The following is a 71,546-nucleotide window of genomic DNA, read 5'->3' as shown; positions in this document are numbered from 1 at the left end:
GGACATTTCGGGGTGGATTCTCCGTTCCCACGGCCGTGTGTTTCTCGGCAGCGTGCCGTTCGCTGGGTGGTGAGATTCTCTGTTCCTGCCGCCTGTCACTGGGATTTCCCATTGAAGCCCCCCCCCCCCCCAACGCCGTGGGGTAACCTGCGGGCGGGGGTGCCCTGCCAGCGGGACAGGTGAATTACAGCGGCTGGAGAATTCTGGCCTTCGAATTGTTTGATGATCAGACCAAATGGGAACATCAAACCTTTCCTCTTGAACATAAAAAGCTTCTGAGTGAGATTCGTAAAGTGGACCAAGGACGGGATTGACCAATGAGCAAACAGATTGTTGGTCATGTGTGGGCAAACAACAAATTCCTTCATTGGTCTTGGAATTTGGTGTGGGAGGGGAAGCTGAGCTGGAAGATTTGCCCAGCTTGAAGTGAGAGGAAGAAACCTCCTGGGGTCCCTACAGTGAGAGGCAGTTAGCCATGTGGCAGGAAGCAGTCAGCTTGGAAAGAGCTGTGAAGAAGCTGTGGGAACTGACTGAGAAAAAGCAGAAGGTCTGTCCAAAGTCAGATCAAGAAGGAAGTGAAACCTTCACAAGCAAAAGATCGAAAGTCAAAGATCCTAACTGAGAAGTTGGGGAGTAAATAAAGTGAATTTCAGAGGGCTGTGGCATATCTTCAGGTTGGTCCCTAAAGAAAGCGAATAAGCTTCAGAAGCTTTTGTGATATAAGGAATCTCTTGGGAAGGGAGTAAAGCGAAAACTGGATTCATCGAATAAAGATATAAACTCAAGTGATAAGGTAGGAGAGCTAACTTTAAATGTACAATAAAGGCAGGGCAGCACGGTGGCACAGTGGTTAATGCTGTGATATGGGGTGATATGCAATGCTGCCCACGGCGCTGAGGACCCGGATTCAAATCCCGGCCCTGGGTCACTGTCCGCGTGGAGTTTGCACATTCTCCCCGTGTCTGTGTGGGTTTCGCCCCCACAACCCAAAAGATGTGCAGGGTAGGTGGATTGGCCACTCTAAAATTGCCCCTTAATTGGGAAAAAATAATTGGGAATTCTAAATTTATTTATTTTTTAAAATAAAAAATGTCCAATAAAAGTGTGTTTTTGTTGAGCAACATGACATTCTATGATGTAGGTCATTCACTGAATTGCTGGGTGTTCAGACTTCTCTTCAAACATTAACAGCCCCTTCCGGGATGGTCATGTTCTACTTTTTGGCCCGGGGTCAGAAATGGTCAGCGAGCATCTCCAAGGAGAGCGAGAGGCAGGAGAGGAAAGCCAGTCAGTTTCAGGAAGAGATGACCAGGTCATAGACATGTTTGAGTTCCAAAGTGGGACAGGTGCATTTGTTGCCCTCCTTTGTCATGGATGCAATGTCAGAAACAAAGGCTTTTCAAATTAATCCTTTCATGGGATTGGAGCATCGCTGGCAAGGCCAGCATTTATTGCCCATCCCTGATTTCCCGAGCGGAGGTGAGCCGCCTTCTTGATGCACGGCAGGACGTATTCACCCATGGAATGGCAGAAGGAGGCCATTCGGCCCAGTGGGGCTGCACCGACACTCTGAAAGAGCGCCCGACCTAGGTCCAATCCCCCGACCTATCCCCGTGACCCCACTTCCACTACACTTGTAGACAGCGAGTTCCAGGACATGGGGCAATATGGTGACATGGTGGTTAGCACTGTTGCCTCAAAGTGGCAGAGGCTCTGGGTTCAGTTCTGACCTCGGGTGACTGTGGGGTTTGCGCATTCTTCCCGTGTCTATGTGGGTTTCCTCCGGGTGCTCCAGTTTCCTCCCACTGTCCAAAGATGTGCAGGTTAAGTTGGATTGGTCATGCTAAGTTGCCACTCAGTGTTGAACGATCAGGTGGGGTTACTGGGATAGGTGAGGGATTGGGCCGAGGTAGGGTGGTCTTTCGGAGGGACGGTGCAGACTTGATGAGCCGAATGACCGTCTTCTGCACTGTTGGGATTCTATGACATGACCAATCGCTGCGCATCCCCCCATATGACTAAGTAATAGATTTGTGTAGTGGTTCAGTATACGTATATATATTATGATTCTTGGGCAGACCCCTTAAGAACCAAGAATGTTTTGATGAAATCGATAAAAGTTTGAGATTGAAGACACTCAGTCGGCAAATAAAACCTCAGGATTCCGTAGGTTGTGAACAAAATAAATAAAGTTTACGATACAAAGTCAGAAAGTTAAAACACTTTACGTTATCTACCTTAAATTCCAACCTTCACTGTGGAATAGAGGGACGTGTAAATAAATACATATAATGTGCTCGAACACACATCACACCACAAATGGCAGGTCCGACCAAGACAGAGTCAATGGAAATCTCACCCAGACGTCAGTAAACACTGAGTCAGCCAATCTCACTGAAACTCAGTCTCTCGTGAGGAATTCACGTGTTCACCTTCAAAGATCTAACCGTGGAATTCTGTTCTTTCCTGGCCCGTACTACACTCGACAGAGCAGAGAGAAATGTATTTATTTTGGATCTACCTGCCGTGGGGGTAAAACACTGTTTAATATCCTGGATGAAATAACTGGACTTCATCAGCTTTTGCAGATCATTTCAGTGGAGATGAGCTCTCCCAGGCTAAAAGAACATCGGCCCACTGGAAGTCGTGAGACTGGCCAGTTCAGCAGAAAGAAACCCTCCGACCCTCCCACTTCACCAAGTTTCACAATGAACATGGTACAAGTCCTGGGTGTGATTAACAGCAGCAAAAACAGCAGAATCCAATCCCTGTCATCACTTGTGAGCTCGCTGGTATCTCAGCAAGTGGGGTGACCGATTGAATCCCTTCCCACACTGAGGGCAGGCAAACAGCTTCTCCCCAGTGTGAACGCGCTAGTGCCTCTGCAGGTTGGATGACTGAGTGAAACCCTTCCCGCACACGGGGCTTGGAAATGGCCTGTTGCCAGTGTGAACTCGCTGGTGTCTGATGAGGCCGGATGAATCTCTTAAACCCTTCCCACACTAAGAGCAGGTGAATGGCCTCACCCCGGTGTGAATGCGCTGGTGTGTCAGCAGGGCAGATGAATGAGTGAATGCCTTCCCACACTGAGAGCAGGTGAATGGCCTCTCCCCAGTGTGACAGCGTCGATAAGTTTTGAGAGCAGATGGGTAACTGAGTCCCTTCCCACAATCCCCATATTTCCACGGTTTTTCCATGGTGATGGTGTCCTTGTGTTTCTCCAGGTCCAATGCTCAGTTCCAGCCTCGTCCACTTGTACGGTCTCTCCTCACTGTGAATGGTGCAATATTTTCTCTTCCTATGTAACCGTTTAAAGCTCGCTCCACAGTCAGTTCACTGGAACACTCTCACTCAGGTCTTTGTGTGTCTCGGTGCATTTCCAATCACACTGATGTTTAAATGTTTTGAAGCAGACAGAACAGACAAACATTTCTCCTTCTAGATTCAAAGGCCGATGACATTCAGGTCACAATGAATTAAATGAGGATCTCAGATCCTGACCTTACATCCACATCTGATATCCTGTTGTCATGTCAGAGTACCTTTAAGAAATGAGTGTTTACAAAGTGCACCTTTAAGAAATGGGTGTTTATCAGTGATGTCAGAGAGTGGGTGGAGCTGGGCTGTCTGGGAGCTTTTTCCTTTTGTTTTGGGCTATTTGCTGCAGGATGTGTTTGTGGCGCTAACAATTATACTCGAAGATGAGAGATAAGTACAATAGAGGTTTTATTGCTGTGCGATGCTATTCCTCCATCTGCAACTGTAGACTAGGGTCTGAGTGACCCACACGCATATTTATACACAAGCTCCCTGTGGGTGGAGCTAGCCAGCAGAGGCTAACTGTGGGTGGAGCTGGGCTGTCTGGGAGCTTTTTCCTTTTGTTTTGGGCTATTTGCTGCAGGATGTGTTTGTGGCGCTAACAATTATACTCGAAGATGAGAGATAAGTACAATAGAGGTTTTATTGCTGTGCGATGCTATTCCTCCATCCTCAACTGTAGACTAGGGTCTGAGTGACCCACACGCATATTTATACACAAGCTCCCTGTGGGTGGAGCTAGCCAGCAAAGGCTAACCGGAGGAACCTGTATTACAGGTTCAGGCATACATCCCCCTACTGCAAGTACACATAACTACAGTGGTTATATCACCACAATGTTTTAGTTTCGTTCTCAGAGCTGGATAGCTGCAGTCGCAGCCAGAAGGGAAATGAGTCTCTCTGTAATCTAAAAATTGTAAATCGATCCTTTGGTGATTTAAAACTAATAACTGCTCTCAGCAGTGACTTCAACCTGATGTGCTTCTGTTCAAAGTTTTTTTTAGTCTTATGGATGTAAAAAGGACAGCTTGAGTATTACTTAGTGTTGTATTCTTTGGGGGTTATATTTGAATTGATGGTTGCTAAGATGTTCACTGTATGTTTTAAAAAGATTGACTTGAGTTCATAGAATAAACATTGTTTTGCTTTAAAAAAAATACTTTTCCATTTCTGCTGTACCACACCTGTAGAGTAGGCCGCGTGCTCCCCATAACACAATCTATTAAAAGTTGTGGGGCAGGTGGACTCCATGACACACTTTGGGGTTCTCTCTAAACACTGGCCCATAACACTGTAAAAGGAGTTTACAAAAGTCATTATTATCAGAACAGGTTAGAAAGTCAGAACAATTTCTATGGAATATTCTTTCCTCTCATTCCCCAAGATCTGTAATTCTCCATCCCACACACTCTCCCTCCATTCTCACCCTCCTGTATCTAATATTCACCCTCCCAATTCTCCTGAAGGTGCTGATTCAGGCTGATTGACAGATCCATGCTCACTGCTTCCTGTCCTGGACACAGAGACCTGGAAATCTTCCTGCAGGCTGCCAGACAGATGTATGTCTACATTACTGGACAGAGAATGTGTGTAATATACAGACTGGATTCACTTCCTTTCCCTTCAGTTGCTGCAAGTCCCCAATGTCCCCCCAGAATGAGGAAAGAAATGGAAAGGGGGAAACACTGATTCCCTCCCAGATGTTGCAGAGGAGGAAGTTTTAGTCCAACTTCCGCATTGTGACGTCACATGGGAATCCTGCCAGGATCAGCCAATAGGAATCACTCTGCTCCGTGGTGACGTCTCTGGGTTCCAGTGTGCAGGCTCGGAGCGGACACGGGAGCCCCGCCCCCACTCAATGTTCCCCGCCCACCTCCTCCAGACAAGGTTTCCAGGCAACCGGCTGACGGCTCCGGCCAGAGCGAGAAGCCGCTCAGTGACCTCTCCCTTACCCGGGACTGCGCATGTGCGAGTGAGTTCCCGCCCTATAACCTTCCGGCTGAGGTGTTGACCAATGGGAAGGTTGGAGAACCGGAAGGACTCTCTTCGTTCAGATCAAACCGCGGACTTCCGGTGTCTGAAAATGGAGCTTCACACAGACTGAAACCTCCTCCTGTGTCCAACATCTGTGAGTAAAACACTTTCTTTTCTTTTCCTTTCCATTTATTTTCTCTTCTCACCTTCAATTGGTCTCTTGCAGCAACTGAAGGGAAAGGAAGTGAATCCAGGGTGGGTGCAGACTCTGGAAAGCTTGGCCCAGGTCTCTCTCGCTCTTATAGCACAATTGCTTCACAACGTCAGGGTCCCAGGTTCGATTCCCGGCCCCGGGTCACTGTCTGTGCGGTGTCTGCAAGTTCTCCCTGTGTCTGCGTGCCCCCACCCCCGCAAAGGGGTAAGCAGACCATAGTTATTTTTTACAGAAAATATAAGAATATAACAACAAGTAATAATATGCAACTAACTGCCCCATAACACCCACAAATCCTCCAAACTGTACCATCACATGTATCACACTCCCCCCCCACCCCTCCCCAACAAGAAAACTTAACCATAAATTAAAATTAAATGAATCAAATTTAAATAAAATAAACAAACATAGTCATCGTTCCGCACCCCCCCCCCCCCCCCCCCCCCCGGGTTGCTGCTGCTACTGTCCCAGGACCCTATCGTTGAGCCAGAAATTCGAGGAAAGGTTGCCACCATTTAAAGAACCCTTGCACCGATCCTCTCAGGGCAAATTTGACCTTCTCTAGCTTAATGAAGCCCGCCATGTCATTGATCCAGGTCTCCACGCTTGGGGGCCTCGCGTCCTTCCACTGTAGCAAAATCCTTCGCCGGGCTACTAGGGACGCAAAGGCCAGTACACCGGCCTCTTTCGCCTCCTGCACTCCTGGCTCTACCCCAACCCCAAAGATCGCGAGTCCCCATCCTAGCTTGACCCTGGATCCCACCACCCTTGACACCATCATCGCCACCCCCTTCCAGAACTCCTCCAGTGCCGGGCATGCCCAGAACATGACCATGGTTCGCTGGACTCCCCGAGCACCTGACACACCTATCTTCACCCCCAAAGAACCTACTCATCCTCGTCCCAGTCATGTGGGCCCTATGCAGCACCTTCAATTGAATGAAGCTAAGCCGCACACACGATGAGGAAGAATTTACCCTCTCCAGGGCATCAGCCCATGTCCCGTCTTCGATCTAGACATGGTTATCTGGGACTATGGCAACTTTGCTATTGATACAGATGGAGAATGGAGAAAGATTTTAAGGCCTCTCTGTTTGGGACATGAAACAGTGAACATGGATCTGTTGCTCAAGTTAAATCGTACCTTAACAAGAATTGGGAGGGTATATATTGGGTGGAGTGAGTGCTGGATGACTTTTGGGAAGGAGAGAGGATTGAATGTTCATAGAAACTAGAAATGTCTGTTCTGAATGTCTATCCTGTGCTGACAGTGATGATTGTGTAAACCCCTTTTACAGGATCTCAGAAGGTGAGGATTTACAGACAGAAATCTCAAAGCAAACTTCATGTCAACATCCGACAGCGTCGCTCAATTCATCGAGACTGGAATATCATCGGCCTTTAAATCTAGAAAGAGAAATGTTTGTCTGTTCTGTCTACTTCAGAATGCTTTAAATATCAGTGTGACTGGAAAGGCACCAAGACACACACACCCGAGTGAGAGTGTTCCAGAGCACTGACCGTGGAAAGAACTTTAACCAGTTACACAGCCTGAAAAAACATCACACCATTCACAACGGGGAGAGACCGGACCGTGTTCTGTGTGTGGACGAGGCCTCAACTGGGCGGTGAACCTGGAGAGAAAAGGACACCCGCACCATGGAGAAACCATGGAAATGTGGGGACTGTGGGAAGGGATACAGAGCCCCATCACAACTGGAAGCTCATCGACGCAGTCACACTGGGGAGAGGCCGTTCACCTGCTTTCAGTGTGAGAAGGGATTCACTCGGTTATCCAGCCTGCAGAAACACCAGCGAGTTCACACTGGGGAGAGGCCTTTCACCTGCTCTCAGTGTGGGAAGGGATTCACTCGGTTGTGTAACCTGCAGTCACACCAGCAAGTCCACACCGGGGAGAGGCCGTTCACCTGCTCTGTGTGTGGGACAGGATTCACTCGTTTGTCCAACCTGCGGGTACACCAGCGAGTCCACACCGGGGAGAGGCCGTTCACCTGCTCTCAGTGTGAGAAGGGTTTCACTCAGTTATCCAGCCTGCAGAAACACCAGCGAGTCCACACCGGGGAGAGGCCGTTCACCTGCTCACGGTGTTGGAAGGGATTGAGTGAGTTATCCAACCTGCGGGTACACGAGCGAGTCCACAGCGGGGAGAAGCCATTCACCTGCTCGGACTGTGGGAGGAGATTCTCCAAGTCATCCAACATGGTGTCACACCAACGACTTCACTCCAAGGAGAGGCCATTCACCTGCTCTGTGTGTGGGAAGAGATTCAACGATTCATCCACCCGGCTAACACACCAGCGCACTCACTGTTAAGAGAGGCCGTTCACCATCTCCAAGTATGGGTTGGGATTCACTCGATCAACCTACCTGCTCAAACACCAGCGAATTCACACTGGGGAGAGGCCGTTCACCTGCTCTGAGTGTGGGAAGGGATTCACTCGGTCAAGCCTCCTGCTCAAACACCAGCAGGTTCACATCGGGAAGAGGCTGTGAGACGATCTCTTATTTTATCTTCAAATAAGAGTCACAGGTCCAGTTGATTGCAGGTGTCTAAAAATACAACTTTATTTGCTAAACATTCACCTTGATTCTGTTGAATAAAAAAAACTTAATAAAAACGTAGATCCAATAATACATCAAAACATAATAATGAGTTAAACGAAAACATAAGAAAATATTAGAAAATCAATAGATGGTTTTGAATTTCTTCAAGCATAAGTTCAGAACAAAGCTTTAATCATGAAGCCTTATTCTTAATGAAATTCTGATCAATGGTCTAATCCCTCATTTACTCTCATTGGTTTCTAATTCTCAGCTGAAGCTTCCTGATTTATTCAAATATCTGTCTATCACTGAGAAAATGATTTGTTATCCAAGCATTGGTCATTACTTAAGATTTATTAATGTCCATCATATTAATTAAATGTCTACGTGCCCCCACCCCTTGTACCAATCCTACAGATATAAGGTGCTTGCATTAACCTTGCTGTTGCTAAGGCTTTGATACATTTTTATTCCTAAATGTTGCTAAAGCTGTGATGCATTTTCACGACAGATTTTGTTGAGGGACAATGGTTTATTCATTACAAGGGGCTTTGAAGCAACTTTTCATGGAACAATGTTAGATTCCAGCTTAGCAGTTCTTATTTATTATCTGAAACAATGACTATCTTTCCACATTAGCTTTGTGGATATTCCATTCACTGTCTGTGCTCTGAATTAAGAAATGTGCTGCATCAATTCTTAAAGGCACCAATAAATCAGTAAAGTTACAAATCAGTGAAACAATAAATCAGTAAATATCTGGCCGTTTATCTGCTGTGTGTGTGGGAAGGGTTTCCCTGTTATCCACCCTGCGCAGCTACCAGCGAGTTCACGAGTGATGACAGGGGTTGGACTCGGCTGTTATTGCTGCTGTTAATCACACCCAGGACTGAACCATGTTCATTCTGACACTTGGTGAAGTGGGAGGGTCAGAGGGTTTCTCTCTGCTGGACTCAGTGAGGGGGCTGAGGAGATTTACGAGAACGGCACCAGGAATGAGGGACTTCAGTTAGTTGGAGAGACTGGAGCAGCTGAAATTGTTCCCTTCAGACCATAGAGTCATTTGGGAAGAGAGGGAGGCCATTCAACCCATTGATCCCATGCTGGCTCTGTGTGGAGCAAATGGTCAGTCCCATTTCCCTCATGTGCCCATCCAAATTTTTTTTAAAAAATAGTTCAGGGTGTCTGCTTCCACCATCCTCACAGGGCAGTGAGTTCCAGGTCATTACCACTCACTGTGCATCTCCTCCCACACCCGCCCTTAAATCTGTGTCTCCCTCGTCCTTGTCCCATCAGCTAATGGGAGCAGCTTTTCTTTGTCTTGTCCACCTATATCCAATCACCCCTCAACCTCCTTTGCTCCAAAGTGAACAATCCCGGCTTCTCCATCTGAGCCTTGTGGTTAAAATCCCTCCTCCGTAGAACCACCGAACCATCGAAACGTTACAGCCCAGAAAGAGTCCATTCCAGTGGTTTAGCACAGGGCTAAATCGCTGGCTTTAAAAGCAGACCAAGGCAGGCCAGTAGCACAGTTCATTTCCCGTACCAGCCTCCCCTAACAGGCGCCAGAATGTGGCGACGAGGGGCTTTTCACAGTAATAAGCCTACTTGTGACACTCAGCGATTTTCGTTTTCTTTTTCATTTCATTCGGTCCATCTTGTCCATACCAGCCCGAGGAAACCCAGGTGCCCTTTCTAATCCCAGCTTCCTGCATCCGGCCCATAGCCCTGTAGCTTATACCCCTGGATCTCAAACAACAATGAGTCAGAGTACAGGAGGGAGATAGAGAAGTTAGTAGCATAGTGCAACATCAACAATCTCTCCCTCAATGTCAGCAAAACTAAGGAGCTGGTCATCAACTTCAGGAAGCAAAGTATTGTCCACACCCCTGTCTGCATCAATGGTGACGAGGTGGAGATGTTTGACAGCTTCAAATTCCTAGGTGTGCAAATCATCAACAATCTGTCCTGGTCCATGCACATCGACGTTACAACCAAGAAAACACAACAGCGCGTATCCGTCCTCGGAAAAGTAAGGAAACTCGGCCTGTCCACATTGACTGACCAATTTTTGAGATGCACATCTGGCTGCATCACAGCCTGGCATTGCAACTGCTCGGCCCAAGACCATAAGAAACCACAGAGAATTGTGTAATAAGCTGTGCACAAAGGACACATTTCATATTATCAAGCATGTCATTTGTGTAAGCACAGTTGCATTTTGACATATGACAGTTTAAAATTATGATGCAGATCATGTTTTGTAAGACGCAGTTATTTTTGTATGTAAATGTAAACAGTTCCAGAGTAAGGGGGATGTGTTGATATGCCTGTGCACAGTTCTGTACATAGTTAGATATGCAACCTCCAACCAGCTGGTGGTGATAGAGATCCATCATGTGACTTGAGACACCCGCCAGTTGGCAGTGAGACGGACAAGAAGACGGTCACACTGAGAGTAGCTGCAGGAGAATTCACTGAATTCATTTATTAGTCATTGTCTGAATCATAGTTTGTTATTTTTCTTTCCACGTGTTTGTTGGTAAATCACCTTTCCAGTGAAAGAACCAGATGTTCTGTGTCCATTGTCACCACGGCCATAACACAGAACACAACAACTTTTAGTTTGAGATTTGGTTTTCTTTTAAATGTAAGATAAATGGAAATTCTGGATTTGATGAAAACACCCTCAGGGAATTCCCAATCACAAAGTGTGGCCGATGTTGACAGAAGAAGTCAAAGCTGGAAGGGTAAGATCTGTAAAAGGGCAGCTGGGCTCTTTTAGCTGGAGACATCAGGTCTGACAATTACTGCCCTGTCTTTGTTACAGAGGTAAATTCTTCATGCAGACCTCAGGGTCAGACGTTTTGGTTTTGAAGCTAAAAGTCGATTAATTTGGGGGCAGCACGGTGGCATTGCTGCCTACGGTGCTGAGGACCCAGGTTCAAATCCTGGCCCTGGGTCACTGTCCGTGTGGAGTTTGCACATTCTCCCCGTGTCTGCGTGGGTTTCACCCCCACAACCCAAAAGATATGCAGGATAGGTGGAGTGGCCACACTAAATTGCCCCTTAATTGGAAAAGGTAATTGGGTACTCTAAATTTATAAAAAGATTTAAAAAATGAAAAAAAGTCGATTAATTTGAACATCTGTTGGACATCCCAATGAGTCTGTGTTACCATGGGGATAAGTGATTCAGGGTGGCGCCTTGGTTGGAATTCTAGGTGTTTCATTTGCTATGAAGCAGCCAGCTGTGGGAGCAGGAGCTGGGAACCAGCTGTGGGAGCAGGAGCTGTGAACCAGCTGTGGGAGTAGGCACTGTCAACCAGCTGTGGGAGCAGGAGCTGTGAACCAGTTGTGGGAGCAGGAGCTGGGAACCAGCTGTGGGAGCAGGAGCTGGGAACCAGCTGTGGGAGCAGGAGCTGGGAACCAGCTGTGGGAGCAGGAGCAGTGAACCAGCTGTGGGAGCAGGAGCTGTGAGCCAGCTGTGGGAGCAGGAGCTGGGAACCAGCTGTGGGAGCAGGAGCTGGGAACCAGCTGTGGGAGCAGGAGCTGTGAACCAGCTGTGGGAGCAGGAGCTGTGAACCAGCTGTGGGAGCAGGAGCTGGGAACCAGCTGTGAGAGCAGGAGCTGTGACCCAGCTGTGGGAGCAGGAGTTGTGAACCAGGAGTGGGAGCAGGAGCTGTGAACCAGCTGTGGGACCAGGAGCTGTGAACCAGCTGTGGGACCAGGAGCTGTGAACCAGCTGTGGGAGCAGGAGCTGTGAACCAGCTGTGGGACCAGGAGCTGTGAACCAGCTGTGGGAGCAGGAGCTGTGAGCCAGCTGTGGGAGCAGGAGCTGGGAACCAGCTGTGGGCGCAGGAGCTGTGAACCAGCTGTGGGAGCAGGAGCTGTGAACCAGCTGTGGGAGCAGGAGCCTAGGGGGCCATGAGGAATCAGGGGTGTTCCTAATGTTTAAATCCCTCAGGAGGGAGTGAAGCTCACGCTTGGATTGAGGAGTCAACAATTTATCTGAATGGTATCATTTTTTTCAGTCAGGGTAACTACTCAAAGCTCTTTCCTCAGTCAGTGTACTGGAACACTCCCACTCGATTGGCTGTTTGTCTTGATGCTGTTCCTTCATATTGATGCTTAATATCATTGGAAACAGACAGAATAGCCAAACATTTATCCTTCTAGATTCAAAGACCAATGATATGTCGGTTCTCAGAATGTGACATTCAATTTTTGATATGTTTGGTGTGAGATTTCTGTCTGTACTCTCCTGATAGCCGAGAAAGGAGTTTACATAAATCATCACTGTCAGTACATAATAGAAATTCAGAACAGACAATTCTAGTTTCTGTGGAACATTCCTTCCTCTCATTCCCCAAAAGCTCTAAATCTCCATCCCACACACTCTCCCTCCATTCTCACTCTGCTGTATCTAATATTAACCCCAATTCTCCTGAAGGTGCTGATTCAGGCTGATTGACAGATCCCTGCTCACTGCTTCCTGTCCTGGACACAGAGACCTGAAAATCTACCTGCAGGCTGCCAGACAGATGTCTGCCTACATTACTGGACAGAAAATGTGTGTAATATCCAGACTGCATTCACTTCCTTTCCCTTCAGTTGCTGCAAGTCCCCAATGTCCCCCCAGAATGAGGAAAGAAATGGAAAGGGGGAAACATTGATTCCCTCCCAGATGTTGCTGAGGAGGAGGTTTCAGTCCAAGTTCCGGATTGTGACGTCACAAGGAACCCTGCCCAGGATGAGCCAATAGGAATCACTCTGCTCCGCGGGGACGTCTCCGGGTTCCAGTGCGCAGGCCCGGCGCGGACACGGGAGCCCCGCCCTCACCCGTTGTTCCCCGCCCACCTCCTCCAGACAAGGTTTCCAGGCAACCGGCAGACGGCTCCGGCCAGAGTGAGAAGCCGCTCAGTGACTTCCCCGTGACTGCGCATGTGCGGCTGAGAGCCCGACCTTCCGACGGAGGTATTGACCAATGGGAAGATTGGAGGACCGGAAGGAGTCTCTTCGTTCAGATCAAACCGTGGACTTCCGGTGTCTGAAAATGGCGCTTCACACAGACTGAAACCTCCTCCTGTCTCCAACATCTGTGAGTAAAACACTTTCTTTTCTCCCCCTTTCCATTTCTTTCCTCATTCTCACCTTCAGTTGGTCACTTGCAGCAACTGAAGGGAAAGGAAGTGAATCCAGGGAGGGTGCAGACTCTGGAAAGCTTGGCCAAGGTCTCTCTCTCTCTCTCTTAAAGACATTGATCCTTTGCTCCCTCAGCTTGACACATTTATTTGTCTGGCTAAAAGGATGGTCTCTTTCCTAATGTTCACAATTGAAGGGCTGGTTTCTCCAGGAGATGGCTGACATTTAAGGGGACAGGAAAATAATTTTTAAAATTCATTCATGGGATGCAGTTGACGATCGTTTGGTCAGTTTTATTGCCTATTCCTCCAATTCAGATGTCATTTCAGAGACAACCGCTGTATGGGTCGAGTTAAATTCATTCGTAGGAGTGGTGCACAGTCCCTCAAACTGCATCAGTAACATTAGGAATAGCATTAGAGAGGGAAATCAGAGATGGATGTGATAAAGGAACATCTGTGATTAAATTTGACTTTAATCTCCATATAGATTGTTTGAGTCAAATTAGGATTGTTCTGGAGTGTAAATGGGATGGTTTTCTGGACCACAAGTGTTGATGAACAAACAAGGGAACAGGCCATCTTGGACTGGGTGTTGTTCAATGAGAAAGGATTCGTTGGCAATCTCAATGTGAGAGAATCTTTGGGGATGAGTGACCAGAAGATGATAGAATTCTTTATCAAGGGGGATTGTGAGGTAGTTGATTTTGAGTCCAGGGTACTGAATCAATAAAGGTAACTATGATGAGATGAGACATGAGTTGGTATGATGGATTGGGAAATACTACTGAAAGGAAGAACTGTGGACAGGCAATGGAGACATTCAAGGAATGAATACGTGAACTCCAAAAGTTGTTCATTCCTATTTGACGCAAGAGGAGAAAGGGAACTGTGGCCAAACCATGGCTTACAAGTGAAATTAGAGATTGTATTAGATTCAAAGAAGAGGCATATAAATTAGCAAGCAAAAACAATAGACCTGAGGATTGGGAACAGTTTAAAATTCAGCAAGTCAGGCCAAGGGATTGGTTGAGAAGGGGAAAATACATTATGAAAGCAAGCTAGCGAGGAACATAGTAACTGACTAATAGTTTCTATAGGTATGTAAAGAGAAAAGGTTTGATAAAAACTAATGTAGGCCCTTACAGTCAGAAACAGGGGATTCGTAACGGGGAATAAAGAAATTGCTCAGGAACTAAATTGGTACTTTGCTTCTATCTGCAAAAAGGAAGACATGAATAATGTACCGGAAGTTTTGAGCAACACAAGTTTTGTGAGGAACTAATGAAATTGGTATTAGTAGAGAAATGGTTTGGGGGAAATTAATGGGATTGAGGGTAAATAAATCTCCAGGTCCTAATAATCTTCATCCCAGAGTACTTGGGCAACTGGCCCTAGAAGAAGTAAATCCATTGGTGGTCACTTTCCAACATTCTTTGGAGAGACTGGTTAGGTTGGGGTTGTTTTGTCTGGAGCAGAGAAGGCTGAGGGGGGACCTGATTGAGGTGTATAAAATGATGAGCGACGTAGATAGGGTGGGTAGGAAGGTACTTTTCCCCTTTGTGGAGGGGTCAATACCAGGGGCATAGATTTAATGTAATGGGCAGGAAGCATAGATTTGATGGAATGGGCAGGTGGTTTAGAGGATATGTGAGGATAAGCTTTTTCACCCAGAGGGTGGTGGGAAACTAGAACTCGCTGCCTGAAAGGGTGGCGGAGACAGGAACCCTCACAACATTTCAGAAGTATTTAGATGAGCCCTTGAAATGCCAATGCATACAAGGCCACAGGACCAAGTCCTGGAAAATGGGATTAGAATAGTTAGCTGCTTGATGGTTGGCGTGGACCCGATGGGCCGAAGGGTCCCTTTCCATGCTGTAAAACTCTATGACTGTGGAATGGTTCCCACAGATTGGAGGTGAGCTAATATAACCTTGCTATTCAAAAAGGAAGGGAGAGAGAAAACAGGGAACTTACACCAGTGAGCCTCACGTCAGGAGTAGGGAAGTTGCTGGAGTCCATCATCCAGGATTTCACAGCACAGCATTTGGAAAGCAGTGGTGTAATCAGACAAAGTCAGCATGGATTTACAAAAGGGAAATCATGCTTGACAGATCTCCAGGAATTCTTTGAAGATGTAACTCGTAGAGTTGACCAGGGAGAACTGGCGGATGTGATTTATTTAGACTTTCAGAAGACTTTGACAAGGTCTCTCATGGCAGATTATCATGTAAAGATTTTTTGAAAACATTTTATTAAGATATTTTTAATTTTATGATAATAACAGTGACAACAACAGTAAACAATGCAGATCCAAATATAAACATCATGCATAAATCATCTCCATCCCTAACAAGTCCCATCTACCTTATACAGACAATAGGGTGTGTGTGGGCAGGCAAGAACCCGCGGGTCAGGGAGGCTTTTGTAGAGCGGGGGAGGGGAGGCTGGCGTTGCCAAATATTATGAACTACTACTGGGCGGTGAACATTGCCATGGTTAGGGAATGGGTAGTCGGGGGAGGGGTCAGTGTGAGGGCGGATGGAGGCGGCTTCGTACAGGGGTACAAGCTGAAGGGCGTTGTTAACAACGCCTCTACCATTCTCGCTGGCTCGACACTCTGTGAGCCCAGTGGTGGTGTTGGTTTGAAGGTGTGGGGGCAGTGGAGGCAGCATTTGGGACTGGAGTGTGCCTTGATGGGGACGCCGACTTGTGACAACCACAGGTTTGTGCCAGGGGCGGGGGGGAGCTGTTTGCAAGGTTTCAGGGATGGCGGCAGGCAGGGATTGAGCGATTTGGCAATCTGTTTATAGGGGGCAGATTCCCAAAGCTGGAGGCCCGGGAGCTGGAGGCCCGGGAGCTGGAGGACCGGGAGCTGGAGGCCCGGGAGCGGGAGGCCCGGGAGCTGGAGCATCGGGAGCTGGGGGACCGGGAGCTGGAGGCCCGGGAGCTGGAGGCCCGGGAGCAGGAGGCCCGGGAGCTGGAGCATCGGGAGCGGGAGGCCCGGGAGCTGGAGGCCCGGGAGCGGGAGGCCCGGAAGCTGGGGGACCGGGAGCTGGGGGACCGGGAGCTGGAGCATCGGGAGCTGGGGGACCGGGAGCTGGGGGACCGGGAGCTGGAGGCCCGGGAGCTGGAGGCCCGGGAGCTGGAGGACCGGAGGAAGTGTATGAGCTGCCCAGGGGGAACAGATTTAGGTACTTGCAGGTCTGGGATTTAGTGAGGAGGGAGGTGCTGTCTTTTCCTGGGCTCCTGCCCCTGGGTTGCAGGATAAGGCCCTGTCGAAGGAGGAGAAAGGGGGAGGGGCAGGTGTCCGAGGTCTTAAGGAGTTGATAGACTGGGAGGGGGAACCTGGTGGGGGATAAAAGAGTAAGTGGGAGGAGGAGCTGGGTGGGGAGGTGGAGGTTGGGACGCGGGCTGAGGCCTTGCGGAGGGTGAATGCGTCCTCGTGGTGTGTGAGGCTAAGCCTCATTCATGGAGCACAGAGACGGGGGCACGGATGAGTGGGTTTTTTGAGGGAGTAGTGGGTTGGTGAGTGCGGAAGGCTCGGGAATCATGTCCGAAGCTGAAGGGGTTGCGGCAGGGGTTTGTGGACCCAATGTCCGAGGTGCTGGGGGTGAAGGTGGCCCTGAGTCCAGAGGTAGCCATATTCGGGGTATGGGAAGACCCAGGGGGGCGTGAGAGGCCGGTGTCTTGGCCTTTGCCTCCCTGATAGCCTGGAGGCCGATCTTGCTCAGGTGGAGGGACTCGGAGCCTCCGAATGCCGGGGTGTGGGTGAGCGACCTGACGAAATTCCTGAGGCTGGAGAAGGTCAAGTTCACCCTGAAGGGGTCGGTTGATGGGTTCGCTCGGAGATGGATGGCGTTCATTGACTTCTTTAAGGAGGATTGAGGGGTCAGCAAAGCGCTGGGGGTGGTGGAAGGGGGTTAAAATGGGGAAGGCAGGATGGGGGAAGTGTTACATTCTGGTGCTTGGCCGCACGGAATTAGTGCACTAGAGAAGGTCTAGTTCGTGACTAGTTGAATGTTTATTGTTAAACAATAATGCGGGTCAGATAACACTAAGAAAACTATCAAAATCTACGAACTACTATATTGCTATTATGAAATTATCTGCGAGCTATTACAAATGCGACTATCCACTATGGTGACTATCTCCAGACTCCCCAAAGTAACAGTGTCACGTAGATGTTCTTTACTGCCACCTGCTGGCTGGAGGTTGCAACCATTAATATTTACATGATTGCTGATGCATATCATCACAGGAAGGGGGCGATAGTGGGGAGCAGTGGGAGGAGAGTGGGTGTTGGTTATTTCTATTGTGTGATTTTTCTTCTTTTCAATGAAAATGTCTGAATTAAGTAATTTTTAAAAAATGAATTGCAGAGCAGGCTTGAAGGGCCGAATGGGCACCTCCTGCTTCTATTTTCTCTGTATGTTTGTACGTGTTGCTGTGGATCTTGGGTCATATGTAGGCCGGACCAGGTAAGTTCGGCAGATTTCCTTCCCTAAATGACATGATAATAGTTGTGCAAACTGTCGAGTTGATTGCTGGGAAGTATGTTTCCCGGGCTGTTTATTTGCTGTAACCTGTTTTAATACATGTTTGTAATAAAATACATTTAGAAAAACATTTCTCTGTATTGCTGTGGATCTGGGGTCACATGTAGGCCGGACCAGGTAAGGACGGCAGATTTCCTTCCCTAAATGACATGAACGAACCAGTTGGGTTTTTACGACAATCGGCAATGGTTCCATGGTCATCATCAGACTTCCAGATTCCAGATTTTTACTGAATTCAAATTGCACCATCTGCTGTGGTGGGATTTGAACCCTGCTCCCCAGAGCATTTACAAAGCATCTGCTGTGACAAAGAGTCATCCAGACTGGAAACGTTAGCTCCCTTCTCTCCCCACAGATATTGTCAGACCTGCTGCGATTGTCCAGTATTTTCTGTTTTTGTTTCAGATTCCAGCATCTGCAGTAATTTGCTGTTCTCCCCAGAACATTATCCTGGATCTCTGGATTACTGATCCAGAGATAATACCATTGCACCATGCGCAGTGGCTAGCACTGTGCCGAAGGACCGGGTTCGATCCCGACCCCGGGTCACTGTCCGTGTGGAGTTTGCACATTCTCCCCGTGTCTGCGTGGGTCCCACCCGCCTTTTGAAATACTTTGCCTCCCCCTTCCGTCATTTAGATTGTCTGTCAGTTCCAGATTTCTCACATCCTCCTCCCCCATAGGGTTCAGTATATTGCTCATTATCAGTTCAGTTATATACACAGGGGCCGGTTTAGCTCAGACGGCTGGACAGTTGGTTCGAGATTCAGAGCGACGCCAACAGCGTGGGTTCAATTCCCGTACTGGCTGAGGTTATTCATGAAGGCCCACTTTCTCAACCTTGCCCCTCGCCTGAGGTGTGGTGATGGTCAGATTAAATCATCACCAGGAGCTCCCCCCGCAAAGGGGAAAGCAGACTATGGTCATCTGGGACTATGGCCACTTTGCTATATATACAAATGGAGAATGGAGAAAGATTTTAAGGTCTCTCTGTCTGGGACATGGAACAGTGACCATGGATCTGTTGCTCAAATTAAATTGTACCTTACCAAGAATTGGGAGGGTATATATTGGGTGGAGTAAGTATTGGATGACTTTTGGGAAGGAGAGAGGATCGAATGTTCATAGAAACTAGAATTGTCTGTTCTGAATGTCTATCCTGTACTGACAGTGATGATTGTGTGAACCCCTTTTACAGGATCTCAGAAGGTGAGGATTTACAGACGGAAATCTCAAAGCAAACTTCACGTCAACATCCGACAGCGTCGCTCAATTCATCGGGACTGGAATATCATCGGCCTTTAAATCTAGAAAGAGAAATGTTTGTCTGTGCTGTCTACTTCAGAATGCTTTAAATATCAGTGTGACTGGAAAAAGCAGCGAGGCACACACACCCGAGTGAGAGTGTTCCAGAGCACTGACTGTGGAAAGAGCTTTAACCAGTTACACGGCCTGAAAACACATCACACCATTCACAGTGAGGAGAGACCGTACACGTGTTCTGTGTGCGGACGAGGCCTCAACTGGGCGGTGAAGAAACACAAGGACTCCCGCACCATGAGGAAGCCGTGGAAATGTGGAGACTGTGGGAAGGGATTTAAAGCCCCATCACAACTGGAAGCTCATCGACGCAGTCACACTGGGGAGAGGCCATTCACCTGCTCTCAGTGTGGTAAGGGATTCACTCGGTCATCCACACTGTACATACACAAGCGAACTCATATCGAAGGGAAGCCGTTCACGTGTTCAGTGTGTGGGAAGGGATTCACTCGGTCATCTAACCTGCAGATACACCAGCGCGACCACACCGGCAAGAGGCCATTTACCTGCTCTGAGTGTGGGAAGGGATTCCTCCAGTTGTATAACCTGCGGAGACACCAACGAGTCCACACTGGAGAGAGGCCATTCACCTGCTCTGTGTGTGGGACAGGATTCGCTCGGTTATGCAACCTGCAGACACACCAGCGAGTCCACACCGGGGAGAGGCCATTCACCTGCTCCCAATGTGGGAAGGGATTCAGTGAGTTATCCAACATGCGGGTTCACCAGCGAGTCCACACCGGGGAGAAGCCGTTCACCTGCTCGGACTGTGGGAAGAAATTCTCCAAGTCATCCAACCTGGTGACACACCAGCGAGTTCACACCAGGGAGAGGCCATTCACCTGCTCTGTGTGTGGGAAGAGATTCAGCGATTCATCCACTCGGCTGACGCACCAACGCACTCACAGTAAGGAGAAGCCGTTCACCTGCTCTGAGTGTGGGAAGGGATTCACTCGGTCAACCTACCTGCTCAAACACCAGCGAATTCACACTGGGGAGAGGCCTTTCACCTGCTGTGTGTGTGGGAAAGGATTCAGTGATTCATCCACCCGGCTGACACATCAGCGAATTCACAGTAAGGAGAAACCATTCACTTGCTCCGAGTGTGGGAAGGGATTCACTCGGTCAACCTACCTGCTCAAACACCAGCATGTTCACACCAGAAAGCGGCTGTGATACGATCTCTCATTTTATCTTCAAATAAGAGACACGGGTCCAGTTGATTGCAGGAGTCTAAAAAACAACTTTATTTGCGAATCATTCACCTTGATTCTCTGAAATAAAAAAGCTAAATCAAAACTTTCAAAATATAATCAAGAGAGTTAAACGCAAACATAAGAAAATATTAGAAAATCAGTTTGTGGTTCAGAAATTATTAAGCATAAGTTCAGAACAAAACGTTAAGCATGAAGCCTTATTCATAATGAAATTCTGATCAATGGTCTAATCCCTCATTTACTCTCATTGGTTTCTAATTCTCAGCTGCAGCTTCCTGATTTATTCAAATATCTGACTATCACTTAGATAATGATTTGTTATCCAAGCATTGGTCAAAGATTTACTAATCACCATCAAATTGATTAAATGTCTACGTGCCCCACCACGTGTACCAAACCTACAAATATAAGGTGCTTGCATTAACCTTGCTGTTGCTAAGGGTTTGATACATTTTTATGACTAAATGTTGCTGTTGCTAAGGGTTTGATACATTTTTATGACTAAATGTTGCTGTTGCTAAGGCTGTGATACATTTTTATGACTAAATGTTGCTGTTGCTAAGGCTTTGATACATTTTTATGACTAAATGTTGCTGTTGCTAAGGCTTTGATACATTTTTATGACTAAATGTTGCTGTTGCTAAGGCTTTGATACATTTTTATGACTAAATGTTGCTGTTGCTAAGGCTGTGATACATTTTTATGACTAAATGTTGCTGTTGCTCAGGCTGTGATACATTTTTATGACTAAATGTTGCTGTTGCTCAGGCTTTGGTACATTTTTATGACTAAATGTTGCTGTTGCTAAGGCTTTGATACATTTTTATGACTAAATGTTGCTGTTCCTCAGGCTTTGATACATTTTTTGACTAAATGTTGCTGTTGCTCAGGCTTTGGTACATTTTTATGACTAAATGTTGCTGAGGCTGTTGCTACACGTGATACATTTTTATGACTAAATATTACTGTTGCTAAGGCTTTTATACATTTTTATTACTAAATGTTGCTGTAGCTGAGGCTGTTGCTACACGTGATACATTTTTATTACTAAATGTTGCTGTTGCTAAGGCTTTTATACATTTTTATTACTAAATGTTGCTGTTGCTGAGGCTGTTGCTACACGTGATACATTTTTATTACTAAATGTTGCTGTTGCTAATGCTGTGATACATTTTTATTGCTAAATGTTGCTGATGCTAAGACGTGGAGATTCTGCCGTTGGACTGGGGTGAGCACAGTAAGAAATCTTGCAACACCAGGTTAAAGTCCAACAGGTTTGTTTTGAATCACTAGATTTCGGAGCACTGCTCCTTCCTCAGGTGAATGAAGAGGTGGGTTCCAGAGACACATATATAGACAAAGTCAAAGATGCAAGACGACACTTTGTCAATGTGAGTCTTTGCAGGTAGTTAAGTCTTTACAGGTCCAGATGGTGCGACTGGAGAGAGGGATGTTCATAGGTTAAAGAGGTGTAAATTGTCTCAAGCCGGGACAGTTAGTAGGATTTCGCAAGCCCAGGCCAGGGTGGGGGATGAATGTAATGCGACATGAATCCCAGGTCCCGGTTGAGGCCGCACTCATGTGTGCGGAACTCAGTTTCTGCTCGGCGATTTTGCGTTGTAGCGTGTCCTGAAGGCCGCCTTGGAGAACGCTTACCCGGAGATCAGAGGCTGAATGCCCTCGACTGCTGAAGTGTTCCCCGACTGGAAGGGGAACATTCCTGCCTGGTGATTGTCGAGCGATGTCCGTTCATTCCGTTGTCGCAGCGTCTGCTTGGTCTCGCCAATGTACCACGCTTCGGGACATCCTTTCCTGCAGCGTATGAGGTAGACAATGTTGGCCAAGTCGCACGAGTATGTACCGCGTATCTGGTGGGTGGTGTTTTCGTATGTAATGGTGGTACCCATGTCGATGATCTGGCGCTTCTTGCAGAGGTTGCCATGGCAGGGTTGTGTGGTGTTGTGGTCGCTGTACTGAAGGCTGGGTAATTTGCTGCAAACAATGGTCTGCTTGAGATTGTGCGGTTGTTTGAAGGCAAGTAGTCGGAGTGTGGGGATAGCCTTGGCAAGATGTTCGTCTTTATCAATGAGGTGTTGAAGGCTGAGAAAAAGATGTCGCAGTTTCTCCGCTCCGGGGAAGTACTGGACGACGAAGGGTCAGTTGTGTCCCGTGTTTGTCTTCTGAGGAGTTCGGTGCGGTTTTTTGCTGTGGCGCGTTGGAACTGTCGATCGATGAGTCTAGTGCCACATCCTGTTCGTACGAGAGCATCTTTCAGCATCTGTAGATGTCTGTTATGCTCTGCCTCATCTGAGCAGATCCTTTGTATACGGAGGGTTTGTCCATAGGGGATGGCTTCTTTAATGTGTTTAGGGTGGAAGCTGGAGAAGTGGAGCATCGTGAGGTTATCCGTGGGCTTGCGGTAAAGCGAAGTGCTGAGGTGATCGTCCTTGATGGAGATGAATGTGTCCAAGAATGCAACTGATTCTGGAGAGTAATCCATGGTGAGTCTGATGGTGGGATGGAACTTATTGATGTCATTGTGTAGTTGTTTCAGTGATTCTTCACCGTGGGTCCAAAGGAACAAAATGTCCTCGATGTATCTGGTGTATAACATTGGTTGAAGGTCCTGTGCGGTGAGGAACATAGAACATAGAACAGCACAGAACAGGCCCTTCGGCCCTCGATGTTGTGCCGAGCAATGATCACCCTACTCAAACCCACGTATCCACCCTATACCCGTAACCCAACAACCCCCCCCCCCCCCTTACTTTACTTTTTCGGACACTACGGGCAATTTAGCATGGCCAATCCACCTAACCGCACATCTTTGGACTGTGGGAGGAAACCGGAGCACCCGGAGGAAACCCACGCACACACGGGGAGAACGTGCAGACTCCACACAGACAGTGACCCAGCCGGGAATCGAACCTGGGACCCTGGAGCTGTGAAGCATTTATGCTAACAACCATGCTACCGTGCTGCCTCTTCATACCACAGCATCTAGTACATAACTTGTGCATGAAAATGTTGACTTATTGAAGTGCGAATTTGGTCCCCATGGCTGTTCCATGTGTCTGGATGTAGAATTTGTTGTCGAAGGTGAAGACGTTGTGATCCAGAATGAAGCGGAAGAATTGCGCCTGGAGATTGGCAATTGTCGGTGTTGAGGACTGAGGCTGTTGCAGCAATGCCGTCGTCATGGAGGATGCTGGTGTAGAGTGCCGAGACATCCATTGTGACGAGGAATGTTGTTAACATGTACTAGATGCTGTGCTATGAAGAGGCAAGAGTTCAGCTCCTTTTTCACTAACACACCTTTAATGGTTCAAACTCACTCTGCACAGAACTCTACAGATCATCACAAGCTCCAGAGTCCACCTGAAGCCCCTTTACATATCAGTGCCAATCATTGAACACTTAACATAAATGAGACAACTAATTGCAATGTCTCTTAACCCATTACTTAACAAATGTTCCTGGTTCAACTGGACCACGGGTGCTGAGTTTCTGTAAGAAGACCTTTGCTAAGGCTGTAATACATTTTCATTACAGAATGTGTTGAGGAACAATGGTTTATTATTTCCAAGGGGCTTTGATGCAACTTTTCATGAAACAATGTTAGATTCCTGCTTAGCAGTTCTTATTTATTATCTGAAACAATGACTATCTTGCCACATTAGCCTGTGGATATTCCATTCACTGTCTGTGCACTGAATTAAGAAATGTGCTGCATCAATTCTTAAAGGCCCCAATAAATCCATAAAGTTACAAATCAGTGAATCAATAAATCAGTAAATATCTGGCCGTTCATTTGCTGTGTGTGTGGGAAGGGTTTCCCTGTTATCCACCCTGCGCAGCTACCAGCGAGTTCACGAGTGATGACAGGGGTTGGACTCTGCTGTTATTGCTGCTGTTAATCACATCCAGGACTGAACCATGTTCATTCTGACACTTGGTGAAGTGGGAGGGTCGGAGGGTTTCTCTCTGCTGGACTCAGTGAGGGGGGTGAGGAGATTTACGGGACCAGGAATGAGGGACTTCAGTTAGTTGGAGAGACTGGAGCTGCTGAAATTGTTCTCTTCAGACCATAGAGTCATTCGGGCAGAGAAGGAGGCCATTCAGCCCATTGACTCCATGCTGGCTCCCTGTGGAGCAATCCGGTCAGTCCCATTCCCCTCAAGTGCCAATCCAAATTTCATTTTGAAATAGTTCAGGGTGTCTGCTTCCACCATCCTCACGGGCAGCGAGTTCCAGGTCATTACCACTCACTCTGCACCTCCCCCCACACTCACATCTTTCTACTTTCATTCTTTCATGGGATGTGGTGTTTCTGGCTTGGGTCCAGCATTTGTTGTCCATCCCTAATTGCTGCTTTAGAAGGTGGTGGGTGAGGCACCTTCTTGAACTGTTGAAGTCTGTGTGGTGTCGGTAACAGCCCGGTAACACCCCGGTAACACCCCCAGTGCTGTCAGGGAGGGAGTTCCAGGATTTGGACCCAGCGACAGTGGAGAACAATGATATATATCTTTCTCGTACTAAAGCTTAAATGTGTGTCATCCTCGTCCTTCTCACATCAGCTAATGGGAGCAGCTTTTCTTTGTCTTGTCCACCTATATCCAATCTCCCCTCAACCTCCTATGCTCCAAAGTGAACAATCCTGGCTTCTCCGTCTGAGACTTGTGGTGAAATCCCTCCTCCGTAGAACCACCGAACCATCGAAAAGTTACAGCCCAGACAGAGGGCATTCAGCCGATCTTGTCCATACCAGCCCGAGGAAACCCAGGTGCCCTTTCTAATCCCAGCTTCCTCCATCCAGCCCATAGGCCTGTATCTTATACTCCTGGATCTCAAACAACGATGAGTCAGAGTACAGGAGGGAGATAGAGAGCTTAGTGGTGTCATGTGAGTGTACCTTTTAAGAAATGGGTGTTTATCGAATAGCTGTACTGGGTGTCCCTTTAAGAAATGGGTGTTTGTCAGAAAGCTGCAGTGATGTCAGAGTGTGGGTGGAGCTGGGCTGTCTGTCTTACACTTTCGTTTTTGAGCAGGCAGCTACAGTATATTTTAGTTTCATTTTGAGAGCTGGATAGCCGCAGGAAAAGCAAACATCTGTATAAGGCTCTATCTCTGCAATCTAAAGACTGTCTCCAGATCATTTGAGGATTTCAAAGTGATAACTGCTCTCAGTAGTGAATTTAAATCTGATCTTGGTGTCTAAAAGGGTCTTCTGTCTTATGGATGTTGCAAGGAAAGATTAACGGTTACTTATAGAATATTGCATCAGTGGTGAGATTGGCATTGATAGTTGTTTAGATGTTTACTGTGGGTTTATAAAATATTAACTGGTTTCATAAATAATCATTGTTTTAATTTAAAGGTACTTAAAAACTCTCTGTTGCACTCCACCTGTAAAGTGGGTCCGTGTGCTCCCCATAACCACAATCTAGTAAAAGTTGTGGGTCAGGTGAACTCCATGATACACTTTGGGGTTCTCTAAACCCTGGCCCATAAAAAATTGGGGGCTCGAGGGGGATAAAAGTCTTATCTATTGGAGTGGCTTTGTGAACTTAAAGACAGTGAGGGGGGAGCATATTGTGGTTGATTTTCAGGTATGGTATTCTAGTTTAAGTAGGGAGTGTGTTGTGGACAATGGCTCTTTCAGAGGCTCGGAAGTTTTTGGGGGTGGATAAGGTCACACTGAGTATCTTACGAACAGAGACTAAGAAAAGGCTTTTAGATTTGGCAAAAACATTGAAGTTAACGTTATCTGACAACATACGAAAAGGAGAGGTACTTGGCGCTAGCTGAGCATTTCAAATTGCCTGAGATACAGTCTGACTCATTAGAAATGGCAAAAATTCAGTTGCAAATCAAGCAACTTGAACATGAAAAAGAATTAAAGCAGCTTGAATACGAAATGAGAGAAAAAGAGAGAGAGGTAAGAGAAAAGAGAGAGAAAGGGAGATACAGATCAAGGAAAAAGAAAAAGAGAGAGTTTGTACTTCAGAAAATGGCCATGAAACATGACAGTCGGTTAAAATTGGCGGATGTAAAGGGAAACGTACAGTTGGAGGATAGTGATGAGGATGAAGAGAAAGAGCATAATCGTTAAAGGCTTGGAGGGCATCTCTTTAAATATGTCCAAGCATTGCCAATATTTGATGAGAAGGAGGTAGAAGCCTTTTTCATTTCATTTGAGAAAGTAACTAAACAAATGAAATGGCCAATGCACATGTGGGTATTACTGATTCAAACAAAGCTGGGAGGTAGGGCTAGTGAAGTATTTGCATCACTACCGGAGGAGGGGTAATAATAATAATCACTTATTGTCACAAGTAGGCTTCAATGGAGTTACTGTGAAAAGCCCTCGTCGCCAAATTCCGGTGCCTGTTTGGGGAGGCCGGTATGGGAATTGAACCTGCTCTGCTGGCATTGTTTTGCATTACAAGTCACCTGTTTAGCCCACTGTGCTAAACTAGGTGTCTGGGGAATATGAGGAGGTGAAAAATGCATCTTAAGTGCATATGAACTAGTGCCTGAAGCCTACAGACTAAGGTTTAGAAATAAAAAAAAAAGAACCTGGTCAAACATACATAGAATTTGAAAGGCTCAAACAGAGTAACTTTGATAGGTGGATACGGGCTTTGAAAATAGACCAAAGTATGAAGCTCTCAGAGAAATTCTACTTTTGAAGGAGTTTTAAAATTCAATTCCTGATGTAGTAAGAACTCATGTGGAAGAGCAGAGGGTTAAAACTGCGAGGTTAGCAGCAGAAATGGCAGATGATTATGGATCAGTTCATAAGTCAAAGCTTGGTTTCCAACATCAGTTTCAGCCTGTGAGGCATAGAAACTGGACAAAAGAGAAATACTCAAGTGACTCAAGAATACTCAAAGACAAATACTCAAGTTTGGGGCCTCACGGTAGCATGGTGGTTAGCATCAATGCTTCACAGCTCCAGGGTCCCAGGTTCGATTCCCGGCTGGGTCACTGTCTGTGTGGAGTCTGCACGTCCTCCCTGTGTGTGCGTGGGTTTCCTCCGGGTGCTCCGGTTTCCTCCCACAGTCCAAAGATGTGCAGGTTAGGTGGATTGGCCATGCTAAATTGCCCGTAGTGTAAGGTTAATGGGGGGATTGTTGGGTTACGGGTATACGGGTTACGTGGGTTTAAGTGGGGTGATCATTGCTCGGCACAACATTGAGGGCCGAAGGGCCTGTTCTGTGCTGTACTGTTCTATGTTCTAAGTGGTAGAGGTAAAGGAGATCTGATGGGAGATAATAAGGAGTGTGCACCTCAGATTAAAAATTAAATCCAGGAGGGTAGAAGAGAAATTAAAAGTTTCAAATGTTTTCACTGTAATAAACTAGGCCATGTAAAGTCACAGTGTTGGTGGTTGAAGAAAAGCACTAGGAAGGCTGATGTGGTAAAACAGGATAAGACAGTGGGGTTTGTTAAAGTGGTGAAGGAAAGCCCAAGTGAAGCAAAGGAGGTGCAAAAGATTGTGCAGCCTGATCAAGAGGTGATTGACAATAATTTACTTGTGTGGGTAAAGTTTACTCATGTATAGAAGGCGCAGGTTTTAAAAAAAGTCACAATTTTAAGAGATATGGGAGCTAGTCAACCTTTAATGGTAAGAGATGAGGAGTTGTGTAGTTTGGGAAGAATATTGCCAGAAAAGGTGGTAATATGTGGAATTCAGGGTGAGAAGAGTAGTGTTCCATTATATAAGGTAAGGTTGGAAAGTCCAGCGAAGAGTGGTGAAGTAGAAGGAGGAGTAACAGAGAAACTATCTTGTCCATGAATACAGTTTATCTTGGGTAATGATACAGTTGGATCACAGGTGGGAATGATGCCTACTGTGATTGATAAGCCAGTGGAAAATCAGACAACTGAAGAGTTGCAGGACGAATATCCTGGGTTTTTTCCGGATTGTGTAGTAACAAGGTCGCAAAGGCACAGATTAAGACAGAGGAGAAATCAAAGAGTGAAGATGTAGTTAAGTGCAATTATCAGAGACGATTTTTGATCAGATGGTTGAAAAAGAACAAGAACAGGTGGAGGATGAGGCGGATAATTTTAGTTCAGGAAAACTGGCAGATTTACAATAGAAAGATATAGAAATAAAACGGATGTATCAGAAAGCACACAATGAAGAGGAATCTGAGAGTATACCGGAGTGATATTACCATAAAAGTGATGTCTTGATGAGAAAATGGAGACCTTTACATATTCAGGCAGATTGAAAGTGGGCAGAAGTTCATCAAGTGGTATTGCGGTCGGGAATAGAAAGGAGGTGTTGCGAGTTGCACATGAGATACCAGTGGGAGGTCATTTGGGAATAAGGAAAACTCGAGCTAAAATACAAAAACATTTTTATTGGCCTGGACTACATAAAGATGTTGTTAAATTTTGTTGATCATGTCACACATGTCAAATGATATGCAAACCTCAAGCAGTGATAAAACCAGCACCCTCAATACCCATTCCAGCATTTGAAGAACCTTTTACAAGGGTCCTAATTGATTGCGTTGGACCGTTTCCTAAAACGAAAAGTGGGAATCGATATCTTTTGACCAATACGAATGTGTCTACTGGGTTTCCAGAGGCCATTCCAGTACGCAATATTACAGCTAAAAAGATTGTGGAGGACTTACATTCTTTACTAGATATGGACTACTCGCAGAAATACAATCGGATCAAGGATCAAATTTAACCTCAAGATTATTCAAAGAAGTTATGGATTGCTTTCGGAATAAAACAATTTAAATCAACTGCGTACCATCCAGAATCGCAGGGAGTGTTAGAAAGTCGGCATCAGACACTAAAGACAATGTTGAGGGCTTATTGTCAAAATTATCCAGAGGATTGGGTTAAAGAAATTCCATTCGTACTGTTTGCAATTAGGGATGCACCTAATGAGTCAACCAAATTCAGTCCTTTTGAATTAATTCTTGATCATGAGGTAAGAGGCCCACTTTAATTGATTAAGAAAAAATTGGTGAGTGAGAAATCGGAACTTACATTTTTGGATTATGTGTCAAATTTTAGGGAACGATTAAATAGAGCAGGTGAATTGGCTAGACAGCATTTAAAAATTGCGCAACGTGATAAAATGGGTAGCGGACAAGAAATCCAAAGTTCGTAGTCTTTCCAGTGGAGATAAAGTTTTACTACTGTTACCAATGGTAGGTGAACCTTTAAAAGCAAGGTTTAGTGGACCGTATCAGATTGAAAGGAAATTAAGTGAGGTGAATTATAGTGGTAAGAACGCCAGATAGAAGGAAAACTCACCCAGTGTGTCATGTGAATATGTTTAAAGGGTACTTTGAAAGGGAAGGAGAGCAAATGGAAGAGGTTTTAAAGATTCTAATTCAAAGTGACGAACCAAATCCTGATGACTTTGAATTTGACATTCCTCAAATTAAATTATAAAACGAGGATGTTCTTAAAAATTGGAATAAATTGTGGAGTTACCTTCCAGAGGAAAAACGAACTGACCTAAAAGAGTTATTGATATCACATGGGCAGGTTTGTGGAGATAAACTGGTAAGTACTAAAATGGCTATACATGATGTAGATGTAGGAAATGCTGTTCCAACTAAACAACATCCATATAGACATAACCCTTTAAAATTGGCACAGGTTAACAAAGAAATTGAGAGTGCTTAAAAATGGCATAATTGAAGTGGGTTGCAGCCAATGGAGCTCACCCATAGTGATGGTACCTAAACCAGACGGTACCCAATGGTTGTGTGTGGACTATAGAAAGGTTAATGCAGTTACAAGAACGGACTCTTATCCTGTTCCACATTTGGAGGATTGTCCTACTTTCTCAATGCAATCAAATTTTATTTCCAAACTGGATTTACTTAAAGGTTACTGGCATATCCAAAAGGGCGAAGGAGATTTCCGCTTTTGTGACTCCAGATGGTATATACCAATTCAAAGTTAATGCAATTTGGCGTGAAAAATGCCCCGTTTGAATGGTTAACTAACAAAGTCGTTTCAGGATTGCCCTATTGTGCGGTATACATCGACGATCTGCTAATTTGCAGCCAGACATGGAAAGAACATTTGAAGCATCTGATGGAGTTATTGATCGCCTTCAGGAGGCGGGTTTGGTGGTAAACCTAGCCAAAATTCAGTTTGGAAAAGCCCAAGTCACTTTCCTGGGTCATACAATCGGACAGGGTCGAATAGTCACGCGGGATGTGAAAACGAAAGTTATTGGTGAGTTTCCAATACCCTGGACACGAAGGGAAATAATGCGGTTTCTTGGCCTGAGTGGATTCTACCGGAAATTTGTGCAAAATCTTCGCAGTGCGGTTGCTCCACTGATGGACTTGCTAAAGAAGCGTAGCAAATTTAAATGAACAGCGGAGTTTCAACAGGCATTTGACTGCCTGAAAGCTGTGATAACCAATGCTCCTGTGTTGGAGAATTACAAGGGGCTCTGTGATCAGATTGAACTAAAGTATCTGAAATGCTGAGGTGCAGAAATGGATGAATCATGCAGACTTTCTTTTTTTTAAATAATATTTTATTACGGTATTTGAAAATCTTATAACAGTAACAAAAACAATGACTTCAACATGGTAAAATAAACATTTCCCCCCATCCCAATCTTAACACACTTCAACCATACTACAATAATCCCCCCCCCCCCCCCCCCCCCAGTGGCGTGCAGAGGTCTGGTGATGCCCGGGGCAAATCTTGATTGTATGCCCCAAAGACTCAAGTATAAGGCCTAATATACTGAGAAATATTGTGAGAAAGGAAAACATTTTGAATATATAAACACAGATGAAACATGAAATAAACGCTTTATTCGATTTTAATATAAATCAATCAAATTTATTAAGTTCTTTTCCCCAAATGGTACCTCCTGTCACAAAACACCTAAACTACTTCACTTTTTACATCAGCTGTGAGAAATTCTTTTTCAATGCTTATTAAAGCCAGGTTGGTCAGTCGCTCCTGTGACATAGAAGACCTCAGATATGTTTTTATTAATTTCAGTTTTGAAAATGACCTTTCACAGCTTGCGACTGAAAATGCGATTGTAAGCAGTAATCTGTATGAAACACACAGCGTCGGAAAGACATCCCTCCAATACTGCAGTAAAGACTCCAGAGCATCTTTAGGATCAGGGGGAACTCTATTCCCTCCAGCTCGAAGGAGCATCACAAAATCAATAATTTTGTCATATAACTGAATTGCAACCACATCATTGTCATAATAATTTGCAAAGTCTGAACATTCCTTTTTTAATTTCTCTCTTTCTTGTTCGTCTTCAATCACTCCTGAATTCAAGTTCAGAAGAAAAGAAAATCGGTCACTGAGTCTTTGAAGACGGACACTGCGGTCTTCAATTTCAGTTTTTAATCTGTTCACAATCTCTACCATTACTCTATTCATTTCTTCTTGTGCCGTCAGTCCACTATCTCTTGCTGACTCTCCAGGCATTATTCTTCTTCTCCTTGTTCGTGCAATTGGTATTCCCCAATTTTGACAATATTCATTGGCTAAATCTATTGCATTGTGGATAATTTCGTCATTCTTCAAATTCAAGATATGAATAAGTCCTCTCAGATCACAAGAAGCTTCATGGAACCCCATTTTCGGATCCTGCAAATGTTTTGAGACTTTATCCACTGATGATAAAACTGAGTACCAAAAATTTAATAAAGCTATAAACGGGAACTGTTGAATAGAGTTCAGTAGCGATCCTGCATCAGATTTAGTTTCCCTTGAAAATTCTCCTTCCAGCAGGTGTTGAAGGCTTGCAATAACGTTGTCACACTCTTCGTGGATTACTTGCACAGCATCATGGCTGGAACTCCATCTTGTGTCACACTGTCTTTTCACAGTCCGAGTGACAAATGATTTTAACACTTCCCAACGAGAAGTAGATGAAGAAAAAAAAGTAAAGAGTTTTTCTAGAATGCCAAAAAATGTAACAACAACAGGTTGCACCTCACTTGCATGGACACAGGACAAATTGAGGCTGTGGTTCTCGCAGTTCACAAACACAGCTTTTGGGTTAACTTCAAGAATTTTTTGTTGAACACCTCCTCTCACTCCAGCCATAACTGCTGCGTTATCATATGCTTGACCACGACAGTCATTCATGGAAATTTTGTCTTCTTCCAATTTTTCCTGAATTTTATTTACCAGGCTGACTGCATCTTTCTTGTTGACTTGAAAAAATCCCAGAAATGTCTCCTTTATTTCTACTTTTCTATTTTCATCAATATGAACGTAACGCAGAATTTCAGAAACCTGATCTTCATGGGCAATATCTGGAGTTGAATCCAGCATTATGCTAAAATATTTTGCGTCCTTAATTTCGGAAATTATATTTTTCTTGACAGTTTCACCAAGAAGATTGATTATTTCGTTTTGAATTCTGTTGGACAAGTAGGTGACACTTTTTGGTTTCTCTTTCCCTCTCTGCAAGTGTTTTGCTAAGATGTCATCATATTTGGCCAAAAGTCTGATTGTTGCTAGAAAGTTTCCTGTATTTTCACTGACTGTCTCCCCTGGCTCTGATAACCCAGATATTCCTTCTCCTCGATGTCCACGATAGGCCAGATTCTGTTTTGCCAGAAAGGATATAACCTCGACAATCCGTTCAGTTATAGCTTTCCATCTTTTCTTTTCAGCAGACATTTGCTGTTGAAGTTCAGCATCTATCGTAGTTGAATGATGGAGTCGAACTACGAGGTTCAGGTATTCCCTCATCATGTGAGCTCTATGAGAAGGGCTTTTTTCATGGTCAGGTATTGTTGGATTTAATTTTCTCCAAGTGGAGAAACCGTCTTCCTTTCCAAAGTTTAACACAGACGACAAATGCTCCTTTGAAAACAAAAAGCAAACAAAACAGTAGCATGCTTTCCGATATGGAAAGTATAACAACTATTTTCTCTCCACAATTTCTCCGTTTCTGGAAACTTTATCAAACCACTGTTTGGAAAATGATCTCCTATCCTTCTCAGCAAATGGACCACTTTTATTCTGATATCTTTCAGGGCCATGTTGTAATATTGTCATCTTCAAATGATCTGGAATCGGTTTCTTCAAACAGCCAAAATCGCTTCTTTGCAAAAATATGCAAAAATCTTCTTTATTTTCTTCACATGGATCATCATCCTGACAACGAGACTGAGGAGAGAGAGTATTATGTTCTGACCGAGCTGAATCCGTATCAGAAAAATCCTTCTCTGCACCCACATCATCTTTTACTTCTCCAGGTTCTCCTACTTCTTCTTTACTTCTTTTATCCATGCATCTAATGCCCCTCTTTGATGGGACTCTTCTTCGACTCTGGCCCTCCTTTTTTTCCTGTTCTGTGCTCCACTCGGTTGTACACGAAATACTCGTAACATTTCATTTTCTATCTCAAAAACCGTAAGACGCATGAGAAAATGGGAAGAAAATGGTAAACAATCGGTCAGTTGCAGACGGATAAACCATATTTCATTTCTTTGTTCCTTCGTATCAAATTATTTCACACTGATTCTCCACTGATAATTTTGTGCAATTTATATCATAGACTTGCAAATTAGTGGTATCTGTATTCGAATATTAGCATGTTAAGGAATAAATGTCTCTTATTCCGAGATTAAATGCCATAGCAGTCCTCTGATCATCCAGGCTTCACTCTTACTACATCCCACGTAAATATTTCATTAAATATCGCCAAAAAACCTATAAAAACCGTAGTTACACCTGTTCTAGAGCTATTCACTGACATGAGTAGGTAAAAGAACTAATCTAGATGCACAAAAAGCTGAAGAAAAGACGAGTTATGACTCGAGGAAACGCAGGAACGAACAGCCATGTCTGCTTGTTGCTTTTGATGGTTGCACCACGTACATCATCCGCATGCGTGTGGGGGGATGGGGAAAAGGACCATTTTCTCTAGACAGAAAGGGTACACCATGTTAAAGGAATAAAGGGCTAACAACTGCCTCTGCAGTGTGGTGAGCCTCCAAAAATTGATTTATCACCGCTGAAATTTTAAAATTACTATCTTATTTCCTTCTCTGGGGCAGCACGGTGGCCTAGTGGTTAGCACAACCGCCTCACGGAACTGAGGTCCCAGGTTCGATCCCGGCTCTGGGTCAATGTCCGTGTGGAGTTTGCACATTCTCCCCGTGTCTGCGTTGGTTTCGCCCCCACAACCCAAAAAATGTGCAGAGTAGGTGGATTGGCCACGCTAAATTGCCCCTTAATTGAAAAAAATAATTGGGTAATCTAAATTTAAAAAAAAAAAAAAATTTTAAAAAAAAAATTTTTTTTTTTCCTTCTCTGATTGGATGCCCCCATCCAATGGATGCCCGGGGCCAATGCACCGTCGGCCCCCCCCTCTGCACGCCACTGCCCCCCCCCCCCACTCCTTGGAATACTGCATCTGCTGACATTTTTAATTTTCCCTGAGGTCGACGAACGGCTGCCACCTCCGGGTGAACCCAACCATTGACCCTGTTAAGGCAAACTTTATTTTCTTGCGACTGAGAAACCCAGCCATGTCACTAACCCAGGTCTCTACACTCGGGGGGGCTTCGAGTCCCTCCACATTAATAAGATCTGTCTCCGGGCCACCAGGGAGGCAAAGGCCAGGATGTCAGCCTCGTTCACCCCTTGAACTCCCGGCTCTTCCGACACTCCAAACATCGCTAACTCCGGACTCGGCAGCACCCATGTTTTTAGCACCGTGGACAGTGCCTGAGCAAAACCCTGCCAAAACCCTCTGAGCTTTGGGCATGCCTAAAACAGGTGGACATGATTTGCTGGGCTTCCCGCGCACCTATCCTCTACCCTGAAAAACTTGCTCATTCTATCCACTGTCATGTGTGCCCGGTGCGTGCAGACTTTCTTGCCCAAAGAGACTGTCAATCAAGAAGGATTCCAGTGGAGGAAGAAGAACTAAAATGGAATTTGTTATGATAAATTTTTGCGTGTTTTTAGAAAAATGTATATGGACTGTCAATATTTCTTAAAGGAAAGTGAAAAGGTGAAAAATGAAAGCATCTTGAAGTTGATGGTTTATTTTTTTTTTCTTGGAGGTGTCATGGGAGAGTACCTTTAAGAAATGGGTGTTTATTCAATAGCTGTTGTGGGTGTTCCTTTAATAAATGGGCGTTTGTCAAATAGCTGCAGTGATGTCAGAGAGTGGGTGGAGCTTGGCTGTCTGTCTTTCACTTTCACTTTGAACAGGCAGCCACAGGGTGTTTTTGAAAATGAAATGAAATGAAAATCGCTTATTGTCACAAGTCGGCGTCAAATGAAGTTGCAGTGAAAAGTTCCGCTTCGAGAGCTGGATAGCTGCAGGCAAAGCAAACAGCTGTATAAGGATCTCTCTGCAATCTAAACCCTGTCTCCAGATCATTTGGGTGATTTCAAAGTGATAACTGCTCTCAATAGAGAATTTAAACCTGATCTCTGTGTTAAAAAGGGTCTTTTGTCTTATGGATGTTGCAAGGAAAGATTAAAGGTTACTCATAGAATATTTTATCTGTGCCGATGATTGGTGTTGATAGTTATTAAGATGTTTACTGTGGGTTTATAAAGTATTAACTGGTTTCATAAATAATCATCGTTTTAATTTAAAAGTACTTTAAAATTCTCTGTTGCACTACACCTGTAAAGTAGGCCCGTGTGCTCCCCATAACCACAATTCAAAGTTCTGGGTCAGGTGAACTCTATCGGGTTCTCTAAACTCTGGCCCATGACAGTAGCATGGTGCAAAAACAACAATCTCTTCCTCAATGTCAGCAAAACTAAGGAGCTGGTCATCGACTTCAGGAAGTGAAGTACCGTCCACACCCCTGTCTGCATCAACAGTGACGAGGTGGAGATGTTTGACAGCTTCAAATTCCCAGGTGTGCAAATCATCAACAATTTGTCCTCGTCCATGTACGTCAACGTTACAACCAAGAAAACACAACAGCGCGTATACCTCCTCAGAAAAGTAAGGAAATTCGGCCTGTCCGCATTGACTCTGACCAATTTTTACAGATGCACCAGAGAAAGTATCCTATCTGGCTGCATCACAGCCTGGTATGACAACGGCTTGGCCCAAGACCATAAGAAACCACAGAGAGTAATTTAATAAGCTGTGCACAAGGGACACGTTTAAAATTATCAAGCATATCATGTTGTGTAAGCACAGTTGCATTTTGACATATGACAGTTTCAAATTATGATGCAGATCATGTTTTGTAAGATGCAGTTACATTTCTATGTTAATGTATAACAGTTCCAGAGTAAGGGGGATGTGTTGATATGCCTGTGCACAGTTCTGTACATAGTTAGATATGCAACCTCCAACCAGTTGGCGGTGATAGAGATTCATCATGTGACCTGGGACACCCACCAGTTGGTAGTAAGACGTACAAGAGGTTCATCGCACTTAGAGTAGCTGCAGGAGAATTCATGCAGACCTCAGTGTCGAAAGGTTTGGTTTTGAAGCTAAAGGTTGATTAATTTGAACATCTGTTGGACATCCCAATGTGTCTGTGTTACCATGGGGATCAGTAATTCAGGGTGGAGCCTTGGTTGGAATTGTGGGTGTTTGTCACAGAAAGCAGGCAGTCTGCAGTTAGCTTGGAAGCAGCCAGCTGTGGGAGCAGGAGCTGTGAGCCAGCTGTGGGAGCAGGAGCTGTGAACCAGCTGTGGGAGCAGGAGCTGTGAACCAGCTGTGGGAGCAGGAGCTGGGAACCAGCTGTGGGAGCAGGAGCTGTGGGAGCAGGAGCTGTGGGAGCAGGAGCTGTGAACCAGCTGTGGCAGCAGGAGCTGTGAACCGGCTGTGGGAGCAGGAGCTGGGAACCAGCTGTGGGAGCAGGAGCTGTGTACCAGCTGTGGGAGCAGGAGCTGTGAACCGGTTGTGAGAGCAGGAGCTGTGAACCGGCAGTGGGAGCAGGAGCTGTGAACCAGCTGTGGGAGCAGCAGCTGTGAACCGGCTGTGGGAGCAGGAGCTGGGAACCAGCTGTGGGAGCAGGAGCTGTGAGCCAGCTGTGGATGCAGGAGCTGGGAACCAGCTGTGGGAGCAGGAGCTGGGAACCAGCTGTGGGAGCAGGAGCTGTGAACCAGCTGTGGGAGCAGGAGCTGGGAACCAGCTGTGGGAGCAGGAGCTGTGAACCAGCTGTGGGAGCAGGAGCTGTGGGAGCTGTGAACCGGCTGTGGGGGCAGGAGCTGTGAACCGGCTGTGGGAGCAGGAGCTGTGAACCAGCTGTTGGAGCAGCAGCTGTGAACCGGCTGTGGGAGCAGGAGCTGGGAACCAGCTGTGGGAGCAGGAGCTGTGAGCCAGCTGTGGATGCAGGAGCTGGGAACCAGCTGTGGGAGCAGGAGCTGGGAACCAGCTGTGGGAGCAGGAGCTGTGAACCAGCTGTGGGAGCAGGAGCTGTAAACCAGCTGTGGGAGCAGGAGCTGTGAACCAGCTGTGGGAGCAGGAGCTGTGAACCAGCTGTGGGAGCAGGAGCTGTGAGCCAGCTGTGGGAGCGGGAGCTGTGAACCAGCTGTGGGAGCAGGAGCAGTGAGCCAGCTGTGGGAGCAGGAACCTAGAGGGGCATGCGGAACCAGAGGGTGTTCCTAATGTTTAAATCCCTCAGGGGGAAGGGAGTGAAGCTCACGCTTGGACTGAGGAGTCAACAATTTTCAGGTCTCAAAGGAAAGTTGGAGGATTGTTCAGTCGAAAGCTGATGGAAGGACCCTCATAAAATCTTGGAGCTTGGGGAATAGCTGAGATACTGAGGAGAATTAAAGTGAATTCTGGAGAGTTTTCACATACCTGCACAAACTCTCCTCCATTCTGCCCCACTGGGAAGCAACATCCCTGACCCAGCTCCGCACCTTCTCCACATTCGCCGCCCTGTAATAATACATCAGGTTCAGGAGACCCAAACCCCCTGCCTGCCTTCCCTATGTAGCAGCACCTTTCTCACTCTGGCCACCTTCCCTCCCCATATGAACGAGGTAATCCTTCCCTCAATCTCCCTGAAAAAAGCCTTTGGCAGGAAAATCGTTAGGCATTGAAAAACAAACCGAAATCACAGCAACACATTCATTTTAACCGCCTGCACCCGACCCGCCAGTGACAGAGGGAGACCATCCCACCTTGCCAGGTCAGCTTTCACTCTCCCCACCAAACTAATGATGTTGTACCTGCGAAGCCTCCCCCACTCCCGGGCAACCTGCACCCCCAGATACCTAAAGTGAGTCCCTGCCCTACCTAATGGCAGCCCCACCACCCCCGGCTGAGACACCACAAAATACTCACTCGTGGCCAGGTTCAGCTTGTACCCCGAGAAAGACCCAAATACTCGCAGTAGCTCCAATATTCCCCCTATTGACGCACTCGGCTCCGACACATACAGCAGCAAGCCATCGGCGTATAAGGACACCCTATGCTCTCCCCCCCCCCCCCCCCCCCCCGCACTATTCCTTTTGATGCTCCCGAACTTCTTGATGCGATGGCCAATGGCTCGATCGCAAGTGCAAACAGCAGGGGGGACATAGGACATTCCGGCCTCGTCCCACGGTGGAAAGGTATCTCAAGCTGATGTTGTTTGTGCGGACACTCGCCTTCGGCTCCTTATATAGCTTTACCCAGTTCACAAAACTTGGTCCAATCCCAAACCGCTCCAGAACTGTCATTAAGTGACTCCATTTTACCCGGTCAAACGCCTTCTCGCCGTCCAATGCCACAACCACCTCTGTTTCCTTCCCTTCCGCCGGTGCCATAACGATGTTCAAAACCCTCATGTTCAAAAAATGCTGCTTCCCTCTCACGAACCCCGTCTGATCCTCACCTATCACCTTCGGAAGGCACTCCTCCAGCCTACCTGCCAGTATCTTCTCCAATACTTTTGCGTCCACATTCAGAAGTGATATGGGCCTCCACGACCCACACTCCATCGGATCCTTATATTTGTCTCGCAACAGTGAAATCAATGCCTGCCCCAGGGTTTATGGCAACACCCCTTCCCTATTGCCTCTTCAAACATCCCCACCATCAGCAGTACCAGCTTATCCTTGTATTTTTTATAATATTCCACCGGAAACCCATCCGGCCCTGCCACCTTCCCCGACTGCATCCTCTCAATCGCATCCTTTATCTCCTGCTCCAATATTGAGGTTTGACATTCAATTTTTGATGTGACGTTTGGTATGAGATTTCTCTCTGTAAATCCTCCTCTTCTGATGGCCTATGAAAGGAGTTTACAAAAGTCATCACTGTCAGCACATAATAGAAATTCAGAACAGTAGTTTCTATGGAATATTCTTTCCTCTCATTCCCCAAGATCTGTAAATCTCCATCCTACACACTCTCCCTCCATTCTAACACTGCTCTTTCTAATATGCACCCTCCCAATTCTCCTGAAGGTGCTGATTCAGGCTGATTGACAGATCCCTGCTCACTGCTTCCAGTCCTGGACACAGAGACCTGAAAATCTTCCTGCAGGCTGCCAGACAGATGCCTGCCTACATTACTGGACAGAAAATGTGTGTAATATACAGACTGGATTCACTTCCTTTCCCTTCAGTTGCTGCAAGTCCCCAATGTCCCCCCAGAATGAGGAAAGAAATGGAAAAGGGGGAACATTGATTCCCTCCCAGATGTTACAGAGGAGGAAGTTTCAGTCCAACTTCCGTATTGTGATGTCACAAAGGAGCCTCGCCAGGATCAGCCAATAGGAATCACTCTGCTCCGAGGGGACGTCTCCGGGTTCCAGTGCTCAGCCCCGGCGCAGACACGGGAGCCCCGCCCCCACCCATTGTTCCCCGCCCACCTCCTCCAGACAGGGTTTCCAGGCAACCGGCTGACGGCTCCGGCCAGAGCTAGAAGCCGCTCAGCGACCTCCCCCTTCCCCGGACTGCGCATGTGCGGGTGAGAGGTCGCCCCCTGACCTTCCAGCTGAGGTGTTGACCAATGGGAAGGTTGGAGGACCGGAAGGACTCTATTCGGTCAGATCAAACCGCGGACTTCCGGTGTCTGAAAATGGCGCTTCACACAGACTGAAACCTCCTCCTGTCTCCAACATCTGTGAGTAAAACACTTTCTTTTCTCCCCCTTTCCATTTCTTTTCTCATTCTCACCTTCAATTGGTCACTTGCAGCAACTGAAGGGAAAGGAAGTGAATCCAGGGAGGGTGCAAACTCTGCAAAGCTTGGCCCAGGTCTTTCGCTCTCTCTTAAAGACATTGACATCCTTTGCTCCCTCAGCTTGACACATTTATTTGTCTGGCTAAAATGATGGTCTCTTTCCTAATGTTCACAATTAAAGGGCTGCTTTCCCCAGGAGATGGCTGACATTTAAGGGGACAGGAAAATATATATTTTAATTGATTTATGGGATGCCGTTGACGCTCGTTTGCTCAGTATTATTGCTCATTCCTCCAATTCAGAGGGCATTTTAGAGACAATCACTGTATGGGTCAAGCTAAGAAACACCAAGGGGGCTAAATACATTTGTCGGGGTGGTACACAGACCCTCAAACTGCGTTGGTAACGTTGGGAATAGCATTAGACAGGAAATCAGAGATGGGTGTGATAACGGAACATCTGTGATTAAATTTGAATTTAATCTGCACGTAGTATAGCTGAGTCAAAGTAGTCACATTGAATGAGGAGGAATTTCTGGAGTGTATACGGGATGGTTTTCTGCACCACAATGTTGAGGAACAAACAAGGGAACAGGCCATCTTGGACTGGGTGTTGTTCAATGAGAAAGAATTTTCTAGTTGTGAGAGAACCTTTGGGGATGAGTGGCCAGAAGTTGATAGAATTCTTTATCAAGGGAGGGTAGTGAGATTGTTGATTTTGAGTATAGAGTACTGAACCTCAAGAAATGTAACAATGATGAGATGAGACATGAGTTCATATGATGGATTGGGAAACATTCCTGAAAGGAAGGACTGTGGACAGGCAATGGCAGACATTCAAGGAATGAATACGTGAACTCCAAAAGGTATTTGATCCTATTTGACGCAAGAGTAGAAAGGGAACTGTGGCCGAACTATGGCTGACGAGGGAAATTGGAGATAATATCAGATTCAAAGAAGTGACACACAAATTAGCAAGAAGAAGCAACAGACCTGAGGATTGGGAACAGTTTAAAATTCAGCAAAATTATGCCAAGGGACTGTGTGAGAAGGGGAAAATACAATATGAAAGTAAGCTAGCGGTGAACATAAAAATTGACTGTAAAAGTTCTATAGGTATGTAAATCAAAAAGTTTGATTAAAAACGAATGTAGGCCCCTTGCAATCAGAAATAGGGGATTCAAAAGAGGGTTGCTGCCCCCGACGATGTTACAGGCCACGATTCTGCTGATTCTGAAGCTGGACAAGAACCTGGAGCTGTGTGGGACCTACAGGCCGATATCCCTGTTGAATGTGGACGCCAAACTGCTGGCCGAACTTGTGTCCTCCAGGATTGAGGATCGTGTTCCGGACGTTATTGGGGAGGACCAGACGGGGTTTGTTAAGGGCAGGCAGTTGGTGGCCAATGTAAGAAGGTTGTTAAAGGTGATCATGATGCCCCCGGAAGGTAGGGAGGTGGAGGTAGTGATTGCAATGGATGCAGAAAAGGCTTTTGATCGGGTAGAATGGGATTATCTGTGGGAGGTATGGTCTGGTCTCCAATCTGTAATAATCACCGGTTTGCCCCGGTAAGTATGGATGGGGGGGTTCCGGATATGGCGGAGAGCAGGGATTGAGAGGATGGGGGATATGTTTATAGACGGGAGCTTTCCGAGTGTGAGGGCGCTGGAGGAAAAGTTTGGGTTGGCGAGGGGAAACAAATTCTGCAGGTGCGGGACTTCCTACGTAGACAGGTGTCAACCTTCCCGATCCTACCGCTAAGGGGGATTCAGGACAGGGTAGTTTCCAGAGGGTGGGTAGAAGGGAACGTCTCGGACATTTACAAGGAACATATGGGGTCAGAGGAGACGCAGACTGAGGAGCTGAAGCGCAAGTGGGAGGAGGAGCTGGGAGGAGAGATAGAGGATGGTCTATGGGCAGACGCGCTGAGTAGAGCCAGGCTCAGCCTGATACAGTTCAAGGTTGTTCACTGGGCTCACATGACAGTGGCCTGGAAGAGCAGATTCTTTGGGGTGGAAGACAGATGTGCAAAATGTGCGGGAGGACCAGCGAACCATGTCCACATGTTCTGGGCCTGTCCGAAGCTTGGGGGACTTTGGCAGCGTTTGCAGATGTCATGTCCACAGTGTTAAAAACAAGGGTGGGGCTGAGTCCAGAGGTGGCGATTTTCAGGGTCTCGGAAGACCCAGGAATCTAGGTGGAGAACGAGGCAGACGTTCTGGCCTTTGCTTCCCTGGTAGCCCGGAGACGGATAGCTTGGAGGGACTCAAAGCCCCCGAAGTCGGAGACCTGGCTATCGGACATGACTGGCTTTCTCTGTTTGGAGAAAATCAAGTTTGCCTTGAGAGGGTCACTGTTAGGGTTCACCCAGAGGTGGCAACCGTTCGTCGACTTCTTTGCGGAGAATCAATCGTCAGCAGATGTGAGGGAGGGGGTTAGTTTAGCTTAGAGTCGGGGGTTAATAAAGGTGGGACCTGTAAGGGAGGGAGACGATTTTGCACTATGTTTATAGTTTCATGTACAACGTTTATTTTGTTGTTGTAATAATACCAAAAATACCTCCATAAAATGTTTATTAAAAAAAAAAGAAACAGGGGATTCATAACGGGGAACAAAGAAATGGCTCAGGAACTAAATTGGTACTTTGTTTCTGTCTGCACAAAGGAAGACATGAATAATGTACTGGAAGTCTTGAGCAACACAAGATTTTGTGAGAAGCTGACGGAAATTGGTATTAGTAGTATTGTTATTGGTATTATCCATTATCCTGGATCTCTGGATTACTGGTCCAGTAATCTGGGTTCGATCTCGGCCTTGGGTCACTGTCCGTGTGGAGTTTGCACATTCTCCCCGTGACTGTCTGGGTATTCCCCGCGTGCCAAATATGTGCAGGTTAGGTGGATTGGCCATGCTAAATTGCCCCTTAATTTGAAAAATTTCAAAAAAACCTCTGCAACACAGCCTCCCCTCTCCATATCACTGCTCCCCTGAAAGTTTTGACTTTTGGGAAGGAGAGAGGATCGAATGTTCATAGAAACTAGAATTGTCTGTTCTGAATGTCTATCCTGTCCTGACAGTGATGATTGTGTGAACCCCTTTTACAGGATCTCAGAAGGTGAGGATTTACAGACAGAAATCTCAAAGCAAACTTCACGTCAACATCCGACAGCGTTGCTCAATTAATTGGGACTGGAATATCATCGGCCTTTATATCTAGAAGGAGAAATGTTTGTCTGTTCTGTCTGCTTCAGAATGCTTTAAACATCAGTGTGACTGGAAAAGCACCGAGACACACACACCCGAGTGAGAGTGTTCCAGAGCACTGACTGTGGAAAGAGCTCGAACCAGTTACACAGCCTGAAAAACATCGCACCATTCACAGCGGGGAGACCGTACACGTGTTCTGTGTGTGGACGAGGCCTCAACTGGGCGGTGAACCTGGAGAGACACACGGACACCCGCACCATGAAGAAACCGTGGAAATGTGGAGACTGTGGGAAGGGATTCAGATCCTCATCACAACTGGAAGCTCATCGACGCAGTCACACTGGGGAGATGCCGTTCACCTGCACTGAGTGTGGAAAGGAATTCTCTCAGTTATCCAGCCTACAGAAACACCAGCGAACTCATATCAAGGAGAAGCCGTTCACCTGTTCTCAATGTGGGAAGGGATTCACTCGGTCATCTAACCTGCAGATACACCAGCGCGACCACACCGGCAAGAGGCCCTTTACCTGCTCTGAGTGTGGGAAGGGATTCCTCCAGTTGTATAACCTGCGGAGACACGAGCGAGTTCACACTGGGGAGAGGCCATTCACCTGCTCTGTGTGTGGGACAGGATTCGCTCAGTTGTCCAACCTGCAGACACACCAGCGAGTCCACACCGGCGAGAGGCCATTCACCTGCTCCCAATGTGGGAAGGGATTCAGTGAGTTATCTAACCTGCGGGTACACCTACGAGTCCACAGCGGGGAGAAGCCGTTCACCTGCTCGGACTGTGGGAAGAAATTCTCTAAGTCATCCAACCTGGTGACACACCAGCGAGTTCACACCAGGGAGAGGCCGTTCACCTGCTCTGTGTGTGGGAAGGGATTCAGCGATTCATCCTCACGGCTGACACACCAGCGAATTCACAGTAAGGAGAAGCCGTTCACCTGCTCCGAGTGTGGGAAGGGATTCACTCGGTCAACCTATCTGCTCAAACACCAGCAGGTTCACATCGGGAAGAGGCTGTGATAGAACAATCTACAAATAAGAGTCACAGATCCAGTTGATTGCAGGTGTCTAAAATACAACTTTATTTGCTAAGCATTCACCTTGATTCTCTTAAATAGAAAAGCTCAATCAAAACTTAGATCCAATAATACATCAAAACATAATAAAGAGAGTTAAACAAAAACACAAGAAAATATTAGAAAATAAATAGATAGTTTGGAATTTCTTCAAGCATAAGTTCAGAACAAAGCTTTAATCATGAAGCCTTATTCTTAATGAAATTCTGATCAATGGTCTAATCCCTCATTTACTCTCATTGGTTTCTAATTCTCAGCTGAAGCTTCCTGATTTATTCAAATATCTGTCTATCACTTAGAAAATGATTTGTTATCCAAGCATTGGTCATTACTTAACATTTACTAATTTCCATCAAATTAATTAAATGTCTACGTGCTCCCGCCCCTTGTACCAATCCTACAAATATAAGGTGCTTGCATTAACCTTGCTGTTGCTAAGGCTTTGCTACATTTTTATTACTAAATGTTGCTAAGGCTGTGATACATTTTCATTACAGATTGTGTTGAGGAACAATGGTTTATTATTTACAAGGGGCTTTTATGCAACTTTTCATGAAACAATGTTAGATTCCTGCTTAGCAGTTCTTATTTATTATCTGAAACAATGACGATCTTTCCACATTAGCCTGTGGATATTCCATTCACTGTCTGTGCTGAATTAAGAAATGTGCTGCATCAATTCTTAAAGGCCCCAATAAATCAGTAAAGCAATAAATCAGTGAATCAATAAATCAGTAAATATCTGGCTGTTCATCTGCTGTGTGTGTGGGAAGGGTTTTCCTTGTTATCCACCCTGCACAGCTACCAGCGAGTTCACGATTGATGACAGGGGTTGGACTCGGCTGTTATTGCTGCTGTTAATCACACCCAGGACTGAACCATGTTCATTCTGACACTTGGTGAAGTGGGAGGGTCAGAGGGTTTCTCTCTGCTGGACTCAGTGAGGGGGCTGAGGAGATTTACGGGACCAGGAATGAAGACTTCAGTTCGTTGGAGAGACTGGAGCAGCTGAAAGTGTTCTCTTCAGACCATAGAGTAATTTGTGCAGAGAAGGAGGCCATTCAGCCCATTGACTCCATGCTGGCTCTCTGTGGAGCAATCCGGTCAGTCCCATTCCCCTCAAGTGCCCATCCAAATTTCATTTTGAAATAGTTCAGGGTGTCTGCTTCCACCATCCTCACGGGCAGCGAGTTCCAGGTCATTACCACTCACTGTGCACCTCCTCCCACACTCGCATCTTTCTATTTTCATTCTTTCATGGGATGTGGTGTTTCTGGCCTGGGCCCAGCATTTGTTCTCCATCCCTAATTGCTGCTTTAGAAGGTGGTGGGTGAGGCACCTTCTTGCACTGTTGAAGTCCGTGAGGTGTAGGTAACAGCCCGGTAACACCCCGGTAACTCCCACAATGCTGTCAGGGAGGGACACAGAACTGGACTCAATATTATAGTTGTGGCCTAACCAGAGCTTTAGAAAGGTTCAGCAGAACGTTCCTCCTTTCGTTCTCAATCCCTCTAGTTCTGAAGCCCAAGATCCCATTTGCTCCAAACAGGAATATCAGAATTGTTTTTTCCTGAACATTAACAAACATTTGAGTGAAATTCTTAAAATGGCTGAAGAAGAGTTTGACCATTGACGTAAAAAGAAGCCATTTTGAATTTAAGAGAACCCAAAATGGTGGAGTCTGGGAAATGAACTGAAAAATGAAGCACCGCCTGCAACTGAGCCAGAAGAAGAGAGTTTAAATGTGGGATTGACCGGGACATTCCCTTTGGATTGAAACAATGGGGAAACTACACACAGAGAAGAAAATAAAGGTGAACTCTGAACAGACTGTTTACAAAACTGAATTTGAAAACTCACGTCTGAACAGCAATGAGGACTCTCCTCTCGCAGAAGGAACTTTGGACAATAATTATTGGAAGATGGAAAATTTCAGAACACACAGCAAGCAGTAATGTTTTCCATCTTTAGTGGACTGTGATTCCTGGATATGGAATTCAGCAGTGTGCTGTTAGCAAGAGAGACTGGTGAATGTGATGGGGACAGTGAGGAATGATTCTGTCCATTGTAGGTTATCAGATATTTAAACACTGGAAAACATCGGAGTAGGAGTTGGCCATTCGGCCCTTCGAGCCTGCTGCACCATTCAATAAGCTCATGGCTGTTGCTGAGATGTACAGCACGTTGTAATATTCTGAATGGGATATTACGAGGGTGATACATTTTCATTTCTTCCTGGGGAAAATGTTGAGAATATCTAGTTTCATCATTCATGTTTTGGAAATAATTTCCAAGTTTGGGAATTAGATTTTTTTTAAATGTAAGATAAATGGAAACCCTGAGTTCTGGATCAGATACAAACACACTCCGGGAATTCCCAATCACAAAGTGTGGCCGATGTTGACTGAAGAAGTCAAAGCTGGAAGGGTAAGATCTGTAAAAGGGCAGCTGGGCTCTTTTAGCTGGAGACCTGGAGACATCGGGTCTGACAATTACTGTCCTGTCTTTGTTACAGAGGTGAATTCTTCATGCAGACCTCAGGGTCGAAAGGTTTGGTTTTGAAGTGGAAAGTCGATTAATTTGAACATCTGTTGGACATCCCAACGAGTCTGTGTTGCCATGGGGATAAGTGATTCAGGGTGGAGCCTTAGTTGGAATTCTGGGCGTTTCTCACAGAAAGCAGGCAGTCTGCAGTTAGCTATGAAGCAGCCAGCTGTGGGAGCAGGAGCTGTGAACCAGCTGTGGGAGCAGGAGCTGGGACCCAGCTGCGGGAGCAGGAGCTGGGAACCAGCTGTGGGAGCAGGAGCTGTGAACCAGCTGTGGGAGCAGGAGCTGGGAACCAGCTGTGGGAGCAGGAGCTGGGAACCAGCTGTGGGAGCAGGAGCTGTGAACCAGCTGTGGGAGCAGGAGCTGGGAACCAGCTGTGGGAGCAGGAGCTGGGAACCAGCTGTGGGAGCAGGAGCTGGGAACCAGCTGTGGGAGCAGGAGCTGGGAACCAGCTGTGGGAGCAGGAGCTGTGTACCAGCTGCGGGAGCAGGAACCTAGAGGGCCATGAAGAACCAGGGGTGTTCCTAATGTTTAAATCCCTCAGGAGGAAGGGAGTGAAGCTCACGCTTGGACTGAGGAATTAACAATTTTCAGGTCTCAAAGGAAAGTTGGAGGGTTGTTCAGTCGAAAGCTGATGGAAGGACCCCCATAAAATCTTGGAGCTTGGGGAATAGCTGGGAGAGTTTTCACATACCTTCGGGATGGCCCGGGAACAGAAATGAATGAAGTTTAAAGCTATTGTTACGTATAAGGGGGTGAAGTTAAAGAGTCGAACTGAGGTTACAGCACAAGTATTTCTAACCTCTTGTGTTAAGTTTCTAGTCCGGATTTCCAATTTCCTTTTGTTTTAAATAAACAGTAGTTTGTTTTTGATTAAAAATGTGGAATCTTGTGACATAATTATTCCAGTTAATTACTGGGTGTTCAAATTCTCTTTAAACATTAATGGTCCCGAACAATTCACATAAATATTTCAAAACAAATTGAAGAAGAAACAAACATGGTTTTCCTTGGTTTGCACAAATCATTACATTATAAAAGTTCCCTGGATCCCCAATAGTTTCTTCCTTCAAGCATCTCTTTTTGTGAAACAATCAGATAACTCATGACTAAAAATTGAACTAATTGTTGTCCCTTCTGAAGCAGGAGGGCTGTCACCCGGCACACAGGGTCATTTGGGATTTTTCCCAGAGACCAATTGATCGGGATGATACCCTCCATCCATCTGAAGTGAATTGTGTGCATCAATCATCCCGGCCAGTGCGGTTGCCAACTTGCAGTTTGACTGATCAGCTCAGATTTCCTGCAGCATCTCATCGATGGCCGTGTGATTCCTTTCACAGAGTCTGTAGCTGAAAGGACTTTCAGCTGCAATGTTCATATTTTCACACACGTCTCGAAACTCCTCATCAGCAAATTCCCCTCCATCATCAGTCAGAAACTTAGCTGGTGCCCCAGGTCCAGCCACTGTCCATTTCTCCACAACTTGGTCTAGAATCACCCTTTTGACCTTGCCACATATTATTGGAGATAGACTAAATCAGATTACCATGTCTATAAAGTGTGGAGTGAAATATTTCTGTCTTTGTGTCCCACGCCTTTCGATCCACGGCAACTCCCTCCTCAAAGTTATGTGCTGAGGGAAGGTTTACAATGGGATGTGACGGCGTACCCTGATACTTTTTACACATTTTCCACTAATCTCTTCTGAGCCTCGTAAACTCTTCATCAACTATCCCCGCATCTTGCAGCAGAGTATTTAATCTTTGATAAAAAGGGTGAACAAATTGTCTGTGCAGCTTGAAAACAGTTTTCTTGCTTTCTCTCTGTATCCTAGCACCCAATGCCATTATTGCTTGTCAAACACTGATCAGAAACAGAGATTGTTAAGGGGTTACGGTAATGTCCTGATTGAGAAAACTGCACATCCACTGACTTTCCAAAAACAATTCCTTTCCCTTGCTCCATGTCCAGCTGTATTTGTGCCCTTTTATGGAAGGTTTGCTCAACAGTGAGAGTATCTCACTAGAGACGACATCAGTCCCAATAAATTGACTGACTCCAGCTATTTTGCATGAAATCACCACTCTTTTTGAGTGACTTCAATGTGTTGACATCACCAAAGCAAAACACGGAGAGCTTTAATACTTCTTAACCCAGTATCGATCCTCGCTCCAAGGAGAATCTGCGTAGCATTTTCACCAATCTGATCCCCATACTGTTGATGCAGCCACTGTCTATCACAGCACAGTTGAATGAGTCAGTGACTGGTGAGATGCAGCCACTGTCTAACACAGCACAGTTGAATGAGTCAGTGACTGGTGAGATGCAGCCACTGTCTAACACAGCACAGCTGAATGAGTCAGCGACTGGTGAGATGTAGCCACTGTCTAACACAGCACAGTTGAATGAGTCAGCGACTGGTGAGATTCAGCCACTGTCTAACGCAGCTCAGTTGAATGAGTCAGCGACTGGTGAGATGCAGCCACTGTCTAACACAGCACAGTTGAATGAGTCAGTGACTGGTGAGATGCAGCCACTGTCTAACACAGCTCAGTTGAATGAGTCAGCGACTGGTGAGATGCAGCCACTGTCTAACACAGCACAGTTGAATGAGTCAGTGACTGGTGAGGTGCTGCCACTGTCTAACACAGCACAGTTGAATGAGTCAGTGACAAACACACACTGGCCCAAAATGCTTCTTGTACTAGTCCAACTTCTTCAGCGTGATCACCATCTTCAGCCTTGGAATTCCCAGTGTCACTTCGAAGATCTTGGCCCGAATTGTCCGGTTGTCCGGATTCGCTTTGCCCGCTGGTAGCACGTTCGCAGCAGGGCTTTGCGGCGTCATGGGGTGGTTTGAATGGGAAATCCCGTTGACAAGCAGCGGGAAGATAGAAACCCACCGCCAGGGAACCACATGCGGCCGAGAATCATACGGCTGGAGGACTGGAGAATCTCGCTCCCTGATTTTCTGCTTTGAGAAGTTCATCGCGATGGCATTTTGAGTCGGATCGGAAACAGGTTCGTTGTTCCCCAGTGCGGTAACTTGAGCCAACAAATAAGCTAGTCGAATGTGTTGATTAAAAGAAACTTCTTTATATCAGTAAATGACGAAGTTTAACAATGACAGTAACTCAGCAGACAGTAATTACATGAAAACAGTAATAACCATGAAAACAGGAGCAGTAATAAAACAGGTCTTGTTTACAGGTCACCTCCTGCAGACTGAGAAATCCAGCCCAACGCCAGCACATGCTCAGAAACCTCATCAGACACCAGTAATTACATAGGAGAAAGACATGTAAGAACATTCTGTATTCAAAATGACTGTGTGTGTGAAACCCGGTCATTCCTGGGGTTCATTCACTCATTAGCGCTGTTCCAATCCTGTCTTTTTGTTGCAATGTCAGGATCTGCTAAAGATGCTTCCAACCTGATTCGAAAACTGCCAAAGGTTCCCAAACTGGCTTCCAGGGTTCCGCGGCAGGCCAGGCTGATCTATACAATTTGAGTTTGATGCTGTTTCCCGCTCTGATGTTGTCTTCTCCAGAATGCGGCCACTGATTGGGTGCACTGGAACCAGCACAAAGTTAATATTTCGAAATCAGGGTGAGCGTAAATAGTGGAGCGATGGCGAGAATGGGGCCTGCAAGAGGGAGCTGGATGTGCGAGAGGGAAGAAACTGGGCGGCTTGAAACAAGCTTCAGAATAGGAGCGGGGGTGGGGGGAGGGAGGTTGGGGGGGGGGAGGGAGGTCCAAGCTCAGATTGGACCTCAGAAATAGTTATACAAGTGAAATATGAGAGCAAGTGAGTAGATGTGAGAGATGATTTTTTAATTTGTTTTGCGATGGCTGGGAATCGAACCCGGGTCAATAGCTTGGAAGGCAGCGATGCTCACCACTATACCACCATCGCGCACCATATGTGAGAGATGAGAGTGTGTGAGAGAGATAATGAGTACATGGGATAAGCGTGTGTGAGAGAGGAACGTGTGACAGAGATGAGTGCACGTGTGGGTGATGAAAGTGAGTGTACGTGAGAGGTGTGTGTGGAAATGAAATGTAAATGGCTTATTGTCACGAGCAGGCTTCAATGAAGTTGCTGTGAAAAGCCCCTAGTCGCCACATTCCGGCGCCTGTTCGGGGAAGCCGGTACGGGAATCAAACCGTGCTGCTGGCCTGCCTGGGTCTGCTTTAAAAGCCAGCGATTTAGCCAAGTGAGCTAAACCAGCCCCTGGAGAGTGAGTGTAAGTGAGAAATGAGTGTGTGTGAGAGAGTGAGAGCTGATTATGTGTGTGTCCAATATGAGGATCCAGGACCCCAGCAGGACTCTCCATTTGAACCAAAGGAGGAAGCGTTAAAATGGCAAAAGGTACCTTTTTTAATAGGAATAAAATAAAATGTATACATCAAAGAGATAGAAAGAACTTCTAGAAATTACATTTTTCTATATTTGTACACACTGCGTGAAAACAATTTTTTTTGTGGTTTAACATTTCAACACAATAAGAATGTTTCTCAGGGGTTCTGTCGGTGCTCCTGCGAGGTCAAAGGGGTTTCGTGGATGGAAGTTTGGGAAGCCCTGCAATAGATCATCTTAATTGTCAATCTCAACAATGAACCCGAATAGAAGATTCAAAACTTAATCAGGGTCCGACTGGCGGGCGCCCAGCTCCCAGAATACTGTGTTTCTGATTTTCCCTTTGTTAGGAAGTGAGAAGGCCGAGGCCGGACCTTGTTTCCTCTTTGGTGGGGACAGAACCCGTGTCCACATCTCCACTTCATTCTTCCACTGGTCGTGTAGCTCAGACTCTGAGAACATCGGTGGGTAATCAGACCCTGACAATTTCCACTCGCTTCAGTTATTTCTCACAAAACCTACTGGGATTTTGAGATTCTGTCTGAAATGTTATTTTCCAACCGTCACCATTTCGACAAGCGTTCTGTGTTGCCATGTTATAATCCTGACGGCCTTATGATGAAGGAAGAAACTGCAGCTGATCTATACTTGGTATAGGTTTATTCACGGAGTGAAATACAGGGATATACCTCCTGTCCCCAATAAGTGAATCTTGATACTCTTATCGATTAAAACAAACAAACAATTTAGGAGGGTTGACAGCCCCTGGTGGGGCTCTGTAACTAAAACAAAATACGTATATACTTAACTTCAATTGATAGAGTTAACACTGTCAGTCGGAGCTTCTAAGGTCTCTAATTGGTGTGAACCTGCTGGTGTGTTAACAGGATGAATGATTGATGGAAACCTTTCCTGCACTCAGATCAGGTGATTGGCCTCTCCTTGATGTGAACACGGTGTGGCCACAGATTGCATGATTGAGTGAATTCTTTCCCACACATGGAGCAGATTAACAGATCCCTCCAAGGTGAACCTGCTGGTGTCACAGCAGGTTGATCAACTGAGTGAATCCCTTCCCACTCTCAAAGGAGATGAATGGTCTCTCCCTGCTGTGAACTCGCTGGTTTGTCCAGAGTTTGGAAGACTGATTGGATCTCTTCCCAAGCCCAAAGCAGGCGAATAGCCACTCCCCAGTGTGAAGTCGCTGGTGTACCTGCAGGTGGGATGAAAGAGCAAATGCAGTAGTGAATCCATTCCCACACATGGAGCAAATGAATGGCCTCTCACCAGTGTAAACTCGCTGGGGTTTCTGCAGATGGGACGATTGAGTGACTCACTTGCCACACTCAGAACTGGTGGATAGAATTTCCCAGTGTGAACGCGTTGATGCATCAGCAGGTAGAATGACTGAGTGAATCCCTTCCCACACTCGGAGCAGGTGAACGGCCTCTCCCTGGTGTGAACTATCTGGTGTGCAATTAGATGGGCTGACTGAGTGAAACCCTTCCCACACTCGGAGCAGGTGAATGGCCTCTCCCTGCTGTGAACTATCTGGTGTGTCACGAGGTGGGCTGATTGAGTGAATCCCTTCCCACACTCAGAGCAGGTGAACGGCCTCTCCCTGTTGTGAACTATCTGGTGTGCCATTAGGTGTGATGATTGAATGAATCCCTTCCCACACTCAGAACAGGTGAAGGGCTTCTCCCTGGTGTGAACTATCTGGTGTGCCCTGAGGTGGGACGACTGACTGAATCGCTTCCCACACTGAGTGCAGGTGAACGGCCTCTCTCTCGTATGAATTAGCTGGTGTGTCACTAGGTGCGATGATTGAGTAAATCCCTTCCCACACACAGAGCAGGTGAATGGTCTCTCCCGGCTGTGAACTACCTGATGTGCTGCAAGGTGAGATGAATGACTGAATCCCTTCCCACACTCAGAGCAGCTGAATGGCTTCTCCCCAGTGTGAACCTGCTGGTGTGTCATGAGGTGGGCTGACTGAGTGAATCCCTTCCCACACTCAGAGCAGGTGAAGGGCCTCTCCTTGCTGTGAACCTGCTGGTGTGCAACAAGGTGGGATGATAGAGAGAATCCCTTCCCACACTCAGAGCAGGTGAATGGCCTCTCCTTGCTGTGAACCTGCTGGTGTGTCACGAGGTGGGATGATTGTGTGAATCCCTTCCCACACTCAGGACAGGAGAATGGCCTTTCCCTGGTGTGAACTACCTGGTGTGCTAGGAGGTCGGATGACTGAGTGAATCCCTTCCCACACTCGGAGCAGGTGAACGGCCTCTCCCTGGTGTGAACTACCTGGTGAGCTAGGAGGTCAGATGACTGACTGAATCCTTTCCCACACACAGTGCAGGTGAATGGTTTCTCCCTGGTGTGAATTTCCTGGTGTGCTGCAAGATCGGATGACTGCATGAATCCCTTCCCACACTCAGGACAGGAGAATGGCCTTTCCCTGGTGTGACCTACCTGGTGAGCTAGGAGGTCGGATGACTGCATGAATCCCTTCCCACATTCAGGACAGGTGAACGGCCTCTCCCTTCTGTGTCCGACCTGGTGAGCTACGAGGTCGGAAGACTGCATGAATCCCTTCCCACACTCAGGACAGGTGAACGGCCTCTCCCCAGTGTGAACATGCTGGTGTGCCACTAGATGGGATGATTGACTGAATCCCTTTCCACACTCTGAGCAGGTGAACGGCCTCTCCCTGCCATGACCCACCTGGTGAGCTACGAGGTCAGTCGACTGCATGAATCCCCTCCCACACTCAGGACAGATGAACGGCCTCTCCCTTCTGTGAACCTGTTGGTGTGCCACTAGGTCAGATGTCTGAGTGAATCCCTTCCCACACTCAGGGCAGGTGAATGGCCTCTCCCCATTATGAACAATCTGGTGTGCCACAAGGTCAGATGACTGAGTGAATCCTTTCCCACACTGAGAGCAGGTGAACGGCCTCTCCCCAGTGTGAACTATCTGGTGTGCCACTAGATGGGATGACTGAGTGAATCCCCTCCCACACTCAGAGCAGGTGAATGGCCTCTCCCTAGTGTGAACCCGCTGGTGTGCCACCAGATGGGAAGAATGAGTGAATCCCTTCCCACATTCAGTGCACGTGAACGGTCTCTCCCTGCTGTGAACGACCTGATGTGCCCCAAGATGGGATGAATGACTGAAACCCTTTCCACACTCTGAGCAGGTGAATGGCTTCTCCCCAGTGTGACTTTGTCGATGGGTTTCCAGTGCAGATTGGTTCTGGAATCTTTTCCCACAGTCCCCACATTTGCACGGTTTCTCCACGGTGTTGGTATCCATATTTCTCCCCAGGATCGACGATCAGTTGAAGCTTCGTCCACAAATTTATGTTCTCTCCCCGTTGTGGATGATTTTTTTTTCAGCCAGGGTAACTACTTAAAGCTCTTTCCTCAGTCAGTGCTCTGGAACACTCCCAATCGATTGTCTGTCTGTCTTGATGCTGTTCCTTCACGTTGATGCTTAATATCATTTGAAGCAGACAGAATAGACCTTCTGAGGTTCTGACAATCTGACAGTCATTCAATTTTTGATGTGACGTTTGATTGAGATTTATATCTGTAAATCCTCTCCTTCTGATATCCTATAAAAGGAGTTTGCAAAAATTATCACTGTCAGTACAGGATAGAAATTCAGAACAGACCATTCTAGTTTCTCTGGAACATTCTTTCCTCTCTCATTCCCCAAAAGCTGTAAATCTCCATCCCACACACTCTCCCTCCATTCTCACTCTGCTGTATCTAATATTCACCCTCCCAATTCTCCTGAAGGTGCTGATTCAGGCTGATTGACAGATCCCTGCTCACTGCTTCCTGTCCTGGACACAGAGGCCTGAAAATCTTCATTAGGCTGCTAGACAGATAGCTGTCCATATTACTGGACTAAAAATGTGTAATGCACAGACTGGAGTCACTTCCTTTCCCTTCAGTTGCTGCAAGTGACCAATTGAAGGTCAGAATGAGAAACTAAATGGAAAGGGGGAGAAAAGAAAGTGTTTTACTCACAGATGTTAGAGACAAGAAGTTTTAATCTGTGTGAAGCTCAATCTTCATTCACACAACAGAGGAAGTTCGCTGTCGCCATTGCCACAAAGCCAGAGCTCTGATTCGCAGGAGGACCAACGCCCTTCCGGTCCTCCAGGCGTTCCCATTGGGTAGCCCCCGTCATATCGACAATGAGGCGACCCTGAGCCAGGCGTCGGGTGGGGTCAGACCTCCAGACGCGCTGAGCTCTTGTCCAATCGGCACGACTTTGTGACGTCACAAAGGTGCCCAGCCCGAAACAACCAATGGGAATCACCCTGCTCCGCGGTGACGTCACCGCGCAGTGCGCAGACCCGGCGCGCGGAGACGGGAGCCCCGCCCTTTGTCCCGTCCTCCCTTCCCCCCCCCCCCCCCCCAGACAAGGTTTGCAGACACTCCGCTCACAGCTCCGGCCAGAGCCAGAAGCCGCTCGGTGATCTCCCCCCCCAGCCCGGGACTGCGCATGTGCAAGGGTGAGCGCCAAATGTGCAAAGGTTAGCGCCAGATGCGCATGTGCGCGGGGAGCCCACGCCCGCTGACCTTCCGACTGTGGATTAACCAATGGGAGGAATTGGAAACCGGAAGGACTCCCCTTCTCCAGCCAATCACAGCGCGGGCTTTGTGAGGGTGAGCTTCACACAGACTGAAACCTCCTCCCGTCTGCAACATCTGTGAGTAAAACACTTTCTTTTCTCCCCCTTTCCATTTCTTTTTCCATTCTCACCTTCAATTGGTCACTTGCAGCAACTGAAGGGAAAGGAAGTGAATCCAGGGAGGGTGCAGACTCTGCAAAGCTTGGCCCAGGTATCTGTCTCTCTCTCTCTCTCTTAAAGACATTGACATCCTTTGTTCCCTCAGCTTGACATTTTTTTGTCTGGCTAAAAGGGATGGTCTCTTTCCTAATGTTCACAATTTAAGGGCTGGTTTCCCCAGGAGATGGTTGACATTTAAGGGGACAGTAAATTAATATCAGACAGAGACAATGTTGTTATATTGTACAGATTAGATATGTATTTATTGTTCTGTAATAAAGTACAATTAGTTTTTTTATTGTAGGTCTGTATATATTTAACTTTATTGGGCCATTACAGCATGGGAGGAGTCGATTTGGCAATTGGAGACTGCACCGAATCTCTGGATCAATTTCTCAGTATCCCTTCTATGTCCCTGTTCATCAGTAAGTTTATTTCCTTTAAGTACACATCCAATGTCACGTTGAAATCATTTGTCTCCTACCACCAATCTGATAGGCAGAGTTCCATGTTATGACTGCGCTCTTTCAAAATATTCTTCACATCCTCCTCCCAGTCTATTTCATAGACATAGTCTGTCACTGAATTTCAATACACTTATATTTATAGTTAAATGATTTTTTTTATTTGTTCATGGAACATGGGCATCGCTGGCTGTGCCAGCATTTATTGCCCATCCCTAATTGCTCTTGAGGGGGCAGTTACGAGTAGACCACATTGCTGTGGGTCTGGAGTCACATGTAGGCCAGACCAAGTTACAAGCAGCCTGGACAAATAATTTCAGTTCTTTATGTCCTTGAAATGAAGGATTAACATGTTGATCATCATGAATCGCTCCATCAGGAGAAATGGGAGGGTGTATGTTTGGAACAGCAGAGTCAGGATGGAGGGAGATGGAGAGTCATGGATGACCTTTGGGGAATGAGAATTAAGAATATTCCATAGAAACTAGAATTGTGTGTTCTGAATTTCTATCCTGTACTGACGGTGATTTTTGTAAACTCCTTTCCCAGAATATCAGAATGTGAGAATTTGTAAACGGAAAACAAACTGAACATCACGTCTTGATCTGACAGTCACTCGATTCCTTGGGACTTGAATATCATCGGCCTTTGAATCTAGAAGGAGAAGTGTTTGCCCGATCTGTCAGCACAAAAACATTTTAAACATCAGTGTGACTGGAAAAGCACCGAGACACACACACCCGAGTGAGAGTGTTCCAGAGCACTGACTGTGGAAAGAGCTTTCACCAGTTACACAGCCTGAAAAAACATCACACCATTCACAGTGGGCAAAAATACTTAATGTGTTTTGTGTGCGGGTGAAGTTTCAACATATCGTTGAACCTGGAAAGACACAAGGATACCTGCAGCATGGAGAAACTGTGGGGATATGGTGATTGTGGGAACGGTTTAAGATGCCTGTCTGAAGTGGGAGCTCGTCATCCTGATCAGACCGGGGAAATACCCGACAAGTGCGAGAAAGGGTTTAGTGATTCATGGCAGCTGCAGGCACACCAGCAAGTTCAGACTGGGGAGAGACCGTTCACCTGCTCTCAATGTGGGAAAGGATTCAGTGATTCATCCAACCTGCTGAGACATCAGCGAATTCACTCTGTGGAGAGGCCGTTCATCTGCTCTCAGTGTGGGAAGGGATTCATTCAGTCAGCCAACCTGCTGAGACACGAGCGAATTCACTCTGGGGAGAGGCCGTTCATCTGCTCTCAGTGTGGGAAGGGATTTGCTCAGTCATCTACCCTGTTGATGCATCAGCGAGTTCACACTGGTGAGAAGCCGTTCAAATGCTCTGTGTGTGGGAAGAATTTCATTCAGTCAGCCAACCTGCTGCTACACCAGCGAGTCCACACCGGGGAGAGACCATTCACCTGCTCTGTGTGTGGGAAGGGATTCACTCGATTAGCAGGCCTGCAGAGACACCAACCAATTCACACCGGGGAGAGGCCATTCAGCTGCTCCGTGTGTGGGAAACGATTCACTCGGTCAGCCAACTTGCTGACCCACCACATCACTCACACCAATGAGAGACCCTTTAAATGCTCTGACTGTGGGAGGGATTTCAAAAGCTCTCGGGAACTGATGGCTCATCTACACATTCACACTGAGGAGAGACCGTTCAGCTGCTCCCACTGTGCAAAGAGGTTTAAAACGTCTTCCAATCTGAAGACACACCAGCGAATTCATACCGGGGAGAGGCCATTCTCCTGCACTGTGTGTGGGAAGAGATTCAGTGATTCATCCACCCTGCGGACACATCAGCGAGTTCACACTGGGGAGAGACCGTTCACCTGCTCTCAGTGTGGGAAGGGATTCTCTAATTCATTCAACTTCCTGACACACCAGCGGATTCACACTGGGGAGAGACCGTTCACCTGCTCCGTGTGTGGGAAAGGATTCATTCATTCATCACACCTGCAGAGGCACCAGCGAGTTCACACTGGCGAGAGGCCGTTCACCTGCTCGGAGTGTGGGAAGGGATTCAATCAGTTGTCCAACCTGCAGACACACCAGCGATTACATGGGTGAGATTCTGCTGCTATTGTTGCTGTTAATGACATCCAGGATTGAACCATGTTCATTCTGATACCCTTCACTTCCTCAACTTGACACATTTATTTGTCTGGCTAAAAGGATGGTCTCTTTCCTAATGTTCACTATTAAAGGGCTGCTTTCCCCAGGAGATGGCTGACATTGAAGGGGACTGTAAATTAATATATATGTCCAGTGTTATATGGAACAGATTAGATATATGTATTAAATATATTATTTTAGATTTTATATTAAAGTAATATTTTATCATTTCTAGTTTTGTAATATAGTCCTGTAGCTACATTATATATTTTAGAGTCATTGTAGCACAGAAGGAGTCCATTCAGTAACTCAAGCCCATGTCGACTCTGTAAAGCAATCCAGCCAGTCTCATTCCGCTTTATCTCCCTGTTCCCATGAAAGTTTATTTCCTTCAAATCCTCTTTTATTTAGAAATTATTGATCATCTCCACTTCCACCACCCTCAAAAGCAGCGGCTTCCCGGTCATGAGCTACCAAGAAATATTCTTTCCTCTATTCAAGTTATCCATGAAGGCTGGGCCTCCCTAATTTTGCCCCTCCCCTGAGGTGTGGTGATGCTCAGGTTCAACCACCACCAGTTCGTTCTCCCTGTCAAAGGAGAAAGCAGCCTCTGGTCATCTGGGACTATGGTGACTTTACCTTTCCCTTTAGAACATAGAACAGTACAGCACAGAACAGGCCCTTCGGCCCTCAATGTTGTGCCGAGCCATGATCACCCTACTCAAACCCACGTATCCACCCTATACCCATAACCCAACAACCCCCCCCCCCTTAACCTTACTTTTATTAGGACACTACGGGCAATTTAGCATGGCCAATCCACCTAACCCGCACATCTTTGGACTGTGGGAGGAAACCGGAGCACCCGGAGGAAACCCACGCACACAGGGGGAGGACGTGCAGACTCCACACAGACAGTGACCCAGCCGGGAATCGAACCTGGGACCCTGGAGCTGTGAAGCATTTATGCTAACCACCATGCTACCCAAGTAATACTAATTCAATAAATGTTAAGACATCTATATGTGTTTAGACCAGCAGTCTGCATGAAGATTTTCAGATCTCTGTGTCCAGGACAGGAAGGGGCTGGTTTAGCACAGTGGGCTAAACAGCTGGCTTGAAATGCAAAACAAGGCCAGCAGCACGGGTTCAATTCCCGTACCGGCCTCCCCGAACAGGCGGCGGAATGTGGCGACCAGGGGTTTTTCACAGTAACTTCATTGAAGCCGACTTGTGACAATAAGCGATTATTATTAAGGAAGCAGTGAGCAGGGATCTGTCAATCAGCCTGAATCAGCACCTTCAGGAGAATTGGGAGGGTGAATATTAGATACAGGAGGGTGAGAATGGAGGGAGAGTGTGTGGGATGGAGAATTACACCTTTTGGGGAATGAGAGAGGAAAGAATGTTCCAGAGAAACTAGAATTGTCTGTTCTGAATTTCTATCCTGTACTGACAGTGATGTCTTTTGTAAATTTCTTTTTACACAGTATATCGAAAGGAGAGGCTTTACAGACCGAAATCTCAAAGCAAACTTGACGTCAAGATCTGGCAGTCTCTCGATTATTGAGAGCTGAATATCATCGACCTGGAAGGATTGTCTGTTCTTCTGCTGAAAGAGATGTTTAAACATCACTCGGTGTACAGACACTGAGACAGGTTCCTGCCAGGGAGAGGCATCACTAAAAACAATCCATTCTATATTCTTCAGCTCACACATAGATGGAAATTTCAGCTCACATTTCTCCATTTTGTATTTTTCTGATGTTTTCCTTCTACATCGGGCACCATCTTAGGTGGTTGTAGAAACACTGCCCCCTAGAGGTGACCCACAACACAAATGCAAATTTTATGTTTCTTGACTTACATTCTGGAAAAAATGTTGTGAGAAGGGCCAAAGAAAGTTCAAAATGACCTTTCCCACTGTGGACGAGTCCACTTTGACGTTTGAAAAAAATATTTAGAGTACCCATTTCATTTTTTTCAATTAAGGGGCAATTTAGCACGGCCAATCCACCGAGCCTGCACATTTTTTGGGTTGTGCGGGCGAAACCCACGCAAACACGGGGAGAATGCACTCTGCCCTTTTTATCTCCTAAGGGTTCTTCAAATCCCTGAGCCACTAACCTCACCTTGATCTTATATGTTCCATCCGGTTGGATCTTTTCTGTGCAGATCCATTGATGTGATGATGCAGGCTCACCCCTATCTGGGACCTCTGAACACACACCAAACTCTCTCCAACTGCCTAACTCTTTCTGTTTAGCCTCCCATACAGCTTTATCCCCTCATTTGTCGGCAGCTACAAAACCCTCTCAGTCACGGGGACCTCAGCATCGCCCCCAAACATATTGTTGGTGTAAAACCGACAATTCACTGCCTGAAATGTTCCAGTTATTGAAATTACATTGAATGGATGTCAAAGAAACAGACCAGAAACAGATCCCTGAGGTTCCGAGGAGGCCCCAGTGGTCAGTCAGACTGAACTAAACACGGGTGGTATAAAACAAACAATACTCACCCCGGTATCTGCTGTCCACGGGGACTTTCCTTTAATCAGAGCTGCCAATGGATTCCTGTTACTTTTTTACATTTTTTTTTACAATTTAGGGGCAATTTAGCGTGGCCAATCCACCAACCCTGCTCATCTTTGTGTTGTGAGGGTTGTAAGACAATGTGCAAACTCCACACTGACAGTGACTCGGGGCTGGGATTGAACTTGTGTCCTCGGCCTTGTGAGGCAGCCACAGTGCTGCCCCTCGGTGGATCCTGTTCCTGGCACCAGGTTGTTAGAACATAGAACAGTACAGCACAGAACAGGCCCTTTGGCCCTCGATGTTGTGCCGAGCCATGATCACCCTACTCAAACCCCTGTATCCACCCTATACCCGTAACCCAACAACCCCCCCCTTAACCTTACTTTTTTTAGGACACTACGGGCAATTTAGCATGGCCAATCCACCTAACCTGCACATCTTTGGACTGTGGGAGGAAACCGGAGCACCCAGAGGAAACCCACGCACACACGGGGAGGACGTGCAGACTCCGCACAGATAGTGCCCCAGCCGGGAATCGAACCTGGGACCCTGGAGCTGTGAAGCATTTATGCTAACCACCATGCTACCGTGCTGCCCGTTGTGGGACAAATGCCACTCGGAGTCCAGAGTTGGTTAAAGTTTGGGAATCTTTATTACAAACATGCAGGGAATGCTTCAGAGAACCGAAGCATCTCAAGGAGTAGTTACAATAACACACAGTTATACACAGTACAGTTACAGCTGTTTTGTCTGCAAGTTAGTGGGAAAGTACAGGACGTAAAGGAAACAACTCGAAAACAGCTCACTTATCGGCTATAGTGACTTCATCTCTCACAAAACACATCTGGGAAAACAATAGCCAGACCAGTAATCCAGAGACCCAGGGTAATGCAATAGGGATCCGGGTTCGGCAGATGGTGAGATTTGAAGTCACAAAAAAATCTGGAATTTAAGTCGATGACCATGAAAGCATTGTCGATAGTTGTAAAAATCCATCTGATTCACTGATGTCCGTTCGAGAAGGAAATCTGGGCAGCACCGTGGCGCAGTGGATTAGCCCAACTGCCTCACGGCGCTGAGGTCCCAGGTTCGAATCCTGGCTCTGGGTCACTGACCGTGTGGAGTTTGCACATTCTTCCCGTGTTTGCGTGAGTTTGGCCCCCACAACCCAAAGATGTGCACGGTAGGTGGATTGGCCACGCTAAATTGCCCCATAATTGGAAAAAATAATTGGGTAATCTAAATTTTAAATAAATTTTTTAAAAAGCGATGGAAATCTGCCATGCTTACCTGGTCTGGCCTACTTGTGACTTCAGATCCTCAGCAATGTGGTTGACTCTGAACTGCCCTCCGAGATGGCTGAGCAAGCCACTTCATCCCCCACATCGGACTCGATGGGCTGAATGGCCTATCTCGGCTCTAATGACTCTATAATTGATGAGGAGAACAATTTCAGCCACTGCAGTCTGTCCAACAAAATAAGTCCCTCTTCCCTGGTGCCAGTCTCGTAAATATCCGCTGCATCCTTTGATGAATGTAGGAAATTGTTGTATTTTATAATTTGTTGTCAAAATGTTGTTAAAAACCTTGTTGTTAAGATACATACAGACAGTATGTCTGCTAAAGATGTGATTAAGGAGTCATAAAGGTGAGGTAATCATTGATTCTAACCATTTAGTTGTTTGCATACAGATGGCTAATGGAATATTGTTTGTAGAAAGGATATTCCCTGGAGTGTAGATAATTTATGAGGGAGTGGTGTTTAGTCCTAGCTAAGCAGGTCATGGGACAGTTACGTGAGGTACAGATGTTGTAATTAATGGGAGGAGCTGGGTCTGCCTGTAATCTTTGCCGTGTTGCCATAGAGTTTGAATCTGACAAGACAGAAGGATTTTCAGGTTGGTCCTGAAAGGATCTCTCTCTAAAGGTCTGCAGAGAACAGCAAGTTACCCTGATTGCTAACTTTATTTACGAGTGGATTTTGAACTGTATTAGTAGCTCTATGGGAATATATATAGTGGCAGGTGTAGACGGTGAGTTAAAGTTTTTCCTTTTCTTTAAGAACTATTAGTTAATTGCAAAGCTGTTTCTTTGATGTAAATGTGCTTAATTCTGTGTTTGAATTAAAGTTTGTTTTAACAAAAAAGACTCTTGTTGGTCAGAGTCATGACTCCTGCGGTGAAGTATCCTTTCCTCACAATCCCAAAAATTGTTTGGGATTCTTGTCCGGTATCCTCACAAAAGTTGCGATTTGGGGTCCGGTCCGGTATTGAAACGACCCCCTCTAAGAACGTCACGACTTCCCCAAAGCCCATATATAAGGTTCCATTCCAGGGGGATAGAATTGAAAAGCAGGGAGGTTATGTTCAACTTGTTTAGAGCCAGGGTTAGGCTACACTGGGAGCACTGTCAACATTTGTCATCTCCATTTAGAAAAAGGAAATAGAGGCACTGGAGAAGGTGTAACAAAGATTCACAAGAATAATACCAGAACTGAGAGCATTTCACCCTCAGGAAAGGCTGGGGCTGCTTTTCTCCAGAAAAGAGAAGACTGAAGGGTGACCTGAGGGAAGTCTTTAGGATGAGGAAGGGATTCAATAATCCAATAGGGATTTCATGAGAAACTCTTTACCTAGCGAGTGGTGAGAATGTGGAACTCACTCCCCTTTTCTTCCATGCACTGAATGATCTGTTGAGCTGCTTGCAGAAAAATACTTTTCACTGTACCTCGGTAACGTGACAATAAACAAATCCAATCCAATCCAGCGAGTGGTTGAGGTGAACAGCATGAATACATTGAAGGGGAAGCTGGATACAGACATGAGGGAGAAAGGAATAGAAGGAGATGCTGATGGGGGAGATGAAGAGGGGTGGGTGGAGGCTCATGTGGAGCATCAATACTGACACAGACCAACTGAGCCGACTGGCCTGGCCCTGTGATGTAGACTCAATGGAACAGAGACAATCTCCAGTCGGCGACTCCGAAAAATCTCGTTCGGCGTTCGGCCGGAGAATACCCGATTCCGACCACATCGGGGGCGGCGCTGTTTTGGTGCTGCTCCGCCCCCCCTCCAAAGCGGTGTACTCTAGGGGTACACCGCGCCACGTATCAACGGCCACAGGACATTGCCTGCGGCCTACATTCCCCCCCCCGGACTGGACTCGCCTCCCGGCAAAGCGGGAATTGGTGGCCGTTCTGCACCATTTATTCTACCGGAACACAGCACCGTTCCCACACTGGCCTGGGGACATAGCCCTAGAATCGGAGAATCCAGCCAATGTATTTATTTTAGATCTTCCTGCAGTGAGAGAAAAACACTATTTACTGTCCAGGATGAAATAAATGTCCTTCATCAGCTTCTGTGGATCATTTCAGTGGAAATGTGCTCTCCCAGGCTCAAAGAGCATCAGCCCACTGGAAGCAAAGTGGTGAGACTGGCCAGTCCAGCATGGGATCAATGGGTTGAATGGCCTCCCTCTCTTCCCGAATGACTCGATGGTCAGAAGAGAACAATTTCAGCTGCTCCAGTCTCTCCAACTAACTGAAGTCCCTCATTCCTGGTGCCGTTCTCTTTAGCCCCCTTACTGAGTCCAGCAGAGAGAAACCCTCTGACCCTCCCACTTCACCAAGTGTCAGAATGAACATGGTTCAGTCCTGGGTGTGATTAACAGCAGCAATAACAGCAGAGTCCAACCCCAGTCATCACTTGTGAACTCGCTGGTGTCTCAGCAGGTGGGTTGACTGAACAAATCCCTTCCCGCACACACGCAGGAGGTGAACGGGCTCTCCCCGGTGTGACCTCGCTCGTGTTCCATCAGGTTGGATGAGGTTCTAAAGCTCTTTGCGCAGTGAGAGCAACTGAACGGTCTCTCCTCAGAGTGAATGCGCTGGTGGATCATCACTCCCACAGTCAGAGCATTTAAAGTGTCTCGCCTCGATGTGAGTGGTATTCTGCGGGTTGGAGGATTGAGTGAATCGCTTACCGTGCAGGGAGCAGGTGTAAGGTCTCCCCAGTGTGACTGCATTCATGTATTTCTCGCCTTGATGGGGAAAGGAGTCTCTTCCCACATTCCCAGGGTTTCCCAATGGTGCAGGTGTCCTTGTGTCTCTCCATGTTCAACAATGAATGGAGGTATCCGCACACAAAAAACCCATGCTCCAAAGGGTAATGTTTTTTCAAGCTGTGTAACTGGTTAAAGCTGGAACACTCTCACTCGAGTGTGTGTGTGTGTGTCTCGGTGCTTTTCCCGTCACACTGATGTTCAAACTCTTCTGAAGCAGACAGAACAGACAAACATTTCTCCACATTTAAACACTGATAGCATTCAGGTCCTGATGAATTGAGTGACTGCCAGATCTTGGCATGATGTTCGGTCTCAGATTCCTGTCTGCAACCCCCCCCCCCCCCCCCCCCCCCCCCCCCCCCTCTGATATTCTGTAAAAGGAGTTTACAAAATTCATCACAGCCAGTACTGGGTAGAACAGACAATTCGAGTGCTATGGAACATTCATTGCTCTCTCATTCCTTAAACGTAAGCTCTCTCTCCTTTCTCACTCTCTCTCTCTCTCTCTCCTTTCTCACTCTCACTCTCTCTCCATTCTCACTCTCCTGTACCCGATATTCACCCGCCCAATTCTCCTGAAGCAGTAATGGATGCTGATCCACAGAGGCAGGGTCACTGCCTCATGTCCCAAAATTCTTCATGCAGGCAGTGAGTACATGTGCATATATCCTTTTACATGTACCATCAGCTGTACAACAAAACGGTAGATTTTTTAAAAAGTATTTTTATTCAAATTGTTAACATTTTAACATTTAAAACACTAACATTACAAAGTCAAATCCACACAAAACGCCAAACCACCACCCCACACCCCAACCACCCACTCCAGCTTGCCCCCTCCCCTACCCCCTAGCAGTTGATGGTAACCAGCTCCTTGAAATGTGGTAGAAACAAACCCCGGGCGAAATTCTCCCATCGGGAGACAAACAGCCGACGCCGGAGTGAAACCCGGAGTGTTTCACTCCGGCGTGGAGGCCGCTGCTCGCCCCCTATTCTCTCCCCCCCCCCCCCCCCCAAAGGGGCTAGGAGCGGCGGTGCGTGAATTTCGCGTGCCGGGCCTTGACGCTTGCGTCAAAGCGGCGCGGCCTGAATGACGTGGCCGGCGGCGTCTAAGTGACGTCACCCGCGCATGCGGTGGTTGGCCAGCGCCAACCCGCGCATGCGCGGTTACCGTATTCCCCTCCGCTGCCCCGCAAGACATGGCGGCTTGATCTTGCGGGTCGGCGGAGGGAGAAGAGTGCGTCTTTTAGAGACGCCGGCCCGATGATCGGTGGGCACCGATAGCGGGCCAGACACGTCCTGAGCACGCCCGTGGCGCTCGATCCTCCCTCTGCCTCCCCACAGGCCCCACAGGGGCTGGTTTAGCTCACTCGGCTAAATCGCTGGCTTTTAAAGCAGACCAAGCAGGCCAGCAGCACGGTTCGATTCCCATACCAGCCTCCCCGGACAGGCGCCGGAATGTGGTGACTAGGGGCTTTTCACAGTAACTTCATTGAAGCCTACTCGTGACAATGAGCCATTTTCATTTCATTTTTCATTTTCATTTCATTTTCATATGCAGCGGTTGCGCGATGTTCATGCCGGCAGTGACCAGGTGTGGTTGGCGCCAGCGTGAACCGGTCGGGTTCGGCTGGCCGCTCGGAGAATGGCCGGTCGCCGTTAGAAACGGCGAGCGGTGATTCTCCAAGCGGCCTGTCGCAAAACGCGACACACCATTTGGGGGGGGGGGGTGGGAGAATCACGGGGGGTGCCAGGGCGGCGTGGCGTGATTCTCCCGGCACTCTTGCGATCCTCCCACCTGGCGTGGGGGTCGGAGAATCGCGCCCCCCATCTCTTATGAAACCCTCACCCCCCCCCCCCCCCCCCCCCCCCCCACCCTCTCAGAGCAGATTTCACCTTTTCCAAGTGCAAGAACTCCATTAAATCTCCAGCCACACCCAAGACGGGGATTGAGAAACTAATCTCCACCCCAACAGAACCCGCCTGCGAGCGATCAACGAGGTGACGCGCGATCAATAACCACAGAAACTAAGGAGTAGTCCGAATCGAAGGCTTTAATCTACAAGATGTTTCCCCAGCAGCTCGAGTACAGAAAGAAGGATGGCTGCTGGGAAACACGGGTTCTTATACTCCACCTCGTGGGCGGAGCTATCTTCGTCTTGACCAATGAGAAAGCAACACTTGGGCCAATGAGCAGCGAGCCTTCTCCACCAATAGCAGCTCACACTCCCAGGTACCCTAGCACCTCTAGTCATACTACCACACGAGGCAAAGGCTAAAATATCTGCCCCCCTCTTTTCTGCAACTCCGGCATGTCCGACACCCTGAATACGGCTCCCAGGGAACTGTGCTCTAAATCCACATGCAAGATGGTTGACATGGTGCTGAAGAACAACCTCCAAAATGTCTCCCAGCTTCGGGCAGGACTTGGAACATGTGAATGTAATTGGCTGGGCTCCTCCCCACACCGCTCACAAATATCCTCCACCCCCTCAAACAACCGGCTCATCCTCGACTTGGTCGGGTGCCCTCTGTGTACCTTTAGCTGCATCAACCCCAGCCTCGCACACGAGGTTGAGGCCTTCACCCTCCGCACAACCTAACACCACAACCCCTCCTCCAGCGGCATCCCCAGCTCCTCCTCCAATTCGGGACCCCAAACATCCCCCCCTAAATCCTCCAAATCTGCGAACCGCCCCTCCAATAGCAAGTCTTTCATCTCTATCAGGGACGGCAAGAGACAATAGCAGAAGAAGCTAGAGTCGCAGACGGACGACACAGACTCTTGTCGGTTGTGGCAAGGCTTAAACAATGCAATGGGCCACAAAGCCAAGCCGAATAGATCTCCGGCAACAGCGCAGCCCTACCTGATGAACTGATTGCATTCTATGCTCGTTTCGAGCAGGAAACAAACAAACCGCTGTCAACTGCCCCACAGCCTCGGACACACCCATACCCACCGTCACAGCTTCTGAAGTCAGATCGGCCTTCTTGAAAGTGAACCCTCGGAAAGCAACAGGTCCTGACGGAGTCCCTGGTCGTGCACTCAGAGCCTGCGCAGACCAACTGGTGGGTGTGTTCGCTGACACCTTCAACCTCTCCCTAGTCCATTCCGAGGTCCCCACCTGCTTCAAGAAGACCACCATCATACCGGTGCCAAATAAGAACCAGGTAATGTGCCTCAGCGACTACCATCCAGTGACCTTGACATCGATCATTATGATGTGCTTTGAGAGGTTGGCCATGAGGCACATCAACTCCATACTCCCAGAATGCCTTGATCCACTGCAATTTGCATACCGCCACAACCGGTCCACAGCAGATACCATCTCCCTGGCCCTACACTCATCCCTGGAGCATCTTGACATCAAGGACTCCTACATCAGACTCCTATTCATGGACCACAACTCTGCCTTCAACACCATAATCCCAGCCAAGCTCAGATCAAAACTCCAAAACCTCGGTCTTGGCTCCTCCCTCTGCAACTGGATCCTCGACTTCCTGACCCATGCACCACAATCAGTAAGGATAAACTACAACACCTCCTCCACGATAGTCCTCAATACCGGGGCTCCGCAAAGCTACTGTACTCCCTATACACACACACGACTCTGTGGCAAAACGTGGCTCCAACTTCATTTACAAGTTTGCTGATAACACGACCATAGTTGATTGGATCTCAAACAACGATCAGTCACAATACAGGAGGAAGATAGAGAACCTAGGTGGCGTGGTGTAACAACAACAATCTCTCCCTCAATGCTAGCAAAACAAAGGAGCTGGTCATTGACTTCAGGAAGCAAAGTATTGTACACTACCCTGTCTGCATTAACAGGGCCGAGCTGGGGATGATTGACAGCTTCAAATTCCGAGGTGTGCACATCACTAACAACCTGTCCTGGTCCACCCACAATGACGCGACGACCAAGAAAGCACACAGCGCCTATACTTCCTCAGAAAACTCATGAAATTCAGCATGTCCACATTGACTCTTACCAACTTCTACAAATGCACCATAGAAAGCATCCTATCTGACTGCATCACAGCCTGGTATGGCAACTGCTCATCCCAAGACCTTAAGAAACGACAGAGAGTCGTACACGAACCTACCTCCCATCCACTCACTCCCATCTACACCTCCAGCTGCTTTGGGAAAGCAGGCAGCATAATCAAAGACCCCTTCCACCTGGGTTATTCTCTCTTCCAACCTCTTCTATCGGGCAGGAGATACAAAAGTCTGAGGACACGCACTAACAGATTGAAAAATAGCTTCTTCCCCGCTGTTACCAGACTCCTGAATGACCCTCTTAGGGACTGAACTGATCTCTCCACACATCTTCTCCACTGTGTAGCACTACACTCCGTGTGCTTCACTTGATGTCGATATCTATGTATTTACATTGTGTATTTATCGTATGTCCTATGTTTTTCATGTATGGACTGATCTGCCTGGGCAATAATTTTCACTGTACCTCGGTAAATCTAAATCAAATCAAGAATGGGACTGACTGAATTGATCTTCAGCATGAATTCGAGTTACTGAACAGACTACTCTGTTGTAATGACTGCATGGCTGGAAATATATAAAGTAGCTGTGGTGAATGTAATATATGTGATATGATAATTCACACTGTCTTTGTAAGCGCAGTAGCGTTATCCAACCACTAGGGGGAGTAGCTCTGGGAGTACTCAGGAACTTGTACTGGGCTCCACCCTTGGCTCTGCCCACGACTCCTCCCCCTAGTGCTGCTGTATAAATACCCTTGGCCAGAGTCAGCCTGAGTTCACTAAGAGTTCATCAACGGTGTTGCACGTTTTACTTGAGTGTAATACGCGTTTATTGGAGTGTATTAACACGCCTCCGTTTAAAGGCCGTGTGCTTAACACTGCTAGGCTCTGTATGTGTAATTTCAGCTCGGAGTCGCCAGGTTTCGTATATAAACACCTCACAAGTATCTCACGGTCAGGTTCAAAGTAATAAGACTATACACCGATTAGTAAGTTCCAACGATCAATATTTATTATACAAATATAATAAATACGCATGCACACGCTAAAGACTAATACCTATTTCTACTATTAAACGACTAAATACTTATCTAAGTGGGAACCAGCAAGGTCAGGGGACAAGGCCTTTGTTCCTTTCTGGGCTGTACCTTCTGTTCGTTATTAGACGAGTACTGTATAAGTTCACGTAGCGAGCGTCGTTTTGGGACTTACTGAACGATGGCTGGTGCTCAACGGCTGGTGATGGAAGACAGGATCTGGAGGCTGGAGTCGGAGTCAGGATACAACAGCAACGGAGTCAACAGCGGAGCCGGAGCAGAAACAACAGACAGGACCATGTGTGGGGGTCTATCTTTATAGTGGTCCCCAATGTCCGTGCCTTTTCGGGGCGGGCTTTACCTTCCATGCATTGATTGGATCAATTCCCAATCGATGTCTCACTAATCCCCCAATCTGAGGGTCCCTTCTCGATGTGTGGGGCGGTCTCTAGGGTCTTTTGTGATGGATACTTCTGGTGCCGTTTTGTCTGGGCCTCCACTTAAAGTATCTATTCAAAACCAAATGTTGCTATTGTGTGTGCCCAGATCTGGATTGCCTCATTAATATGCAAAGCGTTTTGCTATTAACACCTTTGGTTGAGATCTTCCACCTGGCCAGAAACTAGTTTTGCTGCGTGCAGAATGCTAATCAGTCTTTGCAGACTGCTTGTCTTGGCTAAACTGCTTTCTCCCTGCAGTCTTAGCAGTTCTCCATTTTGTTAGCCCAGTGTCCATCTTAGGTGGCTACATTCCCTCCTTGTGATCCTCACAATTAAAAATATTGTGAAGGATCACCTATGCACGTTGCTTCGAGTGCTTCTGGGTGCCTTCTTGGTGTTCCCTGACCTCGGCAAGTTCCTGAGCATCTACTCTGTCCTTGA

At 46.8% G+C, this 71,546-nt stretch overlaps 3 protein-coding genes across 6 annotated transcripts; 2 read left to right on the top strand and 1 right to left on the bottom strand.

The window, feature by feature from the left end:
* The first annotated feature begins 13,035 nt into the window (after positions 1-13,035).
* On the top strand, positions 13,036-47,483 carry LOC119951609 (oocyte zinc finger protein XlCOF7.1-like). The gene is made up of 3 exons (XM_038774790.1): positions 13,036-13,171; positions 18,972-20,266; positions 43,890-47,483. The coding sequence occupies exons 2-3, from the start codon at positions 19,331-19,333 to the stop codon at positions 44,652-44,654; spliced, it is 1,701 nt and encodes a 566-aa protein (XP_038630718.1). The 5' UTR covers positions 13,036-13,171; positions 18,972-19,330; the 3' UTR covers positions 44,655-47,483.
* A 4,140-nt stretch (positions 47,484-51,623) lies between these two features.
* LOC119951193 (oocyte zinc finger protein XlCOF6-like) lies at positions 51,624-56,014 on the bottom strand. The gene is made up of 2 exons (XM_038774218.1): positions 55,661-56,014; positions 51,624-55,239 (listed from the first exon to the last, which is right to left on the bottom strand). The coding sequence occupies exon 2, from the start codon at positions 54,936-54,938 to the stop codon at positions 52,677-52,679; it is 2,262 nt and encodes a 753-aa protein (XP_038630146.1). The 5' UTR covers positions 54,939-55,239; positions 55,661-56,014; the 3' UTR covers positions 51,624-52,676.
* Positions 56,015-56,061: 47 nt separating this feature from the next.
* Positions 56,062-61,927, top strand: LOC119951211 (gastrula zinc finger protein XlCGF57.1-like). 4 transcript variants are annotated; one of them, XM_038774244.1, is made up of 4 exons: positions 56,062-56,349; positions 56,770-56,855; positions 57,444-58,969; positions 60,509-61,927. In XM_038774244.1, the coding sequence occupies exons 3-4, from the start codon at positions 57,804-57,806 to the stop codon at positions 60,555-60,557; spliced, it is 1,215 nt and encodes a 404-aa protein (XP_038630172.1). In that variant the 5' UTR covers positions 56,062-56,349; positions 56,770-56,855; positions 57,444-57,803; the 3' UTR covers positions 60,558-61,927. The 4 variants fall into 4 exon arrangements, with proteins under 4 accessions (XP_038630172.1, XP_038630171.1, XP_038630173.1 ...); XM_038774243.1 differs by having other exon boundaries at positions 56,735-56,855; XM_038774245.1 differs by lacking the exon at positions 56,770-56,855.
* Positions 61,928-71,546: the final 9,619 nt, after the last annotated feature.

This window comes from Scyliorhinus canicula, chromosome 17, assembly GCF_902713615.1.
Source record: "Scyliorhinus canicula chromosome 17, sScyCan1.1, whole genome shotgun sequence".
Lineage (NCBI taxonomy): Eukaryota > Metazoa > Chordata > Chondrichthyes > Carcharhiniformes > Scyliorhinidae > Scyliorhinus > Scyliorhinus canicula.
This window is presented reverse-complemented; position numbering and strand designations above follow the sequence as displayed.

Coding starts and splice junctions, on each gene's coding strand:
- LOC119951193 (XM_038774218.1), bottom strand. CDS start 54,938: ATGGATACCAACACCGTGGAGAAACCGTGCAAATGTGGGGACTGTGGG.
- LOC119951211 (XM_038774245.1), top strand. CDS start 57,804: ATGGAGAAACTGTGGGGATATGGTGATTGTGGGAACGGTTTAAGATGC. Junction 58,970..60,508: donor ACACACCAGCGATTACATGG/GTGAGATTCTGC, acceptor CTTTTTACACAG/TATATCGAAAGGAGAGGCTT.
- LOC119951609 (XM_038774790.1), top strand. CDS start 19,331: ATGAGGAAGCCGTGGAAATGTGGAGACTGTGGGAAGGGATTTAAAGCC. Junction 20,267..43,889: donor TTCACACCAGAAAGCGGCTG/TGATACGATCTC, acceptor CGCACCATGAAG/AAACCGTGGAAATGTGGAGA.